The sequence below is a fragment of the Papaver somniferum genome, chromosome 1 (assembly GCF_003573695.1).
Source record: "Papaver somniferum cultivar HN1 chromosome 1, ASM357369v1, whole genome shotgun sequence".
NCBI lineage: Eukaryota > Viridiplantae > Streptophyta > Magnoliopsida > Ranunculales > Papaveraceae > Papaver > Papaver somniferum.
The window spans coordinates 42,935,131-43,007,219 of NC_039358.1; the positions used below are offsets into that span (position 1 = coordinate 42,935,131).

Below are 72,089 nucleotides of genomic sequence, written 5' to 3' on the forward strand. Positions count from 1 at the left end.
ACTCTATATTGTCTTTTTGTCACTCATATACTTGTGGAGGACATTTTTGGATTAATAGAACCGCTCATAAGATACTTGAAAGCGGTTTCTATTGGCCAACCTTGTTCAAGGATGCATATATATTTTGTACAACTTGTGATAGGTGCCAAAGAACAGGCAATCTAGGTTCCCGAAATCAAATGCCACAAACTTTTATTCAATTTATTGAAGTTTTCGATGTATGGGGTATTGATTTTATGGGTCCTTTTGTCAACTCCCATGGGAAGTTTTATATCTTACTTGTTGTTGATTATGTCTCAAAATGGGTGGAAGCTAAGGCCACTCCAACTAATGATTCTAAAGTGGTTTCAGATTTTGTGTAAGCTAATATTTTTGCAAGGTTTGGAATTCCAAGAGCCATAATTAGTGATGGGGGTTCTCACTTCAAAAACAGGATCTTACAAAGCTTGTTGAATAAGTACAACGTGTCGCACAAGATTGCAACACCTTATCATCCCTAAACAAATGGACAAGCCGAGGTTTATAACCAGAAGGTGAAATCCATTCTAGAGAAGACGGTGAATCCGACAAGGAAAAATTGGAGCATGCGACTTAATGATGATTTGTGGGATTATAGAAAAACATACAAGACACCCATCGGGATGTCTCCCTTTAGGCTTGTTTATGGTAACCTTGTCACTTACCCGTTGAAATTGAGCATAAGGCGTTTTGGACTATTAAGAAATGCAATATGGAGATGGATGGGGCTGGAAAGCAAAGGAAGTTGCAACTCCAATAGCTAGAGGAGCTTCTCAATGATGTATTTGAAAGCTCACGCATTTACAAGGAGAAAACAAAGGCCTTTCATGATACTATGATTTCTAGGAAACAATTTTGCATTGGGCAGAAAGTGCTTTTGTTAATTTGCATTTATTTTCGGGGAAATTAAGGTCACGTTGGATTGGACCTTTTATTATTACTAATGTGTTTTTTCATGGTGCAGTAGAAATTCGTAGCATAGCTACAGGCAAGGAACTTAAAGTTAATGGGCACCGTTTGAAACCATATTATGAGAATTTCACTTCCGAAGTGGTGGAAGGAGTTAACTTTGTGGAAGTACTCCCTCTGGAGGAGGCATAGAAAGCAAGGAGATAGTCGGGCTGACGACTTTAAACCAAGCGCTAAATGGGAGGTAACCCAAAGGATGAGTATTTCTTGTCTTGTATTTATTTCTTGTCTTGTTTTTAGTTTTTAGTTTTTCTTGTCTTGTTTTATTTTTATTTTTTCTGATTTCTTGTCACATATCATGTTAGAATTTCCCACCTTGACTTAATTACTTTGGATGACTCAATTACATTGAGGATAATGTAAAGTTTAAGCGTGTGGGAGTGGTTAAGCATTTGCATTGTACATTTTTCATGAAATTTTCAACTTTTGTGTGAAATATTGAATCAGAAAACTCCAACTTGTGGTTAGTTTAGAGTCACATAGTATACATGTCGTTAAGATTACATCGAGATTCTCATAAGAGTGACTGAACTCAGAGATGACAGAGAACATGATCGGGTTTCTTACTTGTATGAGAGTTAAAGTTGGATTTAACCATCCCAGTGGCAAATGAGGTGCAGACTGAATTCGGTATTAGAATAGTGGTCCCCTATAGTGGAGACTACCCATGTTACATCATGAGAGGCACCGACCTTCACTTCTTTGTACCTGTCTAAATATGTGCTTTTAGAGTGTGTGTCACCGTACGTAAACTCCGGGTAGAATGGTGAGATACCCAACCTCCCACCAATAGAAGCACTATTTTGATCTCTTGAGTGCTATTTTATCAATCATGATGGTGACATCAAATTGCTAACTTACATACCACTTGTAATCTTGTTCGCAGTTAGCACCATCCACTTTATCTCTCTCTACACCAACAGATCCATAGAAACACCATCATTATCAACAAGAGGAGCATCACAAATTCGAAGGAAAGTTGAAGACGTTCAAGGTTTACAAGCAACAATACAGAAATGGGCAGATTTCAGATTCAAGTATAGCAACAAGACAAGGAGCAGAATTTTTACAAGTTGAAGACTATTGTACAAGAGCGAATTCAAGAAGTTTATGATATCAAAATGAGAATTCAAGAAGTCTATGATATCGAGACATATAAGTTGTGAAGAATCGAGCGGTAAAGTACTTACACCATGGCCTTTGTACTTGCATTTTTATTTTGTCTTTATTTTTATTTGTTAATTTGTATTTTATTTTCTCTTGTCTCACAAAAAAAAAACAAGAGAAAAGTTTATTAGGTCCATCATTAGTTTTAATATTTTGTTTGTTTTTGTATTTACTTTATTTATCTTGCATCTCAAAAAAAAAATGAAAAAACAAAAGAAAAAAAAATAGAAAAAAAATGAGACAAAAAAAATCATTGCATCATATTTTGGTTTGTTTAGTTCGTTTTTGGTTTTGTATTCATTCAATAAAGCCAATGGAAGAATAAATATACGTAATGAAGTTTCAAGCAACAAGGAATTAGAGGAAAGAATCACATTGTCAAGATTCTACGAAGTTCAAGATTTCATCATCAAGAGTTGAAGACCGAAGACGAAGATGAAGACAAGGATTGAAGATCGAAGACGTTTCTATGGATGCTGTGAGAGTGGTGCTAACTGCACGCCGAACGGATAACGAGGTAAATAAGCATATTCCCACCTTCGTTAAGTGGTTGATTTCCTTTCTTAGAGATCGTCAGAAAAAAAAGGGTTTTCAAAATGAATAAAAGATGTGGGTTTTCAAAATAATTCGGAGGGCTTTTGCCTTCCTACCATTAAACATGTCGCAGGATTCTCTCTTCATTCCTACCTGGACACATGTGTGACCCATAAAAAGCTATTTATTATTGAGAGCAACTTCAGAAAACCCTTTCTTGCGAGGCAGAGTCGAGACTTTCGATCACTCTGAACCTGAATTTCTTTCGATAAGGGATGGTTATTTATCTCTCAACTTTTAAGGATGAGATTGTGTTCATTTATGTGTCTAACTTCTTATGACTAGTGTGCAGAATCTCTATGTCTTCTTAGCGCGTTGGATGCTATCATTACTAGTAAGTTGGAAAAGTAGGTTTTGTGGGTATATCTCTAGTAAACCCTCACGAGATGGAGTTGTATGTATCCTTTAGAATAAGTTTTGTTTGATTTGCTCGAGAACTAGCAAAGTCTAAGTGTGGGGGAATTTGATAGGTGTTGTAAAACGCCTAATTTTATATCTAGTATTTATGCTTTCTTTGCGAGTTTTCATCTAAATAATGTATCTTATGTGTGAGTTTGAGTTTATTAGGTGCAATGGAGTCATTTGGAGCAAAAGAACGAGAAATCGTCCATTTGGAGCGTAAAAGGAAAATATGTCGATTCACAGACAAGCTATACTTGGAGTCAGCTAAGTTGCACAAGAAAGAGGTGATGAAACAACCGGAGGCAGTTGAGCAAGAAACAGAGTCGGTTCCGTGAAACTGACATCCCAAATGAAATGTGGGTGCCTCTGTCCATACTTATCTGTTGGGTGCCAATATAAATCCTCATTCCTACCAAGACCTAAAATTGAGAGGATTTGTCCATCTCTCAGTTATTGTACCTGAAATTGAGAAGAAGTGATGTTGGCGGCTGCTGCTGGTGAAAGAAATCGATGCAACGACCAGACAGAGCAGAGATGTTGATCTTTACTCAGAAGAAGATAGATGCTCGTTGCTGCTGGTTAGACTGGTCTGTGATGTTCTGGGGGTTACAAAGCAAGGTTTTATAGAGAGGATGATGAGGAATTGGGGATTTGCTCTTAATTGCAGAGAAGATAGAGGAGATTTTGATGGAAGTTAGGGTTTTCTGAGATGCAGATGAAGAAAACAGATTTTCATGGGTTTTGAGATGAATTCGAGCCTCCATGGGTATTTGTTGCTGATTCACGGTGAGAAAGAGAAGAGGATTAATTCTGGGGTTTGTAGTGATGAAATTGGAGATGGGTTTGATTGTTGAGTCTTCCCTGAGCTGAAATGGAGATTTGGGCTCACTGCTGTTGATACAAGGATGAACATATGGAGGAATTGGTTCCGATTCAGGTGAACTTAGGGTTGTTTGAGTGAAAAATTGAGAACTGAAGAATGGGTTTGGTGTAATGGCAGTGGCTTGTAAATTGGTGAAGGAGATATGGTGTTACAGATGTTGCTGTGGAAGTTTGCAGTGATAGATTGCAGTTCTTAGTGTATTGTGGAAATGGGTTCAGCTGAATTGAGGCAATGCAGAGAAGAGCTCAGATCTGTGGTTAGTAAATCTGGTGGATTAGTGGAGAAGGAATTTTGGGTTTTTAAGAAGATGATGCTTCCGAAGTTTGAGAAGAAACTGAACCGAGTGAACTCTGGTGGTGATATTAAATGAGTCCTGGTGGTGAACTGAAGTTCTGAAGCTGAAATTGTTGGTTTGGTTGATGAGCAGATGGGTTTGAGAAGATGCAGTTGTTGCTATAGGTGTTTTGGTGATTGCATTTCACAGTGGTTGAAGTGATGAAGCTCTGTGGTGTTATGAAGGATTTAGATGAATGTTAGGTGGTCTGCAGTATGAGCTATTGTGCTACAGGGATTTAGAGATGAATAAGCTGCATAGGTTTGTTGTTGCTTGTTTCTGTTGAGGACTGAGATGTGGCAGTGAAGCCATGGAATTGCAGGTGGTCTGGAATTGAGTTTGAGAGTGAAGTCTCTAAGCAAGAGAAGGTGGGGTTGCTGCTTTTGTTTCAGCTGGAAGCAAAGAATGGTCCTGGAGGTCTGAATTCGCAGTGCAAGAGTTGAAGTTGATGCTGTTCAAGACAGAGTTGGTGGTAGATATTACAGGTGCAATGAATGTATGAGGTTGTAGCTGACATTATGGGAAATTGCAGGCGCAAGTGAAGCAGCTGCAGTTGCAGTCAAATTCATGGTGTTGCAGTTAAGAATTTAAATGGCAGTCTCAGGTGTTTGTGGTGTGATGTGACTCATGAATTGTAGAATGAGCAAATGGATCTGGTGGATGTTTACGAAGGGTTCTGAGAAGCAGCAATGAAGTGGAGCTGGTGTTTAGCAGTGGGTTTAGTTATTTTCAAATTCAAGTACTGTATGAATGCTCTGAGCTCGGCATTGCAGGTGGAGTTGGCTGAATGCATTGGTGCTGAATTGAAGTAGCGGAATGAAGTTGCAGCTACAGTCGCAGAGGAGACCAGTGGATTACTAATGAAGATTTATGTGGATTACTTGTCGGGTCGCTGTTAAAGAAGCAATAGCTCATGAACTGATGAAGAAATGAGTGAATGTGACACTGTTTTGATGGTGTTCGAGTCCAGAGTGCAAATGGGTTTGCTGTGGTTGTTTTGTTGCAGTAACCAGGAGTTGCAGTTGCAGGGTTCAAGCTATTGGTGGTTATGGCATGGATAGAGACCCATAGATGTTGTGATGGTGTTGGTGCAGTAGCCGGTGGTATCGCAGGTGATTTAGTAGTTGGAACTGGTGGTATCGCAGGTGATTTAGTAGTTGGAACTGATGTCGTGGATTCACAACGGAGGTGGTGGAAAAAATAGCGGGCGTGACTGGTTTTTACTTAAGGTGGCGGATATTAGTGAATAGTAGTGAACAATAATAGTTTCGTGTCTTTACAAATGGGCGACATTTTATTGTCATAGATGTAGTTGGTTGCACAAATATTTTGAGGAGGATACTAAATCATATAAGACAATATGATCATGACCGTTGGATCACCCAAATGAGATCTCAGCTTTTTATTGTACCCGGTCGAATAAATCACGGTTTTTAGTATTAAAATACAATTGATTATATTTCCAGAATACAAAATAAAGTTTTGACAAGTTAGGCTAGATAAGGCCTATTCCTATGCACATGCCAAAACCTGATATTTGGCATCTATGCACCCACTACGGGTATGCCAAACTGCCAAACTCATATGTCTATATGCCAGCCCTGGCTATCTCCAAGTAATTATATATATATACATAATCTCTCCTTCTCTCCTACTTTTTCACCTTTCTAATATATTTTTATATTTATAGGGTCCCAGTTAATATATTATAATACTAAACTTTTTATAAATACCCCACCACACAAATACAAATATATATTTTATTCATTAGGGTCCCACTCAACAGAATTAAATATATGCTAGAGTGCAGCACAACAGGATTTGAAACTACTCCTATGCGAATTTAGTTAATGATAAAACTTCTTCAAGTGGAAAAAATTCCATGGATTCCATGGTTTTGAATCTTGAGTACCACTGAGGTTCCTTAGGTAGTAGGAGCCACGAGATGCTTGCCTGTCCACTATGTATGGACTTTTCCAGTTTGCTTCGAGCTTTCCACAGTTTGGTTCCATTGTGGCGACTCGAGTTTTCTTCAAGAAATATTCCCCTGGCTTAAACACTCGTTCTTTGACCTTTCGGTCGTAACTCAGCTTGATTTCCTGCTGATATCGAACCAATTGCTGCAAGGTTGTTTCTATGTGTTGTTCCAGTAGCTTTTTATCTAAAGCCAGTATGCTTTCATTGTTTCCAAATCCAACAGCACGAGTCTTGGTAGTTTTCAAGTGTACCTCAGTGGGTATGATTGCCCCTGTTCCATAAGCCAATGTGAATGGGGAGAATCCAGTGGATCTTTTTGGGGTTGTCCGGTATAAGACCATAAGACTCCAGGGAACTCCTCTGTCCACTTTCCCTTCGCCTTTTCTTGAGATTTTCCATAATAACACGATTTGTTGTTTCTGTCTGCCCATTGCTTTGAGCATAATATGGAGCAGAAAAGTTATGGAGAATGCTCAGGTTCTCGCAGAATTCTTTGATCACTCCGGAATGCTTTCCATTGTCTGACACCAGCTCGTGTGGGATTCCAAATCTGCAGACGATGTTCTCCCATATGAACCTTTTTACGTCGTATCTGGTAACATGTAGCAATGCCACCGCCTCAACCCATTTTGTAAAATAATCAGTTGCATCCAGTACATATTTCACTCCTCCAGGAGGTCGGGGGAGTGGTCCGACGATGTCTATTCCCCACTTATCGAACGGTCAGGGACTAAAAATTGGATGCAATTCGTTGCGGGCCTTTTAGGAATTGGAGCGTGCTCTTGGCATGACACACATTTATGCGCGTATTCTTTAGCATCTTTCTGCATGTATGTCCAGAAGTACACCTGGGTAAGTATCATGTGCGCGAGACTGCGCCCTCCAGAATGGTTGCCACATATTCCTTCATGAGCCTCTGCCAATATTTTTTGTCCTTCCTCGGCTGATACGCATCTCCAAAATGGCTCCAAAGTTGCAGGTTTGCGGTATAATTGTCCCTCGATCATCGAATATCTCCATGCATTATTTTTCACCTTTGAAGAGAGTTTCTCATCTTCTGGGAGCTCACCGATTGTCAACAATCGGATATAAGGTTGACGCCAGTCTGAAACGTTTTCAGCATGATTGCCAGAATTGTCTATCACTGGACTGTCAACATCCATATTGCTGTCAATGTTTTCGATATATTCCTGTGCTGATGTAGTTACCCTCTCGCCCCCACTAGCGTGTTCGAGAGCCAGAACAAAATGGATGTCGGAGATGCTAGGTGTTAGAGCATATCTCGGTCAACCTCGCATGCGTTGCTATATCAAGCATGTTTGTCAATGTTAGTGATCAAAACTGTAAAGTCTTGATTTCTAGCCTATTAGCTAAGTCTCAGACTAGGATAGGAAAAGTGTAGTTGAGCTCAAGGAATTCATGGTGATTCAACGACAACGACGAAAATCTACACCAAGGAACCGTGGAACTTCATCGACAAAAAGGTATGTGAAGACTTGAACTTATCTATCACTCGAAAGTCTATCTATTCTTCTCCTACTTCTTATGAGACAAAAGTCATATGCTATATAGACTAGATCATATACACTTGATATTTCGAGCTGAGTATTCATTGTTTATCTTTTACTCGAAATCATGTGATGGTAAAGCGTTTCGCTTTGATCAAGTTTATCTTCACCTAGTGACGAAAGTCATGAAAGTTTCAATCAGTTTGGAAATTGCTCTGACGAGAAAGGTCGGTTGTTATTCATGACTGAATATCGCCCTCTGAGAATGTATCAATGATTGGAATGAGATTTTATATTATATAACCACGTATTCCTTGAACCGAAGTTTTCGAACTTTGTTGATCAAGAGAAATCGGTAGGATTATGGAATTGGCTTGCCAAGTCCGCGAACCCAGTCCGCAGACTCAGTCCGCGAACTGAATGAAGTTCTCGACCGAGAATTTCTGATGGGATTTCCAAAACTCGTTTGCGTGCTAAGTCCACGAACTCAGTCCGCGAACCCAATCCACGAACTGGCGGAAGTTCTCGACCCGAGAATTTCTGCTGAGTTTGGAAAACTCAACCGATTAACTTAAGTCCGCGAACTTGTTTGTGAGCTTAAGAGGTTATGATATAAAGATGTGCTATGAACATGACACATTAATTTTTAAGGAATGCTTTATGCAAACCGTGGCTATAATGTTCATGAGCCGATTCTAATCGAATCGAATCATCTTTGTTTCAATTGTGTCTTGTGTAGTTACATAAGATCTCATAGCAATTGAACAACTCTTAACTAGTTCATTTGAGTCAATTGAACTAGTTATGGTGAAGAAGAACATGATTAATATGAGATGCTGATATGGTTGACCTTTTGGGTTATCATGTTGAACCAATATGCGTGTACTCGTTTGGGAATGGTTTTCTCAAACCCAGTAAACGTGTACTCAAGTGTGTGTGACAAACTATGTCTTTTGATCTAACGGTTGAGAGATATTGGCTTGAATCTGAATCAGGGTTTCATATAACGGTGGATAGAGTTTGCTTTGTACCTAAGGCAAAACCTTGATTTGAAAGGCTATATATAGAAGACATCTATCTAGAGAAAAACTTAATCCCCACACGTCTGTGTGATACTAGTGCGCTCGCTAGAGTCAATCTCCATTAACCCTTGATTTTCTTCTCTAAAATCAGGTTAACGACTTAAAGACTTTATTGGGATTGTGAAGCCAGATCGATATTACTTTTATCGTAGTTGTGTGATATGATCTTGCATCTTCTATCGTATGAGTACAATTGATTGATTGGCTTGAGATCGTGAGAGTTCTCCGATAGGCAACATAAATAAGTCACAAACATCTTTGTCTCATTGTTTATGATTCCTCGACAATCCGCTTGTGTAGTCACGAAGGATTGTAGAGAGGTGATTGATTAATCTAGGCTTTTCTTCGGGAATATAAGACCGGATTATCAATTGGTTCCTGTTACCTTGACTTTATATCTAAAAACGGAACAAAACCTAGGGTTTATCTGTGGGAGACAGATTTATCCTTTTGATAGAATTTTCTGTGTGAGACAGATTCGTTTATTATCAAGTCTGTGATTTTGGGTTGCAGCAACTCTTAGTTGTGGGTGAGATCAGCTAAGGGAATCAAGTACGCAGTGTCCTGCTGGGATCATAGGTGTAAGAGTACAACTGTACCTTGTATTAGTGGGATATTGGTAGGGGTTCAACTATAGATCAATTCGAAGTTAGTTTGCAGTAGGCTAGTGTCTGTAGCGGCTTAATACAGTGTGTATTCAATCTGGACTAGATCCCGGGGTTTTTATGCATTTGCGGTTTCCTCGTTAACAAAATTTCTGGTGTCTGTGTTATTTCTTTTCCGCATTATATTTTATATAAGTGAAATAATACAGGTAGTGCGTTCGTGATCATCAATTGGAAATCCAACCTTTGGTTGTTGATTGATATTGAATGATCCTTGGACATTGGTCTTTGGTACCGTGCAAGTTATCTCTCTTTGATAAAGACTCGCAGATTTCTATTTGCTTGAGTAAAGATCAAATCGAGAGATTGAGATAATAACTCCTTGAGATACTTTTTATCTAGATTGAGTCTGACTGTCTAGTTGATTCTCTAGCAAAGTATTTTGGAGTTAGTCCATACAGATTGCTAAGCGAAATATTTGGTGGTGTTGTTAGACCCCCGCTTTTTCAATTGGTATCATAACAGGCAAACACACTAAGACCTCATCAGTCTGTGTTTGTAGCGATCTGACTCTATGGACAGAGGTGCTATCTCTATTAACGTACCACCAGTCTTCGATGGCTCAAATTACTTATGGTGGAAAATGTTATGCGAGCTTTTCTTCAATCGCGTGATTTTCAATCATGGGTATATGTAGTCAATGGCTATGATGCGCCCGTTGTTGCAGCCGGAAACGGAACTGTTCCCAAGAATATTGGTGAATATAATGCTGTCGAGATTCTTTCTGCAAAGCAGAATTCTGAAGGGTTGAATGCTATCATACATGCCATTTCCCCAAGTCTTCAACACAATGTGTCTAATTACACTAGGTCTAAAGAAGCTTGGGATATCTTAGAAACCGTATTTGAAGGAAACTCCAGTGAAAACAAAGCTAGGCTTCAAAACCTTAATTCCGATTGGGAGAACCTTCATATGGCAGATGAAGAAACTTTTGATGAGTTTAATCACAAAGTGTCTGAAATTGTTAATGCATCTTTTGCATTGGGTAATACTATTCCGGAAAAGGACATTGTGATGAAAATTATCAGATCGCTGCCATCTAGATACGAGTCTAAGAAGCATGCCATCGTTGAGGGGAATAACCTCAATAATCTCTCCAGAAACACCTTGGTTAGGAAGCTTAAGATCTTTGACCATGAGCATACATCCAAAGTCGGTAAGGATGTTTCCTTTAAAGCACAGAAGAGCACTAAATTACTTGCCAAAGGTAAAAATATTCATGTCTCTGAGGATGATCAGTCTGAGAATGATTTTTCATATGAAGACCTTGACAAGTCGGTCTCCTCGATCACAAGAAAGTTTAGGGATCTTCTGTTGAATAGAAGTAAATGATTTTCAAGAGACAAACCCAGGTCATCAAACAAACCTCACGGTGGCGTACCTCCTAAAAATAGGGATGCTGACGAGGCTGATGACGAGGACATGAATCAGTGCTTTAAGTGTAAGGGTTTTGGCCATTTTGCTAACGAATGCCCAAATTGCAGAAAATACACTGGGAACAAAGGTTTAGCTGTAACACTTGATGAAATCTCTGAAATCTATGATTCCGATGAAGATAAGAAATCAAGTGTAGGGATTCTTGGTGAAAACATCGATTTTGATACTTGTAGCAATACATATATCAACCTCAATGGGTTCAGGGAAGAAGGAAACCCAATCAAGCTGGAAGATTCGATTGATTTATCCTATGGAAACTCTGATCGTGATGTTTCAGGATCTACTATGTGTTTAGCTGCTATCGCACCACAGATGCCTGAATATTATCCAAGATTGACGTGCTCGTTTTGTTCGATGAAGGGTCACGAACTATCAATATGTTACAAGTACAAGCATCAAATGAGGCACGCTAACAAACTTCAACGAAGAGAAGATCGATTAGCAAGAAAGTTGGAACTTGCTCAGAAGACCGCCAAGGTATATAGGATCTTATCTTCATCGAAGAAGTTGGTTTCCAGAGATAGAACTAGACCATTTGAAAAGAAAGTATGGTCAAATCGTTTTGATAGACAGAAGCCTGAAGATTCGTCTCTTGAGGAAAGTGGTGGACAAATTGTTAATCACCACAGCACAAATTAATTGTGTTGTTGCTCAAATCTTGTCTCATGTGCCTGATCGAAATAGACAATATCGCAAACGTGCAGGCTTGTAGAAAAGTTTATCTTTAGGGTTGTTGTTTTTGTCTATCAAATAAAAGAAATGGTTATTATCGATAATTCTACTCTTTATAGGGTTTAGAGTTGAACGACCACGAACCTGTTCATAGGTTTCGAACCCTACATTACTTTTTCCTTCTTGATATCCTTTTTTTATCTCTAGACCTAATGAGATTGTGAATTCCATCCAAAAAAATCAGTTGGTTATAACTGTTCTCAAAGTATGTCTATGGAGATAAGTGATGTCAACATGATTGTTAAGCCATCAATCAAGGAAAAAGAAAAATCTTTTGTAACTCCGTCCCGAAAAAGAAAAAGGAGGAATACAAGAAAGCCAAAGGCAGTGTCTTCTAACTCTCAGAAGTTTTCCGATGTTCTTGATGAGTTGAAGGAAGTAAGAGAGGAGATTCGTGAAATAAAGGCTTTTGCGTCAAAGTCCTTAGAAATTCAGAGATCCCTGGTACGACATAGTCAACCAAGACAGTTCGTTGATATAAACTCCTATCTTCGTGAACCGTATGTTCCCATGGTTGTTGACAACAAGGAGTTCGAGAATGATGCTGAATTTCTCAAAGGCATTGTCGCCTAGGAAGTCTTCTTTTTGATTAGTTGGAAGAATAACTAGTGCTTTAAATAGCGATGATTGTGACTACACATAGCTATTTTGTTTCATTCTCTTGTTATTATTTTTTTTAGGTTTATTGTTTTAAATTCTAAAAATATTTGGAGGATGATGATTATTGCAGTATTATTGGTTTGTTATATTGCAATATTTTTATGGGATATGTATTGTTTGCGTCCGTGAACTTGAAGGTCCCATATTTTGTCAAAAGTAAAGTCGTCCATGAATTGGTATTCATATTGATGAAAGGACGAATGGACTTTTGACATATACAAAAGTTATGCCTATGCAATCATGTATTTGATGGAAAATAGGATTAAATCTTTTGTGTGACAAGGATAAAGTCTATTACATTGTTACGCATATAATGATGTAAAGATAGAATAGATCCTTGTATGTTATCCACGGTATTGATCTTCCTTGATCCATCTTGCTATGTTTTACCGTGAAGGCTCCATTGTGTGTCTTATGTTGAGCACCTTACAACTAAGTCGATTTCTTATTGATTTGGTTGGTTGTTCCATGAGATGTTATATGTTGAGAATTATGAACTAAATTAATCATCCTTGGTTATTTAGTTTGTATTCCATAAGTTTTCTTTCTTATGTCGAGTACATGTACGGTTTAGGTTGTCATACTCTATGATGAACTTAGTCGGGGTTCCATAAGTTCTCTTATGTTGAGCCCAAAATACTTAAATTCATTATTCCGTTGATTAGTTTGGTTGTTTGTATTACAATTGGATTAATTATAGGTTCTCTTGTAATTAATCTAGTTGAGTTTTAATATATTTCACAAGTTCTTGTGTTGAGTATATGAACGGATAGACTATCATGTTCTATTGGGTATTCTAGTCACGTATTCTGTAAGGTTTTCCTTATGTTGAGTACTTGAACGGTTAAGTTAGTCACCTCCATATGATTAACTTATTCGTAGCCTGTTGCTCCATGAGTTTACTTATGTTGAGCACTTTCAATTAAATTGATCACTATTGTGGTTTTGATTTAATTGTGTATTTCAATTAGGATATTCATAGGTTTTCTTGTGAGTATTTGGTTGAGTTTTGGATATAAAAAATCATTCACTTGGTTTTTGGTGTCCAAATGAAAATCCTTCTTTTCTTTCAAAATCAAGGTCGCTCTTGTTGTTCCTTTGGGAATGACATCAAATGGGGGAAAGTTCTTTTGAACTTGTGCTTAATGGTAATATCTTGCGGGGAGTGCAGCTGTGGAATTTTGAAGGGGTTATCTTGCGTCTTAAAACTCCTTCATGAATGCTGTTAGCTTCGGCTATAAGATTGCATCTAAATTAATATGATATGTTGTCTTTCTTTTTGTCATTAAATTTCTCTTGTGGAAATTTCATTATGAACCCATTCTTGTACCTTTGCCAATTTTATTGACAAAAAGGGGGAGAAATATTGTAGGTCACACTACAAATACATATGGTTTTCGGATAATTGTGTAAGGGGGAGTGGTTTTCATGATCGAGATGGAGTATTGACTAAGGGGGAGTGATACATATCACCATAGTATTATTGTTAAAGTCGTGATGCAGTTGGAATTTGATGTTCATAACTTTGACACTGTATAATAATGATCGAGAATCTCAATTTCTCTCATTGTTATAGCTACGGATCTTCAACAACGGTGATACTAAACTTACAACCTTTGGGATCATTGGAGTACTTGGAAGGACGAAGATTTCAAGGAACGTTGAAGATTGGACTATGGAATAGGAGCCACTAAAGTTTATTTTTTTTGTATTCCATATGTATTAATAGTTTTATCACTAAAATTGACAAAGGGAGAGATTGTTAGAGAATATCTCGGTCAACCTCGCATGCGTTGCTATATCAAGCATGTTTGTCAATGTTAGTGATAAAAACTATAAAGTTTTGATTTCTAGCCTATCTAAGTCTCGGACTAGGATAGGAAAAGTGTAGCTGAGCTCAAGGACTTTATGGTGATTCAACGACAACGACGAAGATTTAAACCAAGGAACCGTGGAACTTCATCAACAAAAAGGTATGTGAATACTTGAACTTATCTATCACTCGAAAGTCTATCTATTCTTCTCCTACTTCTTATGAGACAAAAGTCGTATGCTATATAGACTAGATCATACACACTTGATATTTCGAGCTGAATATTCGTTGCTTATCTTTTACTCGAAATCATGTGTTGGTAAAGCGTTTCGCTTTGATCAAGTTTATCTTCACCTAGTGACGAAAGTCATGAAAGTTTCAATCAGTTTGGATATTGCTCTGACGAGAAAGGTCTGTTGTTCTTCACGATTGAATATCGCCCTCTGAGAATGTTTCAATGATTGGAATGAGAGTTTAGATTATATAACCATGTATTCCTTGAACTGAAGTTTTCGAACTTTGTTGATCAAGAGAAATCGGTAGGATTGTGGAATTGTCTTTCCAAGTCCGCAGAATCAGTCCCCAAACTGACTGAAGTTCTCGAACGAGAATTTCTGCTGGGATTTCCAAAACTCGTTTGTGTGCTAAGTCCGCGAACCCAGTCCGCGAACTGGCGGAAGTTCTCGGACCGAGAATTTCTGCTGAGTTTGGAAAACTCAACCGATTAACTTAAGTCCGCGAACTTGTTTGTGAGCTTAAGTGGTTATGATCTAAAGACGTGCTCTGAACATGAAACATTAATTATTAAGGAATGCTTTATGCAAACTGTGGCTATAATGTTCATGATCTGATTCTAATCGAATCGAATCATCTTTTTTTCAATTGTGTCTTGGGTAGATACATAAGATCTCATAGAAGTTGAACAACTCTTAACTAGTTCATTTGAGTCAATTGAACTAGTTATGGTGAAGAAAAACATGATTAATATGAGATGCTCATATGGTTGACCTTTTGGGTTATCATGTTGAACCAATATGCGTGTACTCGTTTGGGAATGGTTTTCTCAAACCCAGTAAACGTGTACTCAAGTGTGTGTGACAAGCTATGTCTTTCGATCTAACGGTTGAGAGATATTGGCTTGAATCTAAATCAGGTTTTCATCTAACGGTGGTTAGAGTTTGCTTTGTACCTAAGGCAAAACCCTGATTTCAAAGGCTATATATAGGAGACATCTAGCTAGAGAAAAACTTAATCCCAACACGTCTGTGTGATACTAGTGCGCTCGCTAGAGTCGATCTCCATTCACCGTTGATTTTCTTCTCTAAAATCAGGTTAACGACTTAAAGACTTCATTGGGATTGTGAAGCCAAACCGATACTAATTTTATCGTAGTTGTGTGATCTGATCTTGCATCTTCTATCGTACTAGTACAATCGATTGATTGGCTTGAGATCGTGAGAGGTCTCCGATAGGCAAGATAAAGAAGTCACAAAATCTTCGTCTCACTGTTTGTGATTCCTAGACAATCCGCTTGTCTAGTCAGGAAGGATTGTAGAGAGGTGATTGATTAATCTAGGTTGTTGTAGATGGTGGATTTTCGACAATGGGTAGAATTGTAAAACTATACTCCAGATTCGGCAACCGGATGAGTATTGGGGCTCATGTCTCTCATTAAAGCATGAAATCTCATGCCATAAATCTCTGACCGAGAAGGCTGTCTCTCAGAGTACGTGTAGATGTGTGGTCTCTCAGCTGAGACCACGTCATATCTCATGAATACTGAGAAATTTCAGTAATTACCCCAGATCCGACAATGAGTATCGAGACTCATGTCTCTGTGCATGAAAGCTCATGCCACCTCTGATGGAGAAAGTCTCTCAGAGAAGATGTAGATGTGTAGTCTCTCAGCTGAGGCCACGACACTTCTCATACTGTATAGAATCGAAAGATTGGGCGGATCCTAGACAGCATGCCTGCTAGTATAGAGCGACAACGTCTTCAGGATGTAACCAGGTTTTCCCCGACTATGGAAGAGGAATATGACACTCCACCAAGTTCATATTTCTCAACCCTCGGATAATTAATGCTCCTAGACATGAAGGCCTTCTAGTATAGAGCCGGCAATTAATTATCTTAAATCGTCTGAATATCCAGCAATATTCTACGATCCATCACCTGAATATCCAGCAATATTCTAAGAATCGTCAATTAATCGCCTGAATATCCGACAATATTCTACGATTCTTCGTTATATTTCGTCACTTCAATTCGTGGTTCTTCCCAGCAGAATTACATGGGTTAAGTGATAAATACTCAACAAGACACGCATCTGGGCATCGAATAAGCCTGACAAAAATGGTGCAAGTGTACTTAACAAATAATGCACAGACCAGCATTTTGAATGCACAAACGAGCATTTCAAAAAATACGAATGAACGAGGAACCTATGCAAAATAGGAAGGAAGAATAATAAAAATATTAGCAGAGGCGCCAGGGGATTGGGCTCACTAGCCGGCCGGTCATGTCGTGACCAGTCCCACACCAACTTTATATTTTATCATATTTTACTATTTTTCCCTGATCTCATGGAAATCCTCTCGTTCGAGAAAATTTCTTTTGTTTCAAGAAAATTATTTAAATCACATGATTTTATCAAAAATAATAAAATTAGGGAAAGGTGTCGCGGAACCGAGCACCATCCAGCCATGCCTTGGCTGTGGACGATCCCACACCTCACGTTCCATTATTTTATTATTTCATCTCAAATTATGAAAATTCCTTGATTTCTTGAATTTTCCCTAAAATTACCTAATTTCATGTATTTTTCTCTAAAATCATAGAAAATATCAGAAATTAGGGAAAACTTATGGGACCGGGCTCTAGCCGACCGGCCATGCCCTAGCCGGTCCCACACGCTATTATTTTATTATTATTTGATGTTTTGTTTCCTGATTTCATGAAAACTCCCTTGATTTCAACAAAATATCTTGGTTTTCAACAAATCCCTTTGACTTTATGAAAATTATCTAAAATCATCAAAATTACATAAAATTGGGAAGAGTTCCTTGGGACCCGCGCCCATTGGCCGGCCGGCCATGCCACGGCCATTGCCTGTCCCACACTCTCATTCCCTATTTTATATTTAATTTATGTCTCTCGTCTCATGGAAGTTCCCTAATTTCACCAAACTCTCCAGTTTCATGAAATTTCCCTCAAATCAGAGAAAATACATAAAATCACATAAAACTGGGAAAAGCGTGTGGGACCGCATCTGTCAGCCGACCGTCCATGCTCTAGCCGTTGTTGGTCCCACACCTTGTAATTCCCTGTTTTATTTATTATTTACATCATCTCATGTATTTTTGCCGGTTTCAGCAAAACCATGGATTTTGCATATTTTCTCCAAATGTTGCTCAAACGTGCACCAGAAAATATCAAAATTCTCAGGACTGAAGCGCAAACACTATGGTGACATGGGCACATCCCCTTGACCACCAAGGGTGACCCTGAGGCTTGCAAACAGCTAGTGCCGCGTGCTTTAATGATTTTAACCTAATTTGCTCAACTACTCATATTAGGTTCAAATTCTTTCAAAACAATTGGAAGTTTGCTCAAACGACCATCTATTAGTCCCACGACCACCGAGAGCCGGTACCACATCAAGTCTACATCAAGTTTTATTATTTGTCGCTCACACGAGAATTATTTTAATAAATGATTAAACCAGCATTTAATCATTATTTTACTAATTGGTCCTCAAGAGACTTTGGTATTTTTGCTCATTCGAGCATCCGAGTGTTATATGGTGAACCAGTCATCCCATGTATCCAGTCCCGTGTTGATTTGCAATAAATCATCATTTCGGTAAAATTGGGATTTGAATCCAGGGCTCTGCAGAAACGTGATTCTGAGCAGATTCGAACACTCTGATAATTTTATGTTGATTCCATGATTAACATTCATATTTATTTTGCTCGACCCAGCAGTCAGTAACTTAAATTAATATTTTATTTGGTCCAGCTACCAACAGTTCATCAAAAGAACAATATTTGTTCAAACTAGCAATATTTGCTCGAACTAGCAATATTTGCTCAAATCAAAGAATATTGGTTCAACTATCAATATTCAACAATTTAGCAACACAGTTTTGCTCGTCTTAGGTTATAATGATACCTCGTCTCAGCAGACACGTTAAATTCATGAGTTTCAGAACATTTGCTAATCATGTTCAACTCAGCGCTACATGGACTCATCGTCCCATAAAGTCAACAACTGACTCCACAATCACGAGATTTCAATCGTGTCACATGGGGGGATATTAACTAGGGTTTTGGTCTGGCGGTCTACGGCACGTGTGTTCACCCACGATGAGAATGTGAGAAAGTCGTGCAATCAGTTGGAAGAGTCAGCAAAGTAGTGGGTGGAAAGTTAACCAAGTCTCCGCACGATGAGTAATTGGTTTTAACACGATTTCCCCATTTCCCACTCTCTGATTCCAGCAACTTTCACACTTCATGGGATCATGGAGTTTTCAACTCCGGCATTATAAAATGTCTCTAAATCCTGATTGAAAGGACAAGTTTTTCGAACACTCGAACAACATTCGCCAAAACGAGCAATTTCTCATCAAAGTTCATACAGACAATCTTTCGTCTAGACGAACTCACAGAAATTACTCTCAATTGAGCAAAATTCAATCATTCAGAGCATTTTCACGCTGAATTCACAACACACCTACAATCTCAGATCACCATTGATCTCACGCATTTCTAAGCTTCCCTCCTACAGATCAACCCATCCTCTCTTGTGACCGAATTAACTCTGGAACGACCATTGTTCTCGTTTTAGGGCGGAGTTCTACAGATTGATCTCTCGAACTTAAAGAACTCCCTTCTTGCAGTGCATCTATGTGAGGTTCAACATTTCGCTCGGTTCAAGGAGTCCCCACACTGTCGACTCTTCAATTCCGTAAAAACCAGCAAATCGTTTTTCCCCATCCACAGATTGGCGACCACAGTGGGAGATTAATCTCTCGGTTGCAATCTCAAGCTTTCACAAGATGGTTGATCTTAGGTCACGTACGATCGCAGATCCTAATACAAACGACGCTAGCACTAGCAACAACAATGACAATCAGAATATCCCGGAAACGATTCCGGCCTCCAAAACTGACGGCGGTGGCATTACTCCTCCTCACGCTGAAGGTCATCCCCTGTTCGGTCGACACCCTGAAGAAGTCAGAGGAAATCCACCACCTACCATTTATGATCTTATCAAAGTGTAGGAGACTCTTGTAAAGAATCAGACTGACATCGGTGCTACACAGATGAGCTGTGTAATTATCTGAAAACTCTTACTGATAAGATGTCAAAGAAGACTCAAGAAAAGGGAAAAGAGAAAGAGAAATCCTCAGAGCTGATCCTGAGGTGATTCCAATTCATACAGTGAATGATGATGAAGTCGGCAAATCTGCAGGTGATTCATCAGCGAAAGAGCCGTCAAATTTCATTACTCGAGAAGACTTGGAGCGTCTCCTAGAGAACCGTGGAAAGGGTATTACATCACACGTCCATCGTCACCAACCTCCTTATCCTGCTGCCACACAGAGGATTCCTCTTCCTAATGGTTACATTTCCCCAACTTTTACTCTGTATGACGGAACTGGCAATGCTCGAGAACACGTCTCTCGTTTCCTCGAAGACTTGGGAGAGCATGAACATAACCATGTTGTTCGTATCAAGGAGTTTTCAAAATCCTTGAAAGGCAGAGCATACACCTTCTACAGGAAGTACTTTTTCGTGTCAGAGAAAGTCACTCTCTTTGATCTTGGAAGAATGTTCCAGAGGGTCAATGAGAATCCCAATGATTACGTGAAAAGATTCATAGTCCAGGCCCTGGACTGTCATGACCCAAATGTCACAGAGCAGCAGCTGGTAGATTTGTGTATCAACGGCATGCTCCCGGTTTACAGAGCTCTACTGGAGAATCTTCGATTCTATACTTTCTCAGAGCTTCACGAAGCCGCGAAGAGATCATCAACCACTGCACCTGCCTGTTAGAAAGAGCAAAGTCCACAAAGACTGAGGAATCACGTGATACTCGAAGAAGCATACGCCTGATCAACAAGCAGTACAACCTGCAGCCCTCTACAAACGCTATTGCAGAAAGGAGAAAGCGCAAGGCTGAATCCCCGAACAAGCATGTTGCAACTCCTCAAAAGACGCAAAACAAGGACAAACCAGAGACACAGGCTCCTGGCCAACGCACGGAGGCTCCTGATGATGCACATGATTTTCCTCTCCCCATTGAGAAGTGCTCGAACTATTAGATGTCTGGATCCAAGATGGTGCAATCAAGTTGTCATACGTCAGGAGAGATCCAACTGAGGAAGATATGAAAAATCCTCGTTATTGCCGATTCCACCGGTTCGTGAATCATCCGACAAGCAGCTGCAAAGTTTTGAAACACATATTCAGAGAGAAAGTTGAGTCAGGAGAACTTAATCTTGGAGCCGAAGGAGTGCACAGAGACCCTCTTCCTATCAGAACCTTCTCCATCTCTGAAGCACCAGTCAAGGAAGCAGTTCAATCATTGATGGAGAATTTCTGTGAATTGCTCTATCTGTCAAAATCACAAAGGGGAGACATGTTCACAGCTTTGAACCACATAGTGTCTGGGAAACGCCTACTGATTCCAAAAGTACCTCCAGAACCTTCAGCCACTGACAAGGAAATGTATGACTGGGGACTGCTCACCACCGTGCATATTAAAGGAAATGAATTCAAAAGAGCATTTGTTGATGTCGGCACCGCTGTCAACGTCATTCCTTTGAAAACTCTCAGAGCCGCGGGAATTACTGGACAAGAGGCTACTCATGCTCCCGTAGAGATAAGAGACCACGAAGGAATTTCCATAGATGCATACGGCTTCATCATTCTCAAAATCACAGAAAATTTGGTCTTCACTGAGGCTAAGTTTTACATAATTCGAGAAGATCCTGGATATGACATGATCCTTGGAAGAACTTGGATTCATGCTGGAAGGATAACTCTAAAGCCTTCAGCACACTCTGTCGTCGACAAAGACTCCACGTCGGAAGAGGAAGCATAGGAAGCCCCACCGTTTGAGCATCTGGAGGAAGTAAAAACTTTGAGGGGACTTACGCAAGAACCTGGAGAAAACCCACATACCTTTGTCAAAAGGTTTCGATCTCAGGAAGTCTTATCCCTATTCATGTTCCAATATTACCAATGTTCAAAAATGCTACTTTGATTCGGGGACTTCTCCCCACAAACAATTTAGCAATTACCAAAAGTTACGAATGGATAACTTCACCTCGACAATATTATACCCAATGGATTGGTTCAGAGCTTCTCCACGTTGATCATTCTATCAAGAGGTTTATTGCTGAAGACCTGGCTAAACACGACAGACAGTATGCTGGATACTCTCCTCTACACGAGTGTCCATATGTGCCACATCCATGGAACCAGCAGAAAATATTCAAGGCACTAACTACTAAACCGAACAAATTTCATGAAGGAGACCTAGTTCTTAAGGAAGTTCAGCGCAATCTTCACTCCGCAAGAAGATCCAATTGGGAAGGACCGTTTATGGTTGCTAAGTCCATAACTGGAGGATACTACAAACTAATGAACACAGATGGCAGAACCCTACCAGTAATTCACATTTGTCTGAAATTATTGGGCGTTTGAGGTACTGTACGTTTGAGCACTCATGAGATATGGATTTGGCGTTTAGGATTTTCTTTCATCGTATTTCAATTCCTCCAAAACGTTTGCAATACTTGCAATCAGTATTTGAATTCGGCAATTTATCAAAATTCAGTTCATTTTATTTAAAAGAAAATTTCTATCATATCCAAAAGAAAATCCTCAAATCATCTACCAAAATCAGCCAATATCAAAACCAAAGTAAAACCTCACATCTCTCAGAAGTCTGGAAGTTCAAGAGATTATGAAAAAGGAAATTAAAGAAAATCAGCAAAGAAATATTTTTGCGCCTCTGCGTCCTTCAGATCCTGTAAAGCTGCCATCTCCAAGTTCAATTCCTCAGTCAGCTTTGCAATCCTCTCTTCCTTCTCCATTACAACATCACTTGGAAAGGGTATGTTCTTCTCACACGAGTTCTTGATAGCGTTTATCTGTTTACGAATCCACTTCACGTTGAAGCCAAGTCTCTCAGAATTCTCCAAATTGAACTCCCAATCAAAGAGTACATCTGGAGTCACAGTGTTTCTGGCCCTGGTGCATATATCACTTACAACACGCAATATAACGCCCATGAATCCTGTCCACAATCATGTGACCAAACTTCTTCCATATTTTCTCGTACAAGTCTACATATCACAATGGGAACGCCGAATCCACCAACTAGTTCATGATATGGGAGTGAAGCATCAAACGGAGGGTCAAAGGAAACTCATGCACTTGGATATTCGTGCACTACTATACGGTTCTCAATTATCGGAGCAACTTCTACAATTGAAGTAGCAATTTCTTCAGTATTCTCTGCTGGTGTTTCAGTTTCTTCTATCAATGGAGCAGCGGTTTCCATGAATTCAGTGACAACCTTATCATGTCCTTGAATTGCAGAGATGTTTGTCTCTTCATCAATAACTCCAGGACAGCTCGGGTTCTCCATTGGTTTCAATATCCTCAACTTCGGTATTTGACACCTAATACGAAGATTACATGAGGTTAGAATCATCTAAACATGAAACCAAGTGAGATTATAAAGTGCAGTATACAAGCAATGCAACATCATCGAAGTTCATCATTATGTACCCAAGATATGAACAAATAGAATAAAAGTCATAAAAATACGTTTTACAATAACCTCGTCTGAAGAGACCGTACTATGCTCTGTACTAAAATAAGAACTGGAAAAAATCTACAAGGAATTTGAGGATGGGTTATATATCATTCTCTTCATATGGATCTCCTCTACAACGTGTCAAAATTTCATGACAATCCGATGGACAAGCAAGGAGATGTGATCAAAACATTGAGCAACATACCATCTGAAAAAGTTCTGAAAGTCTCCTGGAAGTTTACTGTTTCGCCTTTTTCAGGCCCTAAACGTGCTCAAAACTTAAAAAGCTTCTATTCTAAAGCTTGGAAATTCTCCGGGCTTAAATATGAATATGCAGATCTTAAAAATCCGACTCCAGATGAAGATTTTACGGCGTTTTTGGTAAAAAACTGGGTTCTGAATTTTCTGACGACGAAGTTCGACCAAGTTTTTCGTATATACACATGGATTCTCATTCATTCATTCGTTCACAAATCAGCACTGTCATACTTCTATGAAGAGGATACAGGGCATATACTTACTTTGGGGGTCTCCGAAGTATTCAAGGAATTGTGATTGTCTGTATTAACGACAAATGGCTCATTACTTCTATTTGGCTCCGAATCTTTGGAAGTGCCTTCGTCTATATTCTCAGAGGAAGATCGAACATCAACACTCTCCACCTCCATGACGACATTCTCCTGGACATATTATCAAATAATTAGCATTTTCACATGAAGCATTTATGTCCGATTATAAAGGAGATTACTCACGACGACTTCTTCTTCAACGTTCAAATCAGAAGTTGTCTGCCCAGCAGAAGAGAATCGAAGACCGTCAATACTATACGGAGAAAAGTTCTGTGACCAAATAACAAATATTGGTTTTATGATCCTGGTAATGCGGATAGAAGAAGTCACAGCGGAAACATATTGACAACTCACCAAAAAGACGGCTGGGGACTTTATGGTGTTAGGCAACAACTTGCAGTTCTTACTCCTTCCTTCTCCACCATGAAATATTGTCTCTGCTTCCGCGAAATTCACTTGAATTCGAGGTCTCACAGCACGACCCTCCTGCAAAAGGAAATTGATGTGATAATTGAAGACAATTACACGAGTTGTATGAGTAATATGCAAAAGAATACATACCGGTGAACCTCCTGGAGATGTCTTTCGCTTATCACCACCAGAAATATTCCTTAATCTGGGACGAGAGGCACTCATCTCAGAAGAAGGGGGATCCTTCACTAAAGGTTGGGAGGCTGTCACATAATCATTAAGGCGCTCAAGCTGCTGATCCCAAAATTCTATGTAACCTGGAGTCACGTACGTGGTTCGACCAGCACAAGATAACAAATAAGAGCTCCCTTCATCATGTGTATGATCTAAAAAAGTCTTAAGTTGTTCCACCGATGGTCTTCTCCTTCTGAAGGTTGGAACGCATTGGTCCATACCCATATGACGGGCGGCTCTGCCAATGTTATACTCCTCCACCGAAAAATCTCCATACGTTGCTGATATTAGATGACCGGGAGTGCAACTCAGCATGAAAGATCTTTCGCCATCGCTCAAATTAGCACCGGATTTCAAATACTTACTTTCTCCAGCATTGAAAGTCGTCAATTGAGAAACGTGAGGAGGAACCACCACCCAAGGACGGAAGTTGAACTCAGACTCGTCATCTAATACGTCAATGAAGCGTGTCTTGGACTGAATTTGCTTCGTAGACCAGCGCATAATCCTAGCGTTGTCTTCCTCATGGAAGATACGTCGAGCATCAGCAGAGTTCAGAATTTGTAAGATACTACGGGGAATGGGTGCATAGTTTCCGAAACGCTCCCACATCAGAGCTTGGATGAACATCGTATTGGCGTAGCATTCAATCTTCATGAATCCATTCGAAACACTGGAGTTTACGAATAAAGAGTCCATGTTAGAATATAAAGATCCCAATAATAAGCTACCCAGCGGAAGTTGTTCACCTTGAGACAGATTAATAGCGAAAGGGATTACAAACGGCTTCAACAAGGTACCAACTTCTTCAAACACGTCCCTGGACAGCCATAAGCACAAGAAAGCAGCAATAGACAACATACCGTCGGGTTCATCAATAGGGACGTCTCGTGGCCACCAATGTGTCAACCAATGAGCGTAACAACCTTTACCAAAAACCTTGTTGATTCTCTCCATCTTAGCTGTTAAAGTTTTGGAAACTGCTTTCTCTTCCGCCGTCCAAAGTTCTCCAGGAAAGTTACCTGTAATTGGAAGATGCAATAAAGCAACTACATCTTCCAAGGTAATAGTGAACTCTCCCCGGCTGCATATAAACGTGTGAGTTGGGATGCACCAGCGAACAAGAAGAGCTACAATACCTCGTGCGTCATGAAAGATATACAAATGTCCAGATGTTTGAACGACTCTGGTAATTTGTGCTCTATCCAGCATAGCTCTAACACGAGGAAATCCCAGCATGTGTCTATACCATCCCGAGAACTCTAAGGGGCGTCGAGAAAGCTTGAATTCAATCATTGAAGCCTGGAATAGTCCTCGTTCAAGACAGAACCGAATAGCATCGCGAGGAGTCACCAATTTCTTTTGAGTGACCGTCCTGGGATTAATCAGAAGGCGATATACCGGGGACTTGAGACGATTTTCAGGCTCCTGAACCTCAAAGAATGCGTCATCTATGTTTGGGACATTCTTGACTCCAGGTGTTTCGTCTACTTCACAAATGGAAGTCTCATCCATACATGTTTCCTCTATGGAGATATCATCATCTACACACCTTTCATCTCTGGAAGCATCATTGGCTGGAGAATCAGACATCCTCGCAAAGCTGCTGTGAAATCCACACAATATTTCAGTCGTCTGAACGCATATTCAACAAGATGATGGAATCATGCAAATTAAAACACCGGTATCGACAAACGGTAAATCTTAAATTCTTACCTATTTCAGTTTCACTAACAATAGTGGTTGCACTACAAGAGTTAACACACGAAATCAATTCGTTCCTTGAAACCTGCAATAATGAACAAAACTTCATTAGTTCATGGAAAATGATTTTCTCATAAAATCATGGACATAATTTACACAATATGAACGTTCATACAACTGAACTATGAAATTTACAACAAGACATGACTTCATCACAAATAAGTTTTCTAGTTTCCAAGGTTACTCAAAACCCACGTCTTGATTTTACAAAGCAATAATTAATGCAATTTGTTCATGTAAATTTTCAAAAATTTATCTAATAAGAACAAACCCATGTGAATAAAATATGTCATCACGTTTCACATAAAATATGTCACGGCTACATATATTTAAAAAAAAAAAATCTATTTTCCTTCGTATAAGTGTTTTATTAAAAACGAAGGTTTATGCTAGTTTTGTGACAGCCCACACCTATTGTGATAAAATACTAATTCTCATGAAAGCTCATAAATAAAGTTCTATCACTGGACATAAGTCTACATACATAAAAAATGTATATATCTGTTTTCCTCGAATGAGCATTATCTTCTAAAACGAGGTGTATTTCGGTTTTGTGAAAGCTCACATTTAGTAAGATAAAATCTTGGTTCACATGAAAGCTCATAATCTAAGTTTTATCACTGGACCTAAGTCCACATATATATAAAATCCCTCCTAAATCAGAGATTATTACTAGTTTTCAAAACTAACGATCCAACGAACATACATTTAATAAACATATACAATGTATAGAATTTTAACATGATGGAAGCATGAACACCTCATGAAATCAGCAAATTGAAACAAAAAAAAAAAAAATTTACCCGGTCGGAATTCGGCTGGACAACAACTGACGGCGCCGGCGATCGGCGATTTCCGACGATTTTTTTTTCTCCTGCTGCTCCTGATGCTCGGACGTGAGGGATATGAAGGAGGTGGTGGACGTGAGAGAAATAAAAAAAAGAAGAGGATTTCATTCCTTTTATACCTAATTTTATTTCCAAAACCTAATTCCTTAAGGATTTCCTTTTCGGGCCCGGCCCGTGAATCCTGAACCAACCAAGGTTCCACCATCGAATCAGTGGTTCTACGTCAACTTATGTTCAGTGGATGATGCTCTATTATGCCGTTGGGTTTCCGCTCAAACCATGGTTCACTCATTCAGTCGAAATCCGGTAATATCTTATCTTATGACTAAGTTCAATTACTTATTTTTATTTATGCCTGGAAAATCACCATTCAATGCTGACTGAGGAACATGACTGTTCCTCACTAAGCAGGGGACTTAATGTAGATGGTGGATTTTCGACAAAGGGTATAATTGTAAAACTATACTCCAGATTCGGCAACCGAATGAGTATTGAGGCTCATGTCTCTCATTAAAGCATGAAAGCTCATGTCTTAAATCTCTGACTAAGAAGGTTTTCTCTCAGAGTACGTGTAGATGTGTAGTCTCTCAGCTGAGACAACGGCATATCTCATGAATACTGAGCAATTTAAATAATTACCCCAGATCCGGCAATCAGATGAGTATCGAGACTCATGTCTCTGTGCATGAAATCTCATGCCACCTCTGATGGAGAAAGTCTCTCAGAGAAGATGTAGATGTGTAGTCTCTCAGCTGAGGCCACGGCACGTCTCATACTGTATAGAATCAAAAGATTGGGCGGCTCCTAGACAACATGCCTGCTAGTATAGAGGGACAACGTCTTCGGGATGTAACCAGGTTTTCCCCGACTATGCAAGAGGAATATGACACTCCAGCAAGTTCATATTGCTCAACCCTCGGATAATTAATGCTCCTAGACAGGAAACCCTTCTAGTATAGAGCCGACAATTAATTATCTTAAATCGTCTGAATATCCAGCAATATTCTACGAGCCATCGCCTGAATATCCAGCAATATTCTACGAATCTTCAATTAATCGCCTGAATATCCGACAATATTCTACGATTCTTCGTTATATTTCGTCACTTCAATTCGTGGTTCTTCCCAGCAGAATTCCACGGGTTAAGTGATAAATACTCAACGAGACAGGCATCTAAGCATCGAATAAGCCTTGAAAAAAATGGTGCAAGTGTACTTAACAAATAATGCACAGACCAGCATTTTGAATGCGCAAACGAGCATTTCAAAAAATACGAATGAACGAGGAACATATGCAAAATAGGAAGGAAGAATAATAAAAATATTAGCAGACGCGCCATGGGATTGGGCTCACTAGCCCACCGGTCATGCCCTGACCAGTCCCACACCAACTTTATATGTTATCATATTTTACTATTTTTCCCTGATCTCATGAAAATCCTCTCGTTCGAGCAAATTTCTTTTGTTTCAAGAAAATTATCTAAATCACATGATTTTATCAAAAATAATAAAATTAGGGAAAGGTGTCGCGGGACCAAGCACCAGCCAGCCATGCCTTGGCCGTGGCCGGTCCCACAACTCACGTCCCATTATTTTATTATTTCCTCTCAAATTATGAAAATTCCTTGATTTCATGAATTTTCCCTAAAATTACCTAATTTCATGTATTTTTCTCTAAAATCATAGAAAATATCAAAAATTAGGGAAAACTTGTGGGAACGGGCTCTAGCCGGTCGGCCATGCCCTAACCGGTCCCACACGCTATTATTTTATTATTATTTGATGTTTTGTTTCCTGATTTCATGAAAACTCCCTGATTTTAACAAAATATCTTGGTTTTCAACAAATCCCTTTGATTTTATGAAAATTATCAAAAATCATCAAAATTACATAAAATTGGGAAGAGTGCCTTGGGACCCACGCCCATTGGCCGGCCAGCCATGCCACGGCCATTACCGGTCCAACACTCCCATTCCCTATTTTATATTTAATTTATGTCTCTCGTTTCATGGAAGTTCCCTAATTTCACTAAACTCTCCAGTTTCATGAAATTTCCCTCAAATCAGAGAAAATACATAAAATCACATAAAACTGGGAAAAGCATGTGGGACCGCGTCTGTCAGCCGACCGGACATGCTCTAGCCGTGGTAGGTCTCACACCTTGTAATTCCCTGTTTTATTTATTATTTACATCATCTCATGTATTTTTGTCGGTTTCAGCAAAACCATGGATTTTGCATATTTTCTCCAAATGTTGCTCAAACGTGCACCAGAAAATATCAAAATTCTCAGGACTGAAGCGCGAACACTATGGTGACATGGGCACATCCCCTTAACCGACCAAGGGTGACCCTGAGGCTTGCAAACAGCTGGTCCCGCGTGCTTTAATGATTTTAACCTAATTTGCTCAGCTGCTCATATTAGGTTCAAATTCTTTCCAAACAATTGGAAGTTTGCTCAAACGAACATCTATTGGTCCCACGGCCACCAAGAGACGGTCCCATGACCTCTTGGAAGGTCCCACATCAAGTCTACATCAAGTTTTATTATTTGTCGCTCACACGAGCATTATTATAATAAATGATTAAACCAGCATTTAATCATTATTTTACCAACTGGTCCTCAAAAGACTTTGGTATTTTTGCTCATTCGAGCATCCGGGCGTTATATGGTGAACCCTTCATCCCATGTAGCCCGGTCCCGTGTTGATTTTCAATAAATCATCATTTCGGTAAAATTAGGGATTTGAATCCAGGGCTCTGCAGAAACGTGATTCTAAGCAGATTCGAACACTCTGATAATTTTATGTTGATTCCATGATTAACATTCATATTTATTTTGCTCGATCCAGCAGTCAATAACTTAAATTAATATTTTATTTGGTTCAGCTACCAACAATTCATCAAAAGAACAATATTTGTTCAAACTAGCAATATTTGCTCAAATCAAAGAATATTGGTTCAACTATCAATATTCAACAATTTAGCAACACGATTTTGCTCGTCTTAGGTTATAACGATACCTCGTCTCAGCAGACACGTTAAACTCATGAGTTTCAGAACATTTGCTAGTCATGTTCAACTCAGCGGTACATGGACTCATCGTCCCATAAAGTTAGCAACCGACTCCACAATCACGAGATTTCAATCGTGTCACATGGGGGGATATTAACTAGGGTTTTGGTCTGGCGGTCTACGGCACGTGTTTTCACCCACGATGAGAATGTGAGCAAGTCGTGCAATCAGTTGGAAGAGTCAGCAAAGTAGTGGGTGGAAAGTTAACCAAGTCTCCGCACGATGAGTAATTGGTTTTAACACGATTTCCCCATTTCCCACTCTCTGATTCCAGCAAATTTCACACTTCATGGGATCATGGTGTTTTCAACTCCGGCATTATAAAATGTCTCTGAATCCTGATTGAAAGGACAAGTTTTTCGAGCGCTCGAACAACATTCGCCAAAACGAGCAATTTATCATCAAAGTTCATACAGACAATCTTTCGTCTACACGAACTCACAGAATTTACTCTCAATTGAGAAAAATTCAATCATTCAGAGCATTTTCACGCTGAATTCACAACAAACCTACAATCTCAGATCACCATTGATCTCACGCATTTCTAAGCTTCCCTCCTCCAGATCAAACCATCCTCTTTTGTGACCGAATTAACTCTGGAACGGCCATTGTTCTTGGTTTAGGTCAGAGTTCTAAAGATTGATCTCTCGAACTTAAAGCACTCCCTTCTTGCAGTGCATCTGTGTGAGGTTCAACATTTCGCTCGGTTCAAGGAGTCCCCACACGGTCGACTCTTCAATTCCGTAAAAACCAGCAAATCGTTTTTCTCCATCCACAACTGTTCTTCGGGAATATAAGACCGGATTATCAATTGGTTCCTGTTACCTTGATTTTATATCTAAAGACGGAACAAAACCTAGGGTTTATCTGTGGGAGACAGATTTATCCTTTTGATAGACTTTTCTGTGTGAGACAGATTCGTTTATTGTCAAGTTTGTGATTTTGGGTTGCAGCAACTCTTTGTTGGGGGTGAGATCAGCTAAGGGAATCAAGTACGCAGTGTCCTGCTGGGATCAGAGGTGTAGGAGTACAACTGTACCTTGTATCAGTGGGAGATTTGTAGGGGTTCAACTATAAATCAGTCCGAAGTTAGTTTGAAGTAGGCTAGTCTGTAACGGATTAATACAGTGTGTATTCAATCTGGACTAGGTCCCGGGGTTTTCTGCATTTCCGGTTTCCTCGTTAACAAAATTTCTGGTGTCTGTGTTATTTCTTTTCCGAATTTATTTTATATAATTGAAATAATACAGGTAGTGCGTTCGTGATCATCAATTGGAAATCCAACCTTTGGTTGTTGATTGATCCTTGGACATTGGTCTTTGGTACCATCCAAGTTATCTCTCTTTGATAAAGACTCGCATATTTCTATTTGCTTGAGTAAAGATCAAATCGAGAGATTGAGATAATAACTCCTTGGGATATTTTTTATCTAGATTGAGTCTGACTGTCTAGTTGATTCTCTATCAAAGTATTTCGAAGTTAGTCGATACAGATTGCTAAGCGAAATATTGGGTGGTGTTGTTAGACCCCCGTTTTTTCACTAGGTAACTCTTGGAAATCCACTACAACAAAACGGGTGGTATAAGTATCAACTGCGGAAGACATATATGCTAAAGCGTCTGCGTGCCTTTTTTCTAACCGTGGTCGCTGCCTGATAGAGAATTGGTCGAATTCGTTTACCAGCTCTCTTATACGATCCAAATATAAGGCCAGGCTCTCTTCCTTTGCTCTGTAGGTTCCCAGAAACTGATTAACTACTAGCATGGAATATGTGATCAGCTTCACGTTCTTTGCCTCCAACTGTTTGATAGCCTTTAACCCGATAATCGCTGCTTCATACTCAGATTCATTATTGGATGCACGAAAACCCAATCTAGTCGCTTTCTCGATCCTTGATCCTTCGGAAGTATGGACGACACATCCAACTCCAGCTCCACCAATATTTGATGACCCATCAGTAAACACAGTCCATAGTGGCTCAGGTGTATCAATCTCCATTGCGTACTCGCCCCCGGTCTGATTAGTGGTAGACTCTATGGGTTTATTCAACAACTCTTCTTCTGCGGTAACTGTTTCTATGTCGTCCACAGGGAAATCTGCTAACAGTGCAGCCAGAGCGTTTCCCTTCTCTGCAGTTCTGGTTTCGTACTTGATTTCATATGCCACCATAAAATTCGACCATATGGATAGTCGGCTGGAATCATCAGCACGTTCCAGGACTCTCTTTAACGGATATTCAGAGTAAACTACGATATGTTTCCCTTGAAAATATGGTTTGAGGCGACGAGATGCATGCAACAGTGCAAGTGCTATCTTTCCAATTTTCTTGTACCGTGTTTCCGCCCCCGTCAAAGATTTACTGACGAAGTAAACACGCTTTTCATGTGGATCCGTAACGAACAACACTGCACTTACAACGTTCTCTGTTGTAGCCAGATAAACTCCGACAGGTTTCCCAGACTTTGGACTCACCAATACTGGGGGAGTTGACAAATATTGTTTGATTCCATCGAAGGATTTTTCGCACTCATCCGTCCAACCAAAATTCACTGCTTTCTTCAAAACGTCAAAGAATGGTTTGAATCGATCCGACGAGCGTGAAATGAAATGATTTAAAGCTGTTAATCGCCCCGCTAGCTTCTGGACCTCCTTCTTCGTTCTTGGGGATGACATCTCTCGGATGGCTCTGATTTGCTCCGGATTGGGCTTGATTCCTTTGTGTGTCATCAAGTATCCAAGGAACTTTCCCGAGGATAACCCGAATGATCATTTTGCTGGATTGAGCTTCATACGGTATCGACTCAAGATATCGAACGTCTTCATTAGGTCGACAAAATGAGACTCCTTTTGCTCATATTTCACTAGCATATCTTCCATATACACTTCCATCGTCTTCCCAATCAAATCTTTGAACATATGGTCTACCAAATGCTGGTAGGTCGCCCCTGCGTTCTTTATCCCGAACGAAATTACAGTATAGCAGTAAACTTCTCTGTCAGTCACAAAGGAAGTATTCCCTTGATCTCCCTCGAACAAAGGTATTTGGTTATACCCCGAAAAACCATCCATGAATGACAGTCTCCCATATCCTGAGGTTGCATCCACCAAATCTCTGATTCGTGGAAGTGGGTATGGATCACTCGGACATGCTTTATTTAAATCAGTAAAATCGATACGGATACGAATTTTACCATTCTTCTTTGGAACGGGAACGACATTGGACAACCAGCGAGGATACTGTATCGGTCGAATAAAACCTGCTTCCAACAGCTTCTCGATTTTTGCAGCAACTCCATCAGTGACGTGGCGATTCCTTGCCTAGACTTGGATATTTGCACATGGGCTTGTACATAGAGTGCTTGTAAGGCCTAGTTAGCCATATTTGGCTAATAAAGGGAGAATGTTAGGCCCAATGAACAATACTTAGCTAAAAAGAGGAGCATTTTAGGCCTAAGTTAGCCCATTTTTTGGTGTAAAATATTAGGGTACAAACAATTTGTTTACAACATAAAAAAGAATTATTTGGCCAAAGGTGCATGTCACCTTAGGATTTGATAATATTGCACGAGTAAAATTTGATTTATTGTGTGTCCTTAAGAACAAGTGCCATAGGCACGTTGTTGACGGGAATGCTTGCCTTTTTTTTCTTCTTTTTTTTAATTTATCGTTCGTGCATAATTTCAGTATAAGTAATACGTCTCTCATTATCAAAACGAAAAGTCTGAAAACATGGTACTTACGAGGGTTTACTCAAAAAAATACTTTTAGTGATTTCTAAAGACTTTAACGGATTTACAAAGTATTGTGTTATTGGTTGTATACTTTTAAAAGCTCTCTCAAAGTTTATGTTACTAGTTGTAGATTGTAAAAATATCTTTTAAAGTTTGAATTACTCGTTAAAAACTTGAAAATTCAAAGACTTTGTATACTTACCATTTTCAAGACTTTCAGTGACTTTTATGCATATATTTGTCTTGATTAAAGTCTTTCAAGATATGTAAGATTTTGGAATACTTCCAAAAAATTTAAATATACTTTTATTCTCTTTACCAACCAAAGTTTTGTATGATTCTTGAATCAACAGTATTAATATTATTCATCTCTTTTATTTTATTTTATTTCATGAAAATACAATCTATAAAACCCATATGATAAATGCATATAAATTACTCCATGATATGATTAGTAATACTATTTATTTTTCTAAAAGATCTCTTTCAAACATTTTTTTATTTCAATTATTATGTGTTAATGTGTAAATATATATTTTTTATTTTTAATATTTGTTGTATGTTGTTAAACTAAAGAAGGATGTTGTATATTCAATAATAATTTTATTTATTTTTAATTAGTTGAAGTTAGTATAATAGATAATCTATGATAAATTACGTATTTGTATTTCTCATGCATATTTCTATATAATTTTTTCACAACTCGTGAAGATTCTACAAATATCTGGAAGACATTAGATAACTCTGCATAACTCTGCAAGGTTTTGCCAAATTATGACTCTTTTTAAATTATGACTCTCAGAAAGATATCAATTTTCATGACTCTTTTTAAATATTTACAAATCTATAAAAGTGTATTTATTGAGTAAAGCATTGTTAGTATTATATATACACATTACGAGTAACTGGATACTTATTTGTTAAAGCATCAAATAAGGAACTATGCTAGGGATTTAAGGAAATACCAAAGAGCATCTTAGATATGTGGATGTTTGTTGTAACTATGTTAGGGATTTGAGGAACTACCTCATGGCGAATTTCAAATCTCCATATCCGGAGTCATTATCAGAACATGAGGAGATATTTTGCAATCACTTATTGCCCAAGGGAGGCAAATCTCACCCATGACCACTTATCAAAAACCACCACCGAGTCGGGACCAGATGAATACCACTACGACACACTAGTACAGAAGGAAGGGCATGCATCTAACCTGAGCGCTACAACCATATTCTTCCAAGCAAGACAAATTTTGGGAGGAGGATTTCTTAGGTTTTTTGTTGAAATACCCGAGGATCGTTGAGCAAGGTATGTTTTATAGTTTTTTTTTCTTTCCTTTCTGATTAGAACTAAACTCCTTCTTCATGGTACCTACTAACCAGTAATCATCATTAACATATCTAACTTCATCTTTGTCTTTTTTCATACTTATATGTTTGTTTTATATCTTACATGATGTTAACTGCCAAGGATGCTTCAACATTTAAGTTCTTTTTTAAACTTTTATATTCAGTTTCTTATGTTGCTGATTTGGAAAATAAATGTTTGAATCTTTGTATGGTTGTTGGCTTGTTGATGGAAGAACTACTATACTAAGTCGGAGGTAAAGCGAGATTTACAGAGGGATGCTCATTCAGAAGAAATGGAGATTGATTAAGTTGCTCAAATTTTCTCAGAATGTTATGTTGGTAGAATGAATTCTGGTAAAAGATATTTTAATTTTGTTTAGTTTAAATTGAATGTTGGATATAGAAGTTTGATTTCGACGTTATTTTGTTGCCAGAAGAACATCCGTCTTTTAACATATATGATAGCGCATGTCATCAACTTTTACAGTAGTTTATATATAAAATTGGGTTCTCTAGTATCAATTATTTACTCTCATGTCTATTTGGCTTTGTTTGAATGATAGTGCACTGCTTCATTTTTCAACTTGACTGTGTATCTAGTTGCATTATAGACGATGGTTTGTGAAACATGCTTGACTGTGTGTCTAACGACATTCTACGTCTATAACATGTGTGGTTCACACTTACTGCCATGTTCGCTACCTAGATATATAGAAAACACATTACAAGGAATCTGTTTGATAGTTTATCTAGTTAACCGATAAGCGATAATGTCAGCACACCATTCACATTACTCGTTATAAGGATAATGTTGTATATTAGTGAGTTGGCTTTTGTTTATACAAATTATATTCATGTTGATGTTAGTACAATAATTTGATGTTTGTATTCACCGTGTTTTTCCCCTCTAGGTATATGTAAGTATTTTTTTTTGTAAAATCTTAGTTATTCTTGTCTAGGAGTTTCACTGTTGATGATTGTTTAAGTTTTGTATATGATATGATGATATCTATGGAAATGAATACGAAATTGGATGAGAGGATATACTATTGTGCTCTGTGAGCATGAACAAACTCAGCAGCAACATAAATTAGGATTTGAAGTTATTTTAATTTGATGTTTGCATTCACTATGCATAATGATACTCCTACCATCTTACTGGTACGTTTCTAGTTTATCTGATTGTTGGTGATCTATATAGTTGGTTAAACGTTCTAAGCGGGAGAGATTTTGGCAAAAACTCTGGTGAAAATCTTCATTTTTAAGTGGTGTCATATTCCATTACCTTGGGGAGATGTGCTGTGGCCATTGCCTCTTAAGACTACAATGGCCATGAGACGTATATTTTGTCATGATGTTTTTAACAAACAGTAGTTTAGATGCACATGAGGATATATGATATAAGGAACACCATCTTTCGGGACTGAATGGCTTAACGCTTTGGTGACATAGTCTTCAATTCTGAGGCTTATAACTTAGATTTCATTGTCCATGTTCTATATAAATTGTTGAGCTTGTACGTTTAGTTACTGCTACATGGGAGGTACTTAGTTGAAAGAGGGTTATCAAATCCATAGAAATTAGAATCTGGACATGGGAGGTACTCAGTTGCAAGAGGGTTATCAAATCCATATAAACTAAAATCTGGATTTGCAACCCACATGGATCTGAGTATATTCCTTGTGTTGTATGCCTGCAGTATAGACAGTATAGTGTGATAATTGTGCATTAGACATCGAAGTAGCATATTTAGGCATACTTCTGCCACTTGAGTCACCCCTAACTTAAATCATACTAAATCATGTAATCACTTCTATCTCAAATTATGCAATTCTTGCACAGAAAATTAAGTTAAATGTAAGGTCATGTAATTCTACTAGCTCATGCCATGGGGTGGAAATATTTGTTTTTTACTTAATGTCCTTTGGATAATCTGTTTTGGATACTCTCTTTAAAGATTTTTCAGTAGAATGTGAAATTGATTTTGAAAAGACGAGGGTACCCAAATACACCACAATATTTTTGTTTCAGCCTATAAGTCCTCTACCGAATGTGATCGTCTATGGACATAGTCGATATAATATGATAATTTGGTTCATACTTCGTGTGATTGTGTACGAATACGAGATCAAGACAATACAACAACAAGATAACCTGTGTGCTTGACTATGGATACAAGATCGAGATAATGCAACAACGAAGTGTGTTCCTTGATAATAGGTTCGGTAATAACCAAACTCTATAGGATCACTATCAAGTAATGCGGAGTTAACGTATATGTGTATTTTACTTTATTATAATAAACAATTAGAGATATTTTGTAAAAGGGTCGTATGTTTATGGTCTAATTAGAGTCTGGGTCGTAAAACATGACGTTAATGCATTAGGGTCGAAGACTAACCAAAGACTATTAGAAAACCGTTAGTTGATATTTTTCTATTAACCAAAGGCCTTGACTGTCAATTGACTAGCATATGACAGTTTAAGTATTCGATAATTTCAATCTCTGGTCCATTTCATCTTCTCCCTTGCCTTTGATATGACAATGCTACATATCTATCCATTATTCGAAAGATTTCTTTTTTAGATTTCCTATCATTGCAAGAGTATGAACACCGATAGACAAGACGGTTGTCAAGCTTCCTTTGATTGAAGAAAATGTTATATAAATCTCACTGAACTAAATTTAACTTGAGTTGAAAAGGAAATTTATCGATGGTATACTAATTTGAGAAGAAAGGTTGACAATAGTATAAAGATTACGGTGTCATACAACAACACCCATTATTGGATTCAAGTGAACCAAATTCTCAGCATTATGCACCCGTTATACCCATAAAAAGTTAATGTCCACTAAGCTTTGATGTCGTACAGCAGCCATCAAGTTAAAAGTGTACCAAAAACAAATTCTTTTTCTCTCCACGAATATGGATCAGTCATTGCATAATTAAAACAATCAAAACTGAAAATGAAGTTCTTAGTATTGTAGTATGTGAAAAGATTTCTTATATTGAAGTTACGGAAACTAATTGGATTTTCCTGTGAAGAAAATAAAACATTTCCAACACTTCAGGCCGATGAATGTGAAATGAACAAAACCATAGAAACCTTTCTATCTCTCGGATGTCAACAATGAAGTAAGAAAACTAAGCGAGTTCTCCACTTTCTCTTTTTTATCCATGCTCCATTATCTTGCACTCAAGACGTTTGATGAAATGTGTGTGTTGATGTATAACTCGGTTAACCATTTAACTTGGATTAGGATATTAATGTCATATGCCTATTTTATAAGGGTATTTCAGTAAAAAAGTTGGACGGTCAACTTTAGTCTACGACCATAACGCATTAACGGCATGTTCTACGATCCAGACCCTAATTAGACTATAAACTTACGACCCTTTTACAAAATATCTCAAACAATTATAATGCGGAAATCAAAGTAAAAGACCCAGCAAGATTTTGTTAACGAGGAACCCGTAAATACAGAAAAACCTCGGGACCTAGTCCAGTTTTGAATACTCTCGGAATTAAGCCGTTATACAAAATCTAATACCAACTTCGTATAGTTGATACTAAGCAGACTACCCCGACCTACTTAGTTCCCTCAGTATCCCTGCGCCTTCGACTTCTAGAGTCACGCACGTGAATTGCAAGTCCTTTGGATTGTATTCTAAACAGTAAGGGAAGAATCTGTTTAGATGAGTGGTTGACAAAGGCTCTTCCGTTTAATCTAATAAAATCCTTTGTCTGGTTAGATCAATCTAACTTTAACTACCGAAATAGTCAAGTATAGATTCGCACTCAATCAATATAGATATCAAAGATATATATATATATATATATATATATATATATATAGAATGTGGATCTCACACAACTAATCAATCAAATAAATCTGATTCTAGTTGGATCGTAGACGATCAAGGCTTGTGCACACAATTCACAAGATACGAAAACCAATAAGAAATCTTCTTCATCTTTAATCTTCTTTAATCTTCAATAACCTGCACAACACCACTTGAATCTCTTGTGATCAATCGCGCACAGAACGGAGTCTGTTAATAATGGATTATCACAAGATGTTTTTAGATCTAACAACAGTTGTAAAGATCCCGTCGATACTCTGATCTAGTTTGAGAGAATCTTATATCAGAAGAAAAGATTCTCAATCATAAACAAACTAGATGCAATCAAAGTTTCAAAAACCGTTAGTCAATCAAATCAATCGAAAACTAATAACACTGCAATTATCTAGTATCCTACCAATGGTACTCGTAGAGCTTCTTGATCCCAAAGAAGTCTTTAAACGGGCGATCGTAAGAGATTTCACCTAATTAGGATACTTCCCTCTCCGAATAGACGGCTCCACCAGGAACAACAAGAAAATGAAGTTTTCCTGGATCTGAGGATAATTTGCTAGAAATGCAAACTTAGGTATTTGTACACCAAGGATGTTTGGACACGACGAAATTTCCAAAACCGAAAATATTCTCAAGATATGCAATGATGGGAAAATTCAGTTTTCCTAATTCCAATAAATGCTTGTCCAAAATTTCAGAAATCTCTCAATAGAAAATCTCCAATTAGTAAATGCACGTTACTAATTTTTATTTTCTAGAGATATACATTAGTTGATGGTAATTAAAGCATATAAAACCAAAAACTTTAATTAAAAGATTCTTAATTTATTTCGGCAGATAATCACCTTGAGTACTAAGGAATATCTTTGAACAATAAATGATAAGAATTACTGCTCGTGTTCAAAGTATGTTGACATCTTTTCACTGAAAATCCTTATTTCATATTTACATGGATTTGCATTCTTGGAATTGGTTATACCACACTTCCAAACAAGTTTAGAATTGGTTCACCTGTTTTTTAAGACTACTATGTGATTGATCAAATACTAAATCACATACGTGGGTTCAATCGGTTCTACCAATCACTAGTATCGATTATACCTAAATATGGAAACACTTGTGATCGGTCACACCTATCACTAGGATCGGTTACACCAGTTACAAGGATCAGTTCCATCTACACATGGTATTACTTGTGATCGGTCACACCAGTTACCAGAACCAGTTACATTAATTACAAGGATCGGTCACACAAATTACTAGGATCGGTCACACCAATTAAAAGGATCGATCATACCATCACACGGTGATTACTTAGGATCGGTTACACCAATTAACAAAAACCAGTCATACCAAATCATAATTCAGGCATTGTGATTAGTTATACCAAGATACATAACCTAAGTTAAGATCGGTTCTTCCATCTCACACATATTGGTCATCCAAAGATTTGCAATGAATACCCGGACCAATAAGCCTGATGATTTCCCTTTCGATCTACGAAACAAGTTCATGAATGCACTTCCTTTAAACAAATGTAAAACATTGTTTCCTAGGATGAAACCTTCACCATAACCCATTCACATAATCATAACAATACATACAAGATTATGTCGATGTCATATCTACGAAGTTCAAAAGATAAACGTTATACTTCGTAGTATAATTCCCTAATACTATGATTATACTATTATGATCATGTCGCATCACTAGAGTAATATACAATATGTACAGTATATACAGTTTCGCAGTTATGTTTTCAATATAGCACGACTTGAAAGATACTTTAGAAATGAAACAATTCAAGCCAATATTACTAACCTCAAGTGGAAGGATGATGTCGTCGTTGTAGTTCGCTACCTCTTCACATCCTTAGGGTCTTCGGAGTAATACTTGTATATCTCAACATTCATAGACTTTATAGTCTAACCTAGATGAAGTTGACTCTAGTATTTAATCAAGCGACTCTAGATGAGTTTTGATACTAAAATATGACAACCAAACTTGACATACCAACGCTTGGTGAGTTCAACCGAGCTATGCTCTAACAGATTTTAGTTGTTTAGGCGGGACTTGTAATTGTTACTGAATGAGCTCAATTTTGTGGTTGAATCCCCACTTCTTTGTGTTGAGATTGTGTTGAAAGGACATGAGCAATGGAAATGTGTAACACTTGAAATGAAAAACTAAATTTGGTGGAGTTCTGAAATTATGAATTGCCCAAATTTGCAAATGAAAAATGTAGGATGGGGTTGTTTTGTGTAGAACAAAGGTGTACACTTTCTTCTGAAGTGTCGGAAAAACAACATAGAGAATCTAGGGTTTTGGTTTTCACTAAATTTTGTTGCCAGGACAACGCCCCATCTTGACATATATGGTAGCACACTCAATCATCTTTTGCAGTGGTTTATATATAAAACTGGGCTTCTAGTATCAGTTATTCACTGTTATGTCTATTTTGAAGTATGAGGAACTTCAGTAGAATGAGCCTGAAAGTTGTTGACGTGATAATTTATGAAACATAGTTGAATGTTTATCTAGTTGCATACCACGTCTATATTAGTTCACATTTGCTGCCATCATCTTTATCTAGACGTATAGAATGCACATTGTATTATTATGAAATTACTTGGGGTATTGTATAACATGTTTGAATGCGTCTCTAGTTAACTGATCATATAAGTACATCACTCAGATTACTTTTCATCATAAGGTTAGTGTTATATTAGTGAGTTGACTGTTGTTTATAAGTTTTTGATACTTGGTTTGATGTTAGTTTCATCTATCACGTATTGCAATATAGAACAAAGCTGTGGACTGTTTTCGAGGTTTTTTAATTGTTGATATGAAATGGCATCTGAACTCTGCCTTTTCTGTCAATTGTAAAACTACATTAGATGCTTCTTTACCTGGGAGGGGTGACATATCCTTATTAGGGTAATCTAGAGAATGCACATCCACCGCAACTAACATTTATAGGCAATGTCACCTCATGAGGTGAGGAAAGATTGGTTTTATATATGGCACGATGACCTGACTGATTGTTCTAACATGTTGCCATTCACTAATTTGATGTCCCATGAAGAATAAGGGAAGGTGGTTAATATTGTTATTATTTGTGATCCCAATGCTTTTGTCATGTTACGATGCCTAAGTCGTTTATTACTCGTTTACATTATTTTTTGGCCTTCTCCAGTTGTAGTTTTGCAGATGTATGTGAATGTCCATCCCTTTTCATATTACTTGAACCAACTTAAAAGAATTACAATAATATAATACTAATAATAAGATATCCTCCTTTAAAAACTAGCCAATACTATAGATTAGGATGGGAAGTGATCTCGATGCCTTTAATTAGGAGAACAATAAATCGTTTTGTCTAGCGCAAAGATTTCGATACTTTTTTATTCATAGTGCACCAAAATGTTAAGGGGCACATCAACTGCATTTATTCCTGCATGATGTGTTACTTTTAATACTGGAGATTTTTTGTAAATCGATAAACTAAGATTTCCACAAAAGAAGATGCTTTACATTTCTTACTGACTTAGACATGACATATGAGCCATCAAGTAAAACTGACTTGGTGGGAATAGCAACATTGAATGGTTTAGTCAATCTATAAAAGATCACCTTAAAGAATAAACATCATTCAGCACTGGTGGTCTAGTGGTAGAATAGTATTTGGCCAAAGGTGCATGTCACCTTAGGATTTGATAATATTGCACGAGTAGAATTTGATTTATTGTATGTCCTCAAGAACAAGTGCCATAGGCACGTCGTTGACATTGACGCGAATGCTTGCCTCTTTTTTTCTTCTCTTTTGTTATTGCCCCTTTGTGCATATAATCTTATTATAAGTAATACGTTTCTCATTATCAAAACGAAAAGTCTAAAAACATGGTACTTAGTATTACATATATGTATTTACGAGTAACTGGATACTTATTTGTTAAAGCATCAAATGGACTTAATAACGGAGAAGGGTCAGTACATTTTATTTTCCTGAGACCACCGTTGTGCAGAAGCTTTTGAATCCAAAAAATAAACAAAAAAGATAGCGTATTGAATAGAAGGAGTGTCCGTCTTTAATTTTGAATAAATATGGTAGATAAATTTGCCAGAAGATATGGTATTAGGATTCAGAGAGCGATGAAGTCTGGTGCTCCACTGAAAGCGTATTGAGTTGAAGGAGTTTCCCTTTACTTTAGTTTTGAGTAAAGATGGTAAATAAATTTTCCAGAAGCCATTTCATGAATTGCATTACATCTTTCATTACTTCCTTGAGCTGGGCTAACTCTGAATAAGGATATACAACACTATCTCATAATATTGCATGTGTTAAGTAACTTTTCTTGTCTCCGCCATGTTGGCGCTACATCGTCGGAATGTGCGCTCCATCATCCAGGCCGATGATTACAGTATTGAGCAATCTTTGCGCTTCACTGTTGGGACCGGTTATACTTGGCCATTATGCCAAAGTGATCGGCCAGCCACTATGACCAAGCTGGACGTCCCTTAAATATTCTCTACTTATAAAGTATGGAAACCTATTAGAAAAAGTTTCATTGATTTATTAAAACAAATTGCATCTATACTTTCCTTCTCACTCAGGCCAACAGCCAACAAAATACCCCATCATGGTTGATTAATCCGTTTTGCTCATAACTTCTCTGAACGGTCTCAGAATGATCTCAATCTTTTCGCGTTGACTCCACATTTCAATTCTCTACAAAATGGTGAGAAGAAATCATTTATTTGGTTGAGTTTTATTCTTCCATTGTCCCTTTCTCCATTTCGGTCGGTCACATTTCCAAGGTGGCCGGCCACTTCGGCACTATGCCAAAATGGCCTGCCACTATGACCAAGATTATAACGGACCGGTGAATTTTCCCTTCTAGCGGGCTGGGTTTCAACCCGTACAGCAAGGTTAAACTCCGGTCGCGCCACTCAAAAGATTAAATGATACGTAAAAATAATATACATAACGAAACAGGGAAGTTTATTTGAGATTAAGTATTAAATGGAAATGTATATGAGCACAAAGAAAATTTAAACAAAAATGTAGACTCAACGTTGATATCAGTCTTAAATCCAAATCATAACGTTAAATTACAAAGGTTTAGAATCTCCTATTATGCTCCGTAGTTAAAACAAGACCAATTACCATCCATACTAGTATTTGTGGTTAGCATTTTGAAAAACTTAGTACTACACACACAGTAGGAATTCAGAAGAAAGCGGCACATAAGACAAGGCCGAGCACACATAAGAAATACGCGTAAATTTTTTGGCACAGCTTAACATCAAAGTAGATACTAAGGCATTTTAAGAAAGTCAAATATTTAATAATAAATTACACTTGATATGAAGAGTTTAAAACTACCCTCTATACTCAGGTGGTATAATATTGTGCCCACGAACCATTTGAAGCTAGATAATTCTTATGGAATCAAGATAAATAAAATTCAAATTTAGCTAAATCAAGTGTATAAGAGTCTACACTACCCTCCTAATTTTCAATCTAAAATGCTCAAGTTAATAAAAACATCTTATCATCTGCTATTTATGAGTCACATTTAGACATTTCAAGCACCCAGTTATAAGTGTAGTCTAGGCAAATCCAAATGAAATACGAATGTAAAATCAGTAGGTGACGCTAAATGATGATCTTGTATTGTTTAAAACTATAGAACTCTCATTTTGTTGTATAAGAGTTATGATACATAAGAGGTACGTATACTTTTCCAATATTTTAACATCTTTGTTTCTTCTTTTTGGGATTATTGATTTAACTGCCTCTTAATAACTGTGTTCTCAACTGTTAGATTTTGATGAGTGCCCTGAACCACTTTCTACAAGCTTACTGCTTGTTTGTCAGTTTTGTTTGTTGTAAATTCGTGATGGCTAAACTGATTTTTGCATGGTATGATTTTTACAATCCTTTTAGCTTCAAATATCCTTGTGGGCATTTTGTTAGATCAACTAAAAATGATGGACTGTTTTCATCCCATGTTTTGTATACGAAGCTTAATTTAAATCCAATATCTTGAATTGTTAACTTACATTTTTGTGTGTATATAACAAGATGATTTTATGGCATTTTTTTTACTACTACAAAATAATTAGAAAATGGGTTATGTGATGTTGCGATACATTTTTTGTGTCTTTCAAATTGCGAGTCTCGCTTCTCCTTGTTGCTAGATTTCTGAAGTAGAGGTTTATTTCATTTTTATTTTATTTTTCCGAGCGACGTGATGGGAGGTTTGTGCTTGCCAGTCGAGTCGGATTCTGATACAGCGGAAGACAAAATCCCATGTCCATTACAGTTGGTAATCAGAGCAAAGGTTCCGACTTATCGGGATTGTGTTTTGTTTTCATGTTTACTAAATAGTTGAGTTTCAACAGATTCACATACAGTGACATGTTTTGATTTTGGTAAAAATCGTAGAAATATTCTGGTATGTCGCATTTAAGTCTGTATTCAGCGAACTTTTAGCGTTTGAAAGTTAGTATTTTGTAAGCTTATGATATTGTATATCACAGGGATATCTGGGTAGTTAGTTTTTGTTTTAGTCCCATGTCCTTTTTGCTTTATTTTGCTGTTGGGATCTCTTATAAATGAAACTTGGTGGTCAAATGAAAGGAAGGTCTGGCCTTCAGGTGTCTAAAGTACCGAATACATGGTTCATATCTTGCTGGAAAATATAAACATGCACATGTTTTGTTTATACATTACTACCACTTCAGATTTTTCTATCTTAAGTTATTGCTAGTTCAATTAATGTAAAATTAGTAGGTGACGCTAAGTGATGATCTTGTATTGTTTAAAACTATAGAACTCTCATTTTGCTGTATAAGAGTTATGATACATAAGATGTACGTATACTTTTCCAATATTTTAACATATTTGTTTCTTCTTTTTGGGATTATTGATTTAACTGCCTCTTAATAACTGTGTTCTCAACTGTTAGATTTTGATGAATGCCCTGAACCACTTTCTCCAAGCTTACTGCTTGTTGGTCAGTTTTATTTGTTGTAAATTCGTTATGGCTAAAATGATTTTTGCATGGTATGATTTTTACAATCCTTTTAGCTTCAAATATCCTTGTTGGCATTTTGTTAGATCAATTAAAAATGATGGATTGTTTTCATCCCATGTTTTGTATACGAAGCTTAATTTAAATTTAATGTCTTGAACTGTTAACTTACATTTTTGTGTGTATATAACAAGATGATTTTATGACATTTTTTTACTACTACAAAATAATTAGAAAATGGATTCTGTGCTGTTGCGATACATTTTTTGTGTCTTTCAAATTGCGAGTCTCGCTTCTCCTTGTTGCTAGATTTCTGAAGTAGAGGTTTATTTCATTTTTATTTTATTTTTCCTAGCGACGTGATGGGAGGTTTGTGCTTTCCAGTCGAGTCGGATTCTGATACAGCGGAATCCAAAATCCCCTGTCCATTACAAAGATGGTCTCCCTCAAGTATTCTCTACTTATAGAGTTTGGAAACTTAATGGAAAATTTAATATATAAGAATAATAATTAATATAAGGATGGTCATCCACAATCACCAAAGTGGCTGGTCACTTTGGTATAATGGTCAGCCACTATTACCAAGATGGACGTCCCTTAAATATTCTCTACATATAGAGTTTGGAAACCTATTGGAAAAATAATATACAAGAATAATAACTAATATAAGGATGGTCATCCACAATCACCAAATTGGTCGTCCAATATGCCAAAGTGGCCAGCCACTATGACCAAGATGGACATCCCTCAAAAGATTCTCTACTTGTAGAGTTTGGAAACCTATTGAAAAAAGTTTCATCGATTTAATAAACCAAATTGCAGATATACTTTTCTCCTCTCCCAGGCCAACAATCAACAAAAAAACCATCATGGTTGATTAACCCGTTTTGCTCATAACTTCTTCGGATAACCTCAAAATAACCTCAACCTTTCCGCGTTGACTCCATATTTCAATTATCTACAAAATGGTGAGAAGAAATCATTTATTTGGTTGAGTTATATTATTTTGTTGTCCTTTATACATTAGGGTCGGACACATTCGCAAGGTGACCGACCACTTTGGCATAGATGGTATGCCTCAAGTATTCTCTACTTATAAAGTTTGGAAACCTATTGTAAAAATTAATATATAGAATAGTAACTAATATAAGGATGGTCATCCACAATCACCACGGTGGCCGGCCACATTGGCATAGTGGCCAGCCACTATGACCGTGATAGACGTCCCTCAAATATTCTCTACTTATATAGTTTGGAAACCTATTGGAAAAATTAATATAAAAAAAATAATAACTAATATAAGGATGGTCATCCACAATCACCAAGGTGGCCGACCATTATGCCAAAGTGGTCGTCCATTATGCCAAAGTGGCCAGCCACTATGACCAAGATGGACGTCCCTCAAATATTCTCTACTTATAGTGTTTGGAAACCTATTGGAAAAAGTTTTATTGATTTATTAAACCAAATTGCAGATATACTATCCTACTCGCCCTGGACAACGGCCAACAAAAAACCCCATCATGGCTGATTAACCCGTTTTACTCATAACTAATCCGGACGGCCTCAGAATGACCTCAATCTTTTCGCATGGACTCCATATTTCAATTTCTACAAAATGGTGAGAAGAAATTATTTAATTAGTTGATTTTTAGTTTTATATTGTCCCTTTGTCCATTAAGATCAGTCACATACCCAAGGTGGTCTCCCTCAAGTATTCTCTACTTATAGAGTTGAAAAACTATTGGAAAAATTAATATACAAGAAGAATAACTATTATAAGGATGGTCAACCACAATCACCAAGGTGGCCAGCCACTATGTCGAAGTGGTCGACCACTATATGCCAAAGTGGCCAGCCACCATGACTAAGATGGACGTCCCTCATATATTTCTACTTATAGCGACTGGAAGCCTATTGAAAAACGTTTCATTGATTTATTAAACCATATTGCATCTATACTTTCCTACTCGCCTAGGACAACAGCTAGAAAAAAACCATCATGGTTGATTAACCCGTTTTGCTCAGAACTTCTTTGGACAGTCTCAGAATGACCTAATATTTTCTCGTTGAGTCAATATTTCAATTCTCTACAAAATGATGAGAAAAAATCATTTGATTTTTTAGTTTTTTTCTTCCATTGGACCTTCTCCATTAGGGTCGGTCACATTCCCAAGGTGGCCAACCACTACGGCATTGTACCAAAGTGGCAGACCACTGTGACCAAGATGGTCTACCTCATTATTCTCTATTTATAGAGTTTAAAAAGCTATTTAAAAAATTAATATACAAGAATAATAATTAATATAAGGATGGTAATCCACAATTACCAAGGTGGTCGACCATTATGCCAAAGTGGCCATCCACTATGACCAAGATGGGCGTCTCTCAAATATTCTCCACTTACAGAGTTTGGAAACCTATTGAAAAAAGTTTCATTGATTTATAAAAACAAATTTAAGCTATACTTTCCTACTCGCCCAGGCCCACAAAATAAAATAACCCATCATGGTTGATTAACCTGTTTTGCTCATAACTTCTCTTGACGACCTCAGAATGACCTCAATCTTTTCGCGATGACTCCATATTTCAATTATCCACAAAATGGTGAGAAGAAATCATTTATTTGGTTGAGTTTTATTCTTCCATTATCCCTTTGTCCATTATGGTCGGCCGCATTCCCAAGGTGGCTGGCCACTTCGGCATTGTACCAAAGTGGTCGACCATTATGACCAAGATGGTCTCCCTCATGTATTCTCTACATATAGAGTTTGGAAACCTATTGGAAAAATTAACATACAAGAATAATAACCAGTATCAGGATTGTCATCCACAATCACCAAGGTGGCCGGCCACTTTGGCATAATGGCCAGCAACTATGACCAAGATGGACGTCCCTCATATATTGTCTACTCATTGAGTTTGGAAACCTATTGGAAAAATTAATATAAAAAAATAATAACTAATATAGGGATGGTCATCTACAATCACCAAGGTGGCCGACCATAATGCCAAAGTGATCGTCCATTATGCCAAAGTGGCCAGCCACTATGACCAAGATGGACGTCCCTCAAATATTCTCTACTTATAGAGTTTGGAAACCTATTGGTAAAAGTTTTAATGATTTATTAAACCAAATTGCAGATATACTTTCCTACTCGCCCTGGACAACGGCCAACAAAAAACCCCATCATGGTTGATTAACCCGTTTTACTCATAACTAATCCGGACGGCCTCAGAATGACCTCAATCTTTTCGCATGGACTCCATATTTCAATTTCTACAAAATGGTGAGAAGAAATTATTTAATTAGTTGAGTTTTAGTTTTATATTGTCCCTTTGTCCATTAAGATCACTCACATACCCAAGGTGGTCTCCCTCAAGTATTCTCTACTTATAGAGTTGAAAAACTATTGGAAAAATTAATATACAAGAAGAATAACTATTATAAGGATGGTCAACCACAATCACCAAGGTGGCCAGCCACTATGCCGAAGTGGTCGACCACTATATGCCAAAGTGGCCAGCCACCATGACTAAGATGGACGTCCCTCATATATTTCTACTTATAGCGACTGGAAGCCTATTGAAAAACGTTTCATTGATTTATTAAACCATATTGCATCTATACTTTCCTACTCGCCTAGGACAACGGCTAGAAAAAAACCATCATGGTTGATTAACCCGTTTTGCTCAGAACTTCTTTGGACAGTCTCAGAATGACCTAATATTTTCTCGTTGAGTCAATATTTCAATTCTCTACAAAATGGTGAGAAAAAATCATTTGTTTTTTTTAGTTTTTTTCTTCCATTGGACCTTCTCCATTAGGGTCGGTCACATTCCCAAGGTGGCCAACCACTACGGCATTGTACCAAAGTGGCAGACCACTATGACCAAGATGGTCTACCTCAGTATTCTCCATTTATAGCGTTTAAAAAGCTATTTAAAAAATTAATATACAAGAATAATAACTAATATAAGGATGGTAATCCACAATTACCAAGGTGGTCGACCATTATGCCAAAGTGGCCAGCCACTATGACCAAGATGGGCGTCTCTCAAATATTCTCCACTTACAGAGTTTGGAAACCTATTGAAAAAAGTTTCATTGATTTATAAAAACAAATTTAAGCTATACTTTCCTACTCGCCCAGGCCGACAAAATAAAATAACCCATCATGGTTGATTAACCTGTTTTGCTCATAACTTCTCTTGACGACCTCAGAATGACCTCAATCTTTTCGCGATGACTCCATATTTCAATTCTCCACAAAATGGTGAGAAGAAATCATTTATTTGGTTGAGTTTTATTCTTCCGTTATCCCTTTGTCCATTATGGTCGGCCACATTCCCAAGGTGGCCGGCCACTTCGGCATTGTACCAAAGTGGTCGACCATTATGACCAAGATGGTCTCCCTCATGTATTCTTTACTTATAGAGTTTGGAAACCTATTGGAAAAATTAACATACAAGAATAATAACCAATATCAGGATTGTCATCCACAATCACCAAGGTGGCCGGCCACTTTGGCATAATGGCCAGCAACTGTGACCAAGATGGACGTCCCTCATATATTGTCTACTTATTGAGTTTGGAAACCTATTGGGAAAATTAATATACAAGAATAATAACTAATATAAGGATGGTCATCCACAATCACTCAGGTGTTCGGCTACAATACCAATGTGGTCGGCCATTATGCCAAAGTGGCCAGTCACTATGACCAAGATGGACGTCCCTCAAGTATTCTCTACTTATAGATTTTGGAAAACTATTGGAAAAGGTTTCATTAATTTATTAAACCAAACAACGATGGAGATATTATGAGTATCACTGGCGTCACCGAACCCATCGTGCGATTTACATAATTACTTCTTCAACGGTTATTTCCCCCTGTTGGTTCTTATATATACGTCCTTGTACTTATTCAATTTACCCACACCTACTTCTACATATATTTTACCAATTTTTCTATCTGTATTCTCAATTTTAAATTTCATAATCATCAATCGCGAGATCGGTTCCTATATAAACGCCTTTGTGCTTATTCAAATTATTCACACCTACTTCTACATATATTTTACCAATTTCTCTATATGTATTTTCAATTTTAAATTTCATAATCATAAATGGCGAGATCCAATGAAGAGAGGACTGTTCTTATGAATCGGTTTAGATTACAGCAAGAAATGCATCAAAGGAGGTTGCAAGAACTTGACAATGAGGAAGCTAAAGATAATAAATTAATCGACACTTTGATGCTCGTACATACGGGCCAAATACTTAGAGTTCCAGAGCCACAAGAAGTATTGTCATGAAGATATACATATCGAGGGAGGGAATTTTACCACTAGAAGCTGATGCACGATTATTTTCTTCCCAATTGTGTGTACTCTGATCAAGATTTCCAACGTCGATTCTGCATGCCCCGGCATCTGGTGAAAAAATATTATTGAAGAGCTTTGTCGAGTAGAACCTCTATAATTATCAGTTTGATGCACTGAATATTAGAGGTCATAGTCATGAACAAATTTACTTCGGTTTTAAGGATTCTAGGTTATGGAAAACCAGCGGATGCGAATGATGAGTACCTTTATATGGGAAAAACAACTTCATTCACTTGTCTTTCATTGTTTTGCGAGGTAATAATTAATCATTTTGGTCGAACATATTTACGAAATCCAGTCGAGGAAGATGTTAGGCAAATATTGAGGGAGAATGAAGATGGGGATTCCCAGGAATGTTATATAGTCTTGATTGTATGCATTGGGTATGGAAAGTATGCCCTATTTATTGGGCCGCTCAATATAAGGATCATTATCTGAAACCAACTGTTATCCTTGTAGTTGTTGCTTCTTATGATTGTTGAATATTTCATGCTTTTTTTTGTCTTCCGGGTTCACAAAATGATACTTCCTCCGTCTAGATTTAGTTGATAAAATTGTGTTTTGCACGGATTAAGAAATAAATAGAGAATAATGTTAGTGTTTGGTTCAATAATTAATTATTTGTAAAATTGTATTTTCCACGGGTTCACAAAATGATACTTCGCAAAATGTTTTTTCCACAAACATCCTTAACTATAATTAATTATTTGGATAATTAATTGGGTTATTTGGTTTTTGGTACTTACATTTTATCTAATGTTAGTGTTTGGTCTAACTTTTGTCCAACTTAGGGTTTGGTACTTGGAAATAACGTTGACCTTTGTTGACCGTTAAATCTTGGCTTTTGTTTAGTAATTATTCAAAAATAATAAATAAAATTTATTTAGTTAACAGTGTTAACATGGCCGTCATCGTGGAGAACCCTAATTGATGTTCTCCTGCAAATTGAAACTCTCTAAACTGATTTAGATTGAAACTAATTACATCATTAACCGATAGACACCACCGTCACCAAACTACAAAAACCACCATCAAGCTATAAAGATCATCACCACTCAATATTTTTCAGCATTCAGAACAACTACGAAGACCCCTGTCACTCTTATAGTGTTCATCATCATCATTCAAAAATCGAAATTGAGGAAACAAAACTCTCTAATTGTAATTGACAATGAAAATTAAATACAATTAAGGGAATTGAGTACAACCCTAACAAACCCAATTCACAAACCACAACAACAGATTCAACGTAAACCCAAAGTTGAGAAATTGATTCAATACATGAACAAAATCAACATTCTTTACTACCGAAATTGGGGAAACAAAAATAAAAAACAAAACTGAATTGAATCAATTTTATTGTTAACCAAAACTGAAACCCAAAGAAGAATCAAAACCCCAACTGAACACAAATTTTACCGTAACTAAATCCTAATCATCTCTGGAAAACGATTATATAACCTCTGTTTGGTTTCTTCTTTAATTAAAATCTCCAAAATCAAACCCTAGATTCTAAATCTCTGCCACAATAGTGTTTTTCATCGTTTGATGAAATTAAAGCAAAACTTGATATGTCTATATGATGGGTTTCAACAAAAAGAAAGAAAAAAATTAACAGTGGAGAAGAAAGAGAACTGAGAGGTGATAGCAGAGACGGACAACTACGGCGAGAAAGAGTTCATAGTTCGTGAAAAACAGGAAAAAAATCGTTTGGTCTTTTTTTAGGTGGTCCCAAGTCAGTTTGGTCCTTTCAGAAATCACCTTTTCCATTTGGTCCAAAGTTATTTAAAAATATTAAATTGACCAAAGTACCCTTCCGTCTTAATTCCTACTTATTTTTTATAGCAGTTCATTCTGTCTGATGAACTCCGGAGTTCATTCCTTCAAATGAACTCCTAATAAAACCAAACTAAATTTCCTACTTATTTTTTGTGCAGAGTTCATTCTGTCCGATGAACTCCTGAGTTCATTCCTTCAAATGAACTCCTAATAAAACCAAACTAAATTTCCTACTTATTTTTTTGTGCGGAGTTCATTCTGTTTGATAAACTCCGGAGTTCATTCCTTCAAATGAACTCCTCCTAAAAAACAGAGTTCATCTTCAACACGAGTTCATTCTTTACATGAACACCTAGTAATTCAAGATATAAAAACAGAGTTCATTCTTTATATGAACCCAAATCTTCAACAACAACTGGGAAAGAAGAAATAGAGTTCATTCCATAAATGAACTTCGCCATCACCAGCAACAACTCATCTTCATCATCTTCATCGTGTCCATCATCAACAACAACAACAGAGACAAAAAAACATCAAAATCTTCATCACAAACAAGAGTTCATTCCAGAAATGAACTTCGTCATCTTCATCTTCTTCATCACCAGCAGCAACTCATCTTCATAATCTTCATCGTCTCTATCATCAGCAGTAACAACATAGACGAAAAAATATCAAAATCTTCATCACAAACCAGAGTTCGTTCTAGAAATGAACTTCGTCATCTTCATCTTCTTCATCAGCAGAAGCAACTCATCTTCTTCATCTTTATCGTCTCCATCATCAGCAGCAACAACAAAGACGAAAAAACATCCAAAATCTTCATCACAAATTCTCGTCGACGTCTTCATCGTATCTACCATTTTCAACAACAACAACAACAAAAAATAGAAGAAAGAAAACATAAATCTTTATCGTTCATCGTCTTCTTCATTTTAAACACAATAGTCTTCATCATATTCAAACACCAGCAGCAAAAACAAAAGAAAAATAAAATCAAGAACAAAGAGAAACTAAATCTGAAACTAGGAGAGAGAAAGAGAAAAAAAAAAAGAAAAAAAAAATGATTTCTTTTGTTTTAAGAAATTCCTATATATATATAGATCTGAAAGGGTATTTCTGCCACTACAAGATGACAATTACACCATCCACGACGTCACCTAAGGACCAAACTGTAATATATATTTTGAAAATGGACCAAACAGACAGTTGACTCAGTCAACTAGACCAAAGTCTCTCTAATATATTATTTCTAGGACGTATTGGTATTTCCTACAAAAAATATAAGCTCGTTGGGTTTTGACCGGTGTGACTCGTCAAAAAAGGTTTGGACTTGGTTAGTCATTGTTACTAAAGTAGAAGATATTTTGGCATTCACACATATAATTAACTGAAAATTTGACTCAACGGAGTCAACGCGGGTCAACGTGAAGTCCATGTACCAAATACTAAGTTGAAAAAATGTTAGACCAAACACTAACATTGGGAAAAATGTAAGTACCAAAACCCAAATAACCCTAATTAATACTCCTTAGTTTCTAGGCACCAATTACTATGTAGGGACAAATAAGCAAAAATTAGGGGAAAATATCAATTTTATCAAGTAAATTTGGACAATATGAAAACCCAATTTTATCAACTAAACCCGGACGGAGAGATTATTAATGTTTTGCACAAGTCGACTCTGTTTGAAGATATGAAGTATGGAATTTGTCCCCAAATTCGTTTCAACATCACCGGCCATCAGTACAGTCATGGGTATTATCTTGCGGATGGTATCTACCCAAAATGGTCTACCTTAATTCAATGTTACCGTCAGCCCCTTGCCGGTGGATTGGGACGTTCATACCGACATTTTAACGAACACCAAATGGCGGCGAGGAAGGATGTGTAACGCGCTTTTGGAATTTTGAAGAGGAAGTTCATTATCATTTGTGGGATATATCGTGGTTGAGTCCTCGTGAAATGCATAAGACTACGCTCACTTGTATTATTCTTCATAACATGGTGATTCAGGAAACCCGTCGTGATAAGGAGTGGACTAACTATGAAGATGAAGATCTGAGGCCTGAGATTCAACCACAAAGAGGCGTGCCTGCAAGAAATTATGCTCAAATGACTAATTACATCTGGAACCGGAATTTGTATGACAGTTTAAGAGAAGATCTTAGAGTTAATCTTTGGGTAGAGTATGGAAGAGTGGGTGGGCGTAATTATTAAGTTATGTATTTTAGTTTAAACCGTTGTTTTATTTAAGTAGAGTGTAACAACATTTCAAATTAATCAACTTTAAATTTTCAAACTAATATTAAGAAAATGCAACAACATATTAAATTAAAATGCAACACTTCAAATTAAAACTTGAATTAATACATCAATTATCTAGAGGTTCTACTACATCGAACTCATCATCATCATCACCACCAGGTTGGTTGTTATTAAATCCAGCTTGTAGTTCAATCTGTGCTTGAATCCTGTCAAATTCGATTTGCACAGGTGTGGTTGCTGGGGGTTCATAACTGAAGTGTCAGCTTAACAAATGATATGCTTGTCATAGTCATTCACAAATTTTTCTTGGGAAGGGCGACTTTTCTTACTCTCCATGTTTTGAAATTTCCTATCAACTGCTCTTTGCTTCTCGACGGTCTTATGATATTCCATAAACTCCGCCATGTTAAATTCATCGGAGCTTCCACCTTCTTGAGATAATTTTCTAGCAAGTCTTGTTATGTTTCTTCCTATAAGTTTTTTATTAACATTATCGTTATTGAGAACTAAGTTAACGATTGAGTTTTTTGGAGTATCTGATGAAGAATTTGATGAACCTGCTGAAAATGGTGAAGAATTTGGTGTTGAGGGAGAAGAATTGTATGGTGACCTTTCAGGTACGTACTTGTTGATTAGTTGCTAATACTTCTGGATTATATTTGTTCAACGCCTTCAAAATATGATAACAACTTTCAAAAGCGAAATTATTGCCATTTTTTAGCTGTCATTCTCTACGAACATGTCTTTCAACATCACCATCCAGAAGACCACTCTCCCGGCCTCTTTTGACTTGCATTATCAATGCAACATAAGGGGCGACTTCCCTATTGATTATTATGAAGCGTCCTCAACCTTTTTGCATCACGACTATTGATGTTCATGGTTTGTTCTTCATATTTACGAAATATGTTATCCCATATGGTGTTACCATGTTGTTGTGCATCATCGATACAATATTGGGTAAAATAAACATAATTACGACAAATGCATTCATCTTCTGTGATGTTGTATTTTGTACCCCGAACTTTGACCTTTTTACCTTTACCGTTGCCTGACTTTGAGATTGTGAATCCATATTACAAGAAATTAAGAAGTGTAGAAAAGGTGTGAATGTTTTAGATTTGAAGAAGATTGAGAAATTGAGAAATTCTGTTGTGAGTTGAAATGAGATTGAAATTGGTATTTATAGATGGGAGAAATTATAGCCGTTGGATGAGGAACTGGTGAACGATGATCAAACCAGCGAGCGACAGCATGACTATCACTGGAATGACCAGTGAGCGATGTTTTGACCATATAACGATGGACACTCTATCACTTGTTAGAAACTCTGTCGTCTATGCCTAAGTGGTATTTCTGGCACATAGGCAAATATGTTTGGCAGTTTGGCATATCCATAACGGGTGCTAAAATGGTAAAATCAGCTGCGTGACATGTGCGTAGTACCTTGTTATAATTTTGACTTGCCAAAAGAAAAAAAAAGTTTCATTTCCTCCGGTAAAAAAAATGTAATGGATATGCCTAAGTGGTATTTCAGGCGTTACAGCAGCCGGTACAAGTTCAGCCATTGCGACAGAAAATGACTTCTGTAACCAATTCTATATGGAATTCGCATTCCCAAAAGGTATAAATGCAGCCCGCCAAATTTGAAACTATGATTTTAGTTTGTAATGCCAGATCCTCCTCGTCTATTCTTCTTCGATTACTACCATCCATTAGAAGACACATTTCTTCCACTCAACAAAAGCTCTCGTCTCCCCAGCTTCAAACCAGCATCTATAAATGGAATTCCATTCTCAAATCTGAATCTCCTCCTTCTCCTCTCACTGTATTCAAACAAATTTTGCAGCTGAGCATCAAGCCAAACGACCTCACCTTCTCTTTACTTCTCACCAACACTTGTTCGTCGTATTCAGAAGCACAACAGATTCATACTCACCTTATCAAATGTGGGTTTCATCGATTTGTTGTCGTGGGTACAGCTTTGCTTAATTTGTATGCAAGATATGGGTATGTTTTTTTTGCTGATCAGGTGTTTGAAGATATGCCTAACAGAGATGTTGTGTCGTGGAATGCTTTAATATGTGGATATTCATATAATGGGTATGATTCGGATGCTTTCGAATTATTTTGTGAAATGTTGATACAAGATTTTGAACCTTGTCGGGTGACGTTAGTTACTGTTATACCGTCGTGTACACGATCAGGATTACTGTTCTGTGGAAAATCTATTCATGGTTTAGGAGTTAAGGTTGGTCTTGATGTCGATTCACGGGTTCAGAATTCGCTCGTGGACATGTATGGGAAATGCAATGATTTAGATTCCGCGAGAGCTTTGTTCGAGAAGATGTCTGACAAATGTATAGTTTCCTGGAATACCATGATTTGTGCATATGCTCAAAATGGTTACTTCGACGAGGCAATGCTTGTATTTAAGCAAATGCTCAAGGAAAGCTTTAGCGCCAATTCAGTTACAATTGTGAGCCTTTTATCAGCTAATTATTCTCCGATGGATTCTACTCACTCTTATGTCATTAAAACTGGTCTTGATATGGATTCCTCTGTAACTACTTCCCTTATTTGCATGTATTCTAGGTGTGGAAAAATGGAATTGGCAGGATTGCTTTATATGTTGATGCCTGGGAAAAACTTGGTTTCACTAACACCAATCATCTCTAGTTATGCAGAGAAAGGAGATGTGGCTTCTGCGGTGAAGTGCTTTAATGAAATACGATTATTAGATTTGAAACCAGATGCAGTGGTTATGGTCAGCATACTTCATGGTTTTAAGAGCCCTAATTGTGTTGGCCCTGCAATCAGTTTTCATGGGTATGGTATTAAAAGTGGATTGACTACTGATACATTGGTGGTTAATGGGCTCATTAGTCTGTACACCAAGCTCGACAACATAGAAGCTGTTTTCTCTTTGTTTCGAGATTTGCAAGAAAGGACATTGATTAGTTGGAACTCTATGATTTCTAGTTGTGTGCAACTTGGAAGATGGAATAATGCCGTGAACCTGTTTTGCCAGATGAAGATTGATGGATGCAACCCGGACCCAACTACTATTGTAAGCTTACTCTCAGGATGTTTGCAGATTGGGTCGTTGCACACTGGAAGAGGAATACATGGCTACATTCTTAGACACCATTTGGAAATGGAAGACTTTGTTCTTACTGCTCTTATAGACATGTATGCAAAATGTGGAAGCATCGGATATGCAGAAAAGTTGTTTTGGTGCATCAAAGGGCCATGTTTGGCAACCTGGAACGCTATGATCATGGGATATGGTACGTCTGGTTTTGAGTTTGAAGCTCTCCAGCTCTACTCAGAGATGGTAAAACAAGGCCAAGAACCTGATGAGATCACTTTCTTAGGAGTCTTATCTTCTTGTAGCCATGGATGTCTCATTCAAGAAGGGAGAAGATACTTCCGGATCATGAGGGAGGAATTTGGTATAATTCCAGGAGTGCAACATTGTGCGTCCATGGTTGATCTCCTCAGCCGATCAGGTTTTCTGGATGAAGCTGTGATGTTTATCAGAAACATGGAAGTTGAACCTGATTCTGTTGTCTGGTTAGCGCTTCTCAGTGGTTGCTGTACCTACCGCGACGTCAAGCTTGCGGAATGCGTCGCAAAACAGATTTTGTTTTTGGGCCATCATAACTGTGGTGGGTTCTACGTTTTGATGTCAAATCTTTATGCATCCACAGACAGATGGAATGACGTAGCCAGGATGAGAAAAATGATAAAAGATAATGGAGAGGATGGTTTTTCAGGAACTAGCATAATTGAATCAGATGCCTTTAAACTCTCTCAAGAATGTCTCTCAACTGAACAGTGAGTAACAATGAACTTCAGAATTCGGATCAAAGAAATACACCCTACCCTCTATCTCTCTCTTTAAATGGGAAATGGAGTTCGGCTTCATATGTTTTCTCGAGACGACGTGCATGGGCAAGGAAAATTATTATTTATCGACTAAGCAATCATCTCCACATAATTTTTAAATTATGCAACTAAGGTATGTGGTCTCCTGGAATGCTTTGTTAACTGGATACCATTACAGTAACTTACAGAGGGAGGCCATGATCCTGTTTCACCATATGAAGTTGGAGTATCAGAGTGTTTTATGACTTTGCTGACTATATGATCCCCGTGGAAGGACCAATCGCAATGTAAGTCTATTCACCATGGATTCATTAGAGGCATCACTTACTATATATGAATTCTAGATTCAAGAACATTTATCTTTGTTGCTTTTTAAAAAGACAGATAAGAGCAACATTACTGTTTGGAATGCTATAATAACTGTATATGATTAAAACCAAACTTCCAACATTGCAGTTACCACATTTTCCCGAAATGCTTCGAGTGGGAATGCAACCAGCTCATGTTACAGTGAAATTATTCTCAGCATATGCTCAACTAAAGAGCATGGAGCTCAGTGATGCAAGGATTTTGAGAGTGATCTGCTTGTCAATTATACTCTCATAGACTTGTATGCCAGAACATCTATGTAAGTTTGAGAACTCATGATCAGGGTATTGGCTGTTGGGTCTGGAAAATCATGAAAGAGTAGTTTGGTCAATCTGAATAAGAGGTTCACTTATTTTACCAAGGAGCCTCTGTATGCTGCATAAGTTTTTGTATATGTTTTCACGAGCAAATGATTGGTGGTGGCTATGCGTGGCAGCCTGGTTTGGATGACAGATTTTTCATGGGGTAGTCTCATATCTTGTTCTTTTTTGTCATGTTGCATTGTTTAGTGTTGCCTTGCTCTGATTTTGAGTCAGAAATTGCTTTTGCAACCCTTTTTCTATTTGTTATCCTGACAGATATTATATTTAGAAACGGGGAGAACTGCAAGGATACTCTTTTTGGGAGGTACATTTGCTCTTATCATATGTTGCAGTTTATTTGCGCTTTTCTCGAGATTTTCTTGTTTACAAATTACATTATAAGAGCAGCAGACAGTTCGGAAAAAAATATACTGATTCAGATCATAGAAGACATTAAGAAGTTCAGGACCTCCGGTGACTATTTGCAGCCACATTATACAGTAGAAATAGTTCATGTTTTTAGCTCTGTATACATCAAAGTAAGATCTACCCACTGATAAACGACAATCAGAAATCCTAAACTTGACCATTTTGTTCAATGGGATAAGTGGAATTCGTTTGCTTGCCTTGTTGGAACTTCTCAAACTCTATACCAACAGAATTATCTTTGGTGTCAGTTGTTTTGGGTTCACTCTTATCACCTTTGTTCTTTCTGTAGATAGCATATAGGATCAACTGCAGTGCCCCTAGGCCGCACCCAAAGCCATTTGGAACCTGTTAAATTACATCAATTAGTAAATATACATATGCTCGTAATATCTAACCACATACCTAAAATTTGAGGACAACATAGGCAGTATTTGTACTTACTGCTACAAAAGGGTCACGGCCAAGAAGACCGTAGATGAACCAAGATGTTCCGCAGAGAAACACAAACAATGACAGGAAAAATGGCATGAATTCCACACTCTTTGTTTTGATCACCAGTCTCTGATATAACACAATTCACATGGAATATTCTCAGTATTGGAGCAGGATCGGAATAGAACAATAAATTTGGACACTCTGGAACAGTTTAGTTATGTAATGGCTCTATTTCAGACAAGGGGTAACCAAAAAGAGGAACTTTTTTTAATATAGAAAGTTGCATAGCAGTAAATCCTGACTTACCACAATGGAAAGGGGTGAGGCATACATGCAAATGGAGAAGATGGTAGCAGCAAAGCCGCAAAAGAGTTTCCTTGAATTTCCATGAAGAGCAAACAAAGAAACGAGCACCACAATTGCGAAAACTGTGAGAATTAAAGTGAAGAGTGCGAGCATTTTCACTCTCACTTTCTGAGGCTTAGCATATATTATGAACAGGATCACATAGATCGACTCGATCGCTGCACCAGTTCCGTTGATTGTTGATACCAGTAGATTATGTGGCGACACAAAAGGAAGTCCATACCTAATCATCATTAAAAGAAAAATGGGAAAAAAAATTAGTACTAGTCATTTGCTAAAGACAATTAAGCCAAATTTTAGTACCTTGTGATAAAATAATTGAAATAAGAAGAGATTATTTGACTGAGATAGGAAATGCAATAATCCAGAACAGTACTGAATTTATTAAATACGTATTTAGAATTTCATCGAAGTACCAGAGAAAATGAGAGCCACAAAACGTGAGAGCCCGGCAAGCATTTTTCACTTGCGGGTGAAAAACAACCTCCCCAATTTATGAATAGAAAGCCATTCTCTAACTTTCTTCATGTCAACTTGTTGTTACACAAAATTAGACTAACCTGTGGGGCCTAATTGGATGCAGCAACCCTGTTCTGTTTGAGATGAATTAACTACCAATTGAATTCTTTCTCAACTTCATTTTTAATACCGGAGGTTTACCGTGTATATCAACATCCAATAACTTTACCGTCTTATCAGAAGTATTTGTCTACCACTCGTTACATTTCTGGTAATACTTAAAGTTCGTGGGATTGGCATCAGTTTCATGTTAATAGAAAAGGCTCGGTTAAACATTTCTTTAGTTGGTTACTCAAATTTAAGTAAAAAAAATCATTTACCGAGGAAATTAGCATAGTTTTGAGTAACACACACTACAACTGTGCATTCACGGACGGAATAATAGAATGAACAGAAAAATCTTTCAGTTTATGAGTACTGTAAATTTTTGGGACTAAAAATGTTTTTCGTAATAGTAATTTTTCTTGTAGTAAGACATCAAAGACTTCAAGAAATTTCCTTGAATTCTACCTTTGAATTATAAACTTTTGAAAGGCGCAGCCTGAAGCTCGACCTTAACTACTAACAAAAACTCTAAAAAAAGATATGTACAGGAATTACCAAGCAGAGAGAAGGCAGTTGAGCAAAGTCATAATATAAGGAATGCCGGAGAACTGTTCCGTTGATTTGCTCTTTATAATTCTCTTAAACGTTATTCTGCAACAAAAATCAAATCATATATAGTTACAACTCTTTCATCTCATGGTGTCAAATATTTGAATTTTTCTCATATGTATGTACAAGTACTTACAAGGGAGCCAGGAAAAGGAAAAGAGCAGTAAGATTTCCTGGTTTTTCATCCAAACAAGAAATTATATATGAGTCTCATGAGAAGAAGAACAGGGTGAAAAATGGAACAAGTTAAAGAAAACCTACCAAAGATCCCAAACACGAAATGTATAAGATCATCCATTTTTCTTGAACCCAAGAAGCAGCTACAGAGAAAGAGAGATGTAAGAGAAGAAAGAGAGAGATGAGAAGATGTTTAAGAGTTGGAAAGAGAGATGAAAATTTGTTTCAAGTGTTAGTTCGTCTTCATGGAAGAGGTATTGGGGGTTTTATATAGGACGACGAGATTGAAATGCAAAGAAGCTGATTAATTGAACTAGATGCAGCATTTAATTAATGACGTTCTTATCTTAAAAAGCCATCACCTACAGTAATTTGTCTTTTTGTTTTTTTTTAATTGATCTGGTAGAAATTAGGATGGTGATGAGCTTTTTATTCAGGATCTTAAATATCAACATCCATACAATTATATAAACATCAGTTAGCCACTCTGGCCGTGGATATCAACGTCCATACATATTCAGTTAACAGGTGTGTTAGTTGGAGAGGCTAATGTGTGGATCCAAAACACATGTTACTAAGGACGGATCCAAGAAGTTTTAATTTTTTTCTCAGCACTAATAGCCTTGGTCCAGTATAACATTTCAATTTTTAGGTTGTTGGGTTGTGACGACTACCTGAATTAAACCCGGATTAGCCCAGCTGTAGGTCCGTCAGTGCATGTTACGATATTATTGGATCGCCAATTTGGCACCCACCGATACCACCTAGACGTCCAACACTACATATGGATTGAAGCCTTGGAACAACACCTCATGCTTCTTTCATTTCTAGTTTATCTGCTCTCTGTCTATACTGTAAGCTGTAAAGTACATTAAATTATCACTGATTCGTGTAGACTGCAAACTGCAACGTCCACTAAACGACACTCAAACTGATGAAGCAATCCTCCAAATTAAGGTTTCCCAATTAACAACACAAACTAAGCGGTGGCGCACAGTGGTACCACCCGGCCGGAATACTTCCTACAGGATATAGGCGAGCTTCGACACCAAGTTCCAGATATTACTCAAACAATTTTACCGCTCAACATATTTATCTTTTTTACTTTACGAATTAGACAACTGCAAATATGATGTATCATTAATTAGTTTCATTCTAATGGAATGTTGTATGCATTTTCTAGTTTCTTCTCAAGCATTCACGTGGTACTAGAACCCCACTATAGTGGCCGTATTGCATAGTACATGCTACAAAACTTTTGTCATAGCATTAATAAATTTCGGTTGCAGTTGGTCACGTAATAATATGCAACGTATACCTGCACCTACAAGTTTGGGTTTTTTCTAAATGCCTTGTTGCAAAGGTTAACAACCATTTCATTTTGCTAAACTATGGGACCATTTGGGACTGTGGGCATCCTCTTGAAGACTTGGAGTAAGTAAGATTTTAAGAATTTAAGAAAAATGATTTTAGCTAATGATGGTACTTACAATAATTATTTTCAAAGACGAAATCTAAATATGTACCAGTCTTTCATTGGTGTGTATTCGATATTCAGTACATGCATTCCACTTAAGTGCTCAATTTTGATTTTGCATCAATTGTATAAATGGTATTGTTAAATGGCATTTTTAGTTTATTAAAACTAAAAGAATACTGAACATTCCTAGGGTTTTAGACGGCAACATGGATTATATCTTAATACGAGAGTCCATGTTAATAGTACAAAATCCTGTTGCTTAACAACTCAAGTTTTAATACTCGCCTTCGTTCCACTTTACTTGATGTTTTAGGATTTCTTTTCTTTTCCAAAACAGATGAGAGTTTTAGTATTTTCCCAAATTTTCTCTGATTTTATCCTTGCTTTGGAATCACACCAGAGTATAAATTCTCATCGTAATCAATACATAAACATTTACTCCAATTCTAAAATATTTCTTATGGTGGATATTTGCTCTAATCTATAAAATTTGGTATATCCCAAGTAAATTACAATGGGATTGGTAACTTTCACTAGAATCTAAAAACTAAAAACTAGGTCATTTATTTTTTATTAAAGGTATTAATATGGGTAAAAGTGGAAAAATTTAACTCTGTCTGATGTTCCTTAATCTGCGTGAAAAACTCTACAACATCAAGTAAAATGGAACGGATGGAGTATCTAGAAATAGAGATGTTAAGAGAGTGATGAACCTACGCGAAATTGATACCAACTGGTCACTGCTTATTAAAAAATAAAGATATCAACTAGTCACTTTTATTTTTTGAATAAGAATGTCATTAGAAAAAAGACTCTGTGAGTCTGGCTTACAAAGGCAGTAGAGCCATCTAATATTTAAGGGACATTCCTTCTCATATTAGATTTATCTATTAGAAGTATTTGAGAAATACATTTCGGTGATTAGAAGTCCAATTCAGTTCTGAAAATAAAGTCCTTGTGAATTTAGCTAAGGAGTCTTCTACTGCATTGCATGCTCTTGGCATAAAATGAAAACCTAAAAAGTTGTTACAAGAAAGAGTTATCTTCTCTACTTCCTCCAAAATGTTTTTGCTTCTCCAATGAGACTTCTGAAATGTGTCCATTGAGATGATTGAAAACACTCTCATAGTCCACTTCAATGCTGAAATGATGAATGTTCTTTTCTTTAGCCCAGTAAGCTGCCTGCAGCATGCCTACTGCCGCTGCGTCTTGTGGGTCTGAGTTTGTGGATGGTCCTGCTCTTCCTCTTTCAACTCCACATGCTTCATTTCTTAAGATTAGTGCATAAATAGAATAATATAATTCTGAGATCCATGTTTCATCCACATTAATTTTAAGGCAATTCATTGTTGAGGCAGTCCATGAAAATTTTTTATTTCTCACAGATTTGTTGTTTGCCTTATGATTTGAGGAGTTTCTTGACCAATAAGAGATATGTTTTTGAATTTCCACTGATAATATGATTTAAATTTTTCCGCGAAGACTCTGTTACATCTTTCCTTACAAATAAACCACATTTTGGTAAGAAGAAGTCTTGTTGATATTGCTTGGTTTGTAGTATGAAATCCTAGTTTAAATAGATCTAAAATACTGACTGTTGTGTCAAATTGAATACTAATTGGGTTAGGTCCTTGTTTCCAGACTGATTTTGCATATCTACACTGAGATAGAAGATGTTCCTTTGTTTCTAGTTCTTCTCCACACATTGGAAAAGAATGATCAATATCTTTTGTTAGAGCACTGCTCGGTCAAACTCGCAAGCGTTGCTGTCTCAAGCTTGTTTGTCAATTTTGGTTGTCAAAACTATAAGTCTTGATTTCTAGTCTATTTATAGCTATGTCTCGGATTAGGATAGTAAGTGTAGTTGAGATTTAGACTCCACGGCGTTCATCGAATGAAGACTAAGAACTACTCAAGAGAACTTGTGGAACTTCATCAACAAAAGGTATGTGGAGACTCGAACTTATCTATCACTCAAAAGTCTATCTATTCTATCTCCTATTTGAGACAAAATTCATATTGATATATAGACTTCAATTATACACATTTGCTATTTCGAGCTGAGTTTAACTCAATCATCTATTTCTTGAAATATGTGTTGGTGAGATTTCGCTTTAACCAAGTTCATCTTTACTCTTGACGAAAGTCATATTGATTATTTCAATAACTTGAAAATCGCTTTGATGTTAATAGTTTGTGGACAATAACTATTGTCATCCTCTAAGAAAGTTTCAATGATTGAAATGAGAGTTTAGAACAAGTAACCATGTTTGGATATAAACATAGTGTGTATTCATATTTGTGTAAAATCCAAAAACGGGAACCTAAGTATGCGTACCCGTACGTGTACTGGTTGGTTGTTGGTAGTCCGGAACTAAGGTATGCATACCCATATGCGTACTGGCGGAAGTTTGGATTCCGTGAATTTCTGCTGGAGTTTGGAAGTGTGAATTGATATGCGTACCCGTACGCTTACTGGCGTAACCAAACTCGGTCCGGCTACTTACGTATGCGTACCCGTTTGCATACTTAAGTATGTTACTTTCTAAAATCGGTTTGTTCATGAACAAAAACATTTATATAATAAGGAATGCAATCTTTTGCGAACCGTGGCTATGATGTTCATGAATTGATTCAAGTGAATCATAATCGATTTTGCTTCAATTGTGTCTTGTATACTTCTATGAGATCTAAGCAATTGAACAACTCTCTAACTAGTTTCATTTGAGTCATTTGAACTAGTTATGGTAAAGATACATAAGGTTGATATGAAAGTGCTCATATGGATAACCATTAGTTAACTATTGTTGAACCGACTAAGTGCACACGTTTAGGTACGGTTACTCAAACCTAAGCGAAGGTACATTTCATTTGTGTATAACAAGCTAAGTTCGATCTAACGGTTGAAATATGTTAGCTTGAATCTAATCAGGTTTTCATCTAACGGTGAATATTGAATGCTTTGTTACCAAGGTAACTTAGATTGCAAATCCTGATTTGAAATTTATATAAAGGAGAACTCTAGAAACTGGAAAACCTAATCCCACACCTCCTGTGTGATACTAGTTGTATAATCTAGAGTCCATTCTCCTTTAACCTTAGGTTTTTCACGAAACCCTATAGGTTAACGACTTGAAGACTTCATTGGGATTGTGAAGCCAGACCCAACTATTTTCTTTGTAGTTGTGTGTTCGGATCTTGTTGTTTTCTATCGTGATTGCGTACTATCTTCTTTAAGATTTTCTCGATATTTTATCTCCAATAGGCATGATTGAAAAGTAGTCACAAACACCTTCGTCTCATCGTTTGTGATTCCACAATATCTTGTTTCGTTAATCGATTAAGATTATTGTGAGGTGATTGATAATACTAGGTTGTTCTTTGGGAATATAAGTCTGGTTCATCAATTGACTTTTCTGTGTGATACAGATTTGTTTATCAAGTCTTCGACTTTGGGTCGTAGAAACTCTTAGTTGTGGGTGAGATCAGCTAAGGGAATCAAGTGCGCAGAATCCGGCGTGGTTCTTGAGGCGTAAGGAACGCAACTGTACCTTGATCAGTGTGAGATTTATTAGGCCTCAACTACATTCCAGTTCGAAGTTCATTCGTAGTAGGCTAGTGCATGTAGCGGCTTAATACAGTGTGGTGTTCAAATATGGACTAGGTCCCGGGGTTTTTCTGCATTTGCGGTTTCCTCGTTAACAAAACTTCTGGTGACTGTGTTATTTGTTTTCCGTATTATATTTTGTTATATAATTGAAATATCACAGGTTGTGCGTTGAATCGATCAATTGGTAAATCCAACCTTGGTTGTTGATTGATCCTTGAACATTGGTCTTTGGTATCGTTCAAGTTATTTCTCTTCTATTCAATCAGACTCGCAAATTCCTATTTGTTTGATTGCGGATTGAATTGAGAAATTGAGATATAACTCTTTGATATACTTTTTCTTAAGATTGAGTCTGACTGTCTAGTTGATTCTCTTAAAAGTATATTGGAGTTAGTCCATACAGATTCCTAAGCGAAATATTGGCTGAGGTTGTTAGACCCCCGTTTTTTCATCTTTTACTTTTCCATACAACTTTCTATTAGTAGCTAGAGCATTTTGAATGCACTTCCAGAAAAAGAAAAAAAACTTTTATTCTCTGTGGTATGTTTAGTTTCCATTAAGTTTTCCAGAAAATTTCAGGGAGAGAAAGGCTAGCTTCCTCAAATCCTCTTTCATTACAGTGTAGATTCCTGATTTGGTTAGAGTCCATCTAGGCTTATCCTATTTTTGATTGTTTATTTTTTCTAAGAATAAAAATTATACAAATTAGATCATCTATGTAGTAGGGAAAAAACAGTTTACGAGATGATAGTTCCATTTGTTGGTTATAGGGTCAATAAGGTCTGCCACTAGATTGACAGAATCATTGAGAGAATTTTTGTACTGCAATAGATTTCCTTTTATACCAGGAATCCAATTATCTTCCCAAATATTGATATTAAACCATTTCCTACTTCCCAAATGTTGTATCAACTAGTCATTGAATTCCTTGGATGGAAGTTTCGGCCAGGGACAATGTTTTCCATCCCTATGAATTATGAGTAATACAATTGGTTAAACCAATTTTTGAAAATTGGTTTTGGAGAGGGAAAAACATTTTTTTTCTTCGAAAACAAACACGACCATGGTCCATGACCATGTTTAAATCCATTTTTTAAATATCGGTAAAAAACAGAAGGAAGACACAACCCGCACACCAGTTGATGTTTGAGACTTAACATCTTGTTTATTGGGTCCAGGATTTGGCTAAGCATAACATGTCTGATCATTTCTTTTTCCATTTTTTTCGTGTTTAACTCGATATGTGACTCAACTTAAATATGTCACTCAGAATTTTTCAATTAAGTACAAAACCAGATGTAACAGCAATTCCAGTGGTCACCATCAAATTTTTTGGTATGCCTGTTCGGGTGGATGGACAAACTGAATTTTGATCAGTGAGGAAAGGGCTTATCGAAGTAAAATAAGCCGACCGGAGAAGTTGGAGTCGACCGAACCACGCTGAGCCGAGACTCGGCCCAATATGGATCGACAATGCTCAGACTTCCAACGGCTATTTCCCCCTTATAAATATTCAATCCATTCAAACATTCAACTCATACCAAAATTCAATCTTCTCTTTAATTTTTTCCATTAATCTTTTTCTTGAAATGTTTCATAAGGAAATTTCTCTTTTCTGTGAAGCAAAACTTACGGCTACTGTAAATAAAATATGTGGTAATTTTAAAAAAATAAAAAATGGTAAAAATTCGAATTTTTCCAAGTTTTAGAAGTTAATCCAAGAAAATGTTTTGTTAACAAGCAAAGAAAAGCTTCAGTCTTGATAGTTAACGGCCGAAGTTTCAAAAACAAAGGAAAAACAGTTCACGAGTGCGTTGAATAGAAGTTACGTCAAATGAAGAAAACCAGGAGGCCAAAGATTGTACTAGATTTTTATTGATGTAATTATTTAAGGAGCCCCTTATTTAAGTTCTTATTATTGTCTAAGTTTATATCTTGTAAAAGAAGTAGCAGTAATATTAATTAATGAAAATATTTAAACCGCAAAAGTTGATCTTCATTTTATATTAAGCGATACTTGTTACATTTGGACTTACATATATAGTAACTTGATTTCATAATGACAACAATAACATCAAGCATCTGAAATGCTTAAACTCTCTTATCTTTTCATCAATAAACTGGGCTTGAGACATGGTTTTCTGAAAAACAGATAAATAATAAGTTAGTTAATATGATTTTAATTAAACTATGATGCAGTTTCTCAATGAGGACAAAGGTATTAAGATATTCACCAGATCGTCGTTGGACAGTCCAGAATTATCATGGTGAACCATCAATAAAACTTATGTATAACATTTGACATCCTTACCGATGAAGCGAATCTTAGTTTTAGGCTCTTGTTGTTTCATAAATATTCATTTCGCATCGCTACAAACTTTGCAATACTCTTTCCCAGAAATAGTCATTAGTCATATTTCTTGATACAATATGTATCCAACATCTAATAAGATTAACATATTTTTCCATAGTAAAAATAGGGAGAGCTCTTTGGGTGCAGTAAAGATGTGTTTGAGATGACCAAATCTAAGGATGTTGAAACAAGCTTCGTGAAGAAAAGGTTTGTCATGAGTTTCCTGCCACTCATCCAGAGTTATTTGAATTACTTCAGCTTCAGTTATACTGTTAAATCTTTCTCGATCAACTTCCCTTACCCGGTAAAAGAATCGCGTGACCTCGCTATTAATTGATTGAAAACGACCATACATGCCACCAGCATCTCGGTTTTTTGTTTCTGAAATGAATATTATGAAAAATTTATGCCAAAAAGACGTGTTCGGCATGTCTTGATCGGGCATAAGATTTCGTAACCTATGAAAAAAAGAGGCTTTGCATATCCAAATTGCTATATTAAAAGCTTATTCTAACAATTGAATGACCGCATAGTGATGTGGCACCAAATGGCAGTATCAAAAATTTTATTTATCATCCACGTCAGTTAATTAATCTCTAGCTTTTCTCTTTTTGGTTCCTCTGTTCATCTCTACCCTATAATGATCAAAATAAAAGACGGACGTCGATCTAGAAATGGTTGGAAGACCGGTGGCTTTTAGAAATTGTTTTTTGCGCTTTGAAATTTAAGCATGATCATACTTGCCATCACGATTGAAGATCTGTTTTTTTTTCCTTAAGATCGACTCATTCACCCATTTATTTAATTTTTTGTCAGAAGTATTAAAGAAGGTGAATCGCTTATGGCCTTGTCCACTAAAAAAAACAAAACAATCACGGAAGAAGAACAATCTTCCATCTTATACTTTTGATGTTACATCTAGTTCTAAAATTGATCAAACAATTTTAAAATTATACCTCATACGATGGCTTCTCAAATTCAGGGGAAGATACAAGAAATTTTCTTTTAGAAAACAAGATATAATTTATTTCAATTTATTTGTTTTCAGATTTGGTGACGTGGTTGGGATGAATATCCACATATTTCTGCCACTTCAGCTACCAGATCAGACCAGCTGTTAAATAGATGTTACTCAGTTGGTCACCTAGCAGGATTGTTTTGTATATAGCTAAATCCTCTTCTTCAATAAATTTAGGACCACGAATTCTAGCAAACATTTTCTTGAGAAATTTTGTTACAGAAGTTTGAGAATGAAAGATTAAGATAGAGCAGGTGTGGTATTGGATTTGAAATCGTTTGAATTTTATAGAGAGTGGAATAAGAGTCCTTGGATGAGACTACCCGTTGCCGGCTCAACCAAGGCCGATCGGCTCAATGTGAGACGAGAAAATGCCTTAATTACGACGATCATATATTTCTTTATATAAATCATACATTGTAACTGTTGGCAACATAGAAGTCACTAACAAGTTGGTTAGGACAAGATTAGGAAATTGATGTAATCCTAAGGGAATTAGAAGTCATCTAGTTCTAAGAAAAGGAAAGACATGTAATAAGGTAATAGGACTAGGAAAAGGAATTCATAGTTCTATATATATGATCACCAAAGTTGTGGTTGATCATATGAGCAAGATTAGAGCTTGTGTTTAGTTTTGAGAGATTTTCTAAACATCAATAAAGAGAGTTGTCTTTATATAAGCTAAGTTTCATCTTGCAGTTGCCATTAGTAACCAATATTTTCCAAACACAGCCACAAATATTCTCAACTGAAAACGTTTTCAACCAACACCATGTTTTCTAAACGAAAAGGAAAACAAATTGTATGTGTGGAAGCAAAAGAGGTATGTCCATTATGTTTCATGGATGACCATAATTTGATGCAATTCCTTTGGATGTATTCAAAGTTTCCACAAGTTGGTTGTTCAACTAACATAATGGTCATTGAATCACAACCAGATAAACTCAGGTATTTGCAATGTCAAGATCTTAACTGTCGTGAAGAACCACGAATGTTAGCCGATTTTATGAAGGACCAAGAAAATGAAAAGGTAGCATAATCATGGAAAAACTTGAAACTCAAATCCAGGTTGAAAATGACCACTACGGAGAAGCAACAT

The 72,089-nt window shown here is 37.1% G+C and overlaps 2 protein-coding genes, 1 long non-coding RNA gene and 1 other non-coding gene across 4 annotated transcripts; 3 read left to right on the forward strand and 1 right to left on the reverse strand.

Annotated features, from left to right (window-relative positions):
• Nucleotides 1-3,610: 3,610 nt before the first annotated feature.
• On the forward strand, nt 3,611-5,736 carry LOC113284325. Its single transcript, XR_003328096.1, has 2 exons — nt 3,611-5,479; nt 5,513-5,736. It is a non-coding gene; the product is annotated as an uncharacterized LOC113284325 (long non-coding RNA).
• Nucleotides 5,737-36,434: 30,698 nt separating this feature from the next.
• LOC113341379 lies at nt 36,435-36,525 on the forward strand. Its single transcript, XR_003355909.1, has one exon. It is a non-coding gene; the product is annotated as a small nucleolar RNA SNORD96 family (small nucleolar RNA).
• Nucleotides 36,526-56,901: 20,376 nt separating this feature from the next.
• On the forward strand, nt 56,902-60,258 carry LOC113284332 (pentatricopeptide repeat-containing protein At2g04860-like). Its single transcript, XM_026533768.1, has 3 exons — nt 56,902-59,565; nt 59,735-60,112; nt 60,226-60,258. Exon 1 carries the CDS (start codon nt 57,018-57,020, stop codon nt 59,229-59,231), a length of 2,214 nt encoding a protein of 737 aa, XP_026389553.1. The 5' UTR covers nt 56,902-57,017; the 3' UTR covers nt 59,232-59,565; nt 59,735-60,112; nt 60,226-60,258.
• A 33-nt stretch (nt 60,259-60,291) lies between these two features.
• LOC113284339 (bidirectional sugar transporter SWEET1-like) lies at nt 60,292-62,813 on the reverse strand. The gene is made up of 6 exons (XM_026533780.1): nt 62,614-62,813; nt 62,489-62,525; nt 62,299-62,394; nt 61,120-61,402; nt 60,820-60,939; nt 60,292-60,723 (listed from the first exon to the last, which is right to left on the reverse strand). Exons 1-6 carry the CDS (start codon nt 62,648-62,650, stop codon nt 60,526-60,528), a joined length of 771 nt encoding a protein of 256 aa, XP_026389565.1. The 5' UTR covers nt 62,651-62,813; the 3' UTR covers nt 60,292-60,525.
• Nucleotides 62,814-72,089: the final 9,276 nt, after the last annotated feature.

Coding starts and splice junctions, on each gene's coding strand:
- LOC113284332 (XM_026533768.1), top strand. CDS start 57,018: ATGCAGCCCGCCAAATTTGAAACTATGATTTTAGTTTGTAATGCCAGA.
- LOC113284339 (XM_026533780.1), bottom strand. CDS start 62,650: ATGGATGATCTTATACATTTCGTGTTTGGGATCTTTG. Junction 60,940..61,119: donor CCTCACCCCTTTCCATTGTG/GTAAGTCAGGAT, acceptor GTGTTATATCAG/AGACTGGTGATCAAAACAAA. Junction 60,724..60,819: donor GCCGTGACCCTTTTGTAGCA/GTAAGTACAAAT, acceptor GTAATTTAACAG/GTTCCAAATGGCTTTGGGTG.